Source organism: Centruroides sculpturatus, unplaced genomic scaffold (genome assembly GCF_000671375.1).
Source record: "Centruroides sculpturatus isolate CEXI.00-Female unplaced genomic scaffold, Cexi_2.0 scaffold78, whole genome shotgun sequence".
Classification (NCBI taxonomy): Eukaryota; Metazoa; Arthropoda; class Arachnida; order Scorpiones; family Buthidae; genus Centruroides; species Centruroides sculpturatus.
This window is the reverse complement of record NW_019384629.1, coordinates 479,671-551,759: the sequence shown is the minus strand read 5'-3', so window position 1 is coordinate 551,759 and position 72,089 is coordinate 479,671. Positions and strand designations below refer to the sequence as shown.

General features: G+C 24.8%; 3 protein-coding genes and 1 long non-coding RNA gene across 5 annotated transcripts; 1 reads left to right on the top strand and 3 right to left on the bottom strand.

Moving 5' to 3' along the window:
* Positions 1-15,880: 15,880 nt before the first annotated feature.
* On the bottom strand, positions 15,881-48,437 carry LOC111625699 (microtubule-associated protein 2-like). The gene is made up of 8 exons (XM_023368913.1): positions 48,285-48,437; positions 30,807-35,971; positions 21,492-22,112; positions 21,015-21,043; positions 20,808-20,934; positions 20,615-20,733; positions 19,699-19,836; positions 15,881-16,579 (listed from the first exon to the last, which is right to left on the bottom strand). The coding sequence occupies exons 2-8, from the start codon at positions 35,953-35,955 to the stop codon at positions 16,481-16,483; spliced, it is 6,282 nt and encodes a 2,093-aa protein (XP_023224681.1). The 5' UTR covers positions 35,956-35,971; positions 48,285-48,437; the 3' UTR covers positions 15,881-16,480.
* A 66-nt stretch (positions 48,438-48,503) lies between these two features.
* Positions 48,504-49,354, top strand: LOC111625700. Of its 2 annotated transcripts, none has more exons than XR_002756769.1 (3): positions 48,504-48,538; positions 48,687-48,725; positions 49,223-49,354. It is a non-coding gene; the product is annotated as an uncharacterized LOC111625700 (long non-coding RNA). The 2 variants fall into 2 exon arrangements; XR_002756770.1 differs by lacking the exon at positions 48,504-48,538 and adding an exon at positions 48,539-48,609.
* A 7,575-nt stretch (positions 49,355-56,929) lies between these two features.
* On the bottom strand, positions 56,930-60,204 carry LOC111625714 (glutamic acid-rich protein-like). The gene is made up of 3 exons (XM_023368933.1): positions 60,142-60,204; positions 57,051-59,128; positions 56,930-57,003 (listed from the first exon to the last, which is right to left on the bottom strand). Exons 2-3 carry the CDS (start codon positions 59,068-59,070, stop codon positions 56,930-56,932), a joined length of 2,094 nt encoding a protein of 697 aa, XP_023224701.1. The 5' UTR covers positions 59,071-59,128; positions 60,142-60,204.
* A 7,736-nt stretch (positions 60,205-67,940) lies between these two features.
* Positions 67,941-68,531, bottom strand: LOC111625713 (acidic phosphoprotein-like; the record flags this gene model as incomplete). The annotated part of the gene is made up of 2 exons (XM_023368932.1): positions 67,941-67,988; positions 68,457-68,531. Coding segments are annotated over 2 exons (123 nt in total), but the record flags the coding sequence as incomplete, so codon positions are not given.
* Positions 68,532-72,089: the final 3,558 nt, after the last annotated feature.

Sequence of the window (72,089 nt, the reverse complement as noted above, 5' to 3'; positions counted from 1 at the left end):
TTAATATTGTAATTTCTGTCAATCATTTTTGTTATTTCTATTGATGACATAAAAAATTGTTATTATTCATTCCGTTAAATGTATAATAATAATTTTTTGCTTATGTTAAATGAAATTCAATCATGCAAAATTCTAATTGAATTCAATATGATTGAACTTTTATTTTATTTGTCAAACAATTTAACAAAATCTTTGATTTATAACTTCGTACTTTGTAAAATGTAGCGATTAAATTATTTTTCCATATTGTCAAAGAAATGTTACTTTTATCTAAATAACAGCACTTAATCTATGTATGATCTTTTCAACAATTTCTGCGCTATATTACTTCTATAAAGATTACGTTAATCTTTATGTTATATTAAGATTACGTCTGATAGATGGGATCACTGCATTATTTTGATTGATTAGATAGTGAGAGAAATCATTGCAGAAAGGTCAATTTTTATGGACATTCGTTTAACTAACAGTTTAGCATTTCTTTTATTTATTAATATCAGAAATAAAACATCGAGTTAAGTTGCAGTTTCCTGTTTGGACCGGGAGTCGATATCAGAAAAAGGCAGGTGAAAGTGTATACAGGAAATTACTGTTGCGTACTGATGAGGAATGAATCGATGGTGACTGATTATCAATAAGAAACACTCTGAGATACATTTAAGCTGATATTTACCGACTTTTTAAAATATCTAATATGATTATAAAATACTGTATAGCTTTCGAGGACATAAGATAAAGCTTTTCGAATATTCAAATGATTAACGTAGTGTACAGTACAGTACAGTACAACAGGATAATAATTTAAACTGCATAATTTAATATTTTTAAGTGCAATGAGGAAATGCGAAAACTAAATGATTGTTTATTAAACATAAGAAGCCTATTGTTTTATATAAAATTAAAATCGTAACTAAATAAAATTATATTATTTGGGATTGTAAATTATTGGTGTATCGGAAAGATGCTACCAATGCCACATGGCATTGTCAAATATATCTGTAATGTGTATAAAGAATAAAAGAATACGGATTGATTGTTTAGAATACTTTGTTGAATTCTTAGATGCAGGCCTAAGCACAAAGAAAGAACAAAGCGCAGAGATAGTTTACTAATTTTAAGTCAGTAAAATAAAGATATAGTTTGAAATTAATTTAAGTATAGGTTTTTGTCTGTAATATAACATCATATTATTGATATGAATTGTAGGTTATAGATGTTCATATATAGGACTATATCTACAAATCTAGGATAAAACAAGCAACTCAAATTTATAGGTCTACTTATATATTCACCAATAATTCTACATATTTTAAAATGAAAAATGCTCATCTCAATATCTTATGTGTGTTATATAGTAGTGTTTCGCAGACTTTTTCGTTTTTACCGGTGATCTACCTTTGAAATTTTTTATGACGTCAATTACATTTTAGCATTTTTTTAGTTTTAATTAGGCCTATATAATAGTTGCTTAGCACGAGACTTTGTTAGTTTACATTTTTCTGTTTGCATATCATATTTTATTATTTTTGAAATTGTATTGCGGCCAAAAAAATATTTCTTGCGACTCTTTTGTGGGCGAAGTATTCGATTGATTTTATTTTCAACTGATACGTTTTTACTTTTTCTTCCCCAAGTAGGACTATAATATAATTTTACGCACAAGTTCTGAATTTATTTTAAATTTACTTTTTTTTCCTTTTTAAGTAATACTAAAACCTTAAAAATTTAGTTTTACAGAACGTGCACTCACTAATAATGTTATCCTGTTCATAGCATATTAAGAAAAGTGTATTTGACATCTTAAATATATATTTACTAAACACTTGGCATACATGCCAAATTAAAAATATTTTTATAACTTTTATTTTTAAATTCTACAAGAAAATGTATTATTTTTGATATTAATAATACAGATATACCTCGCCTTACGTCGGTAATTGGTTCCAGGAGAACGACTTAAGTCGAAAAACGACGTAAGTCGAATTTACTTGTCTCCAAATCTACTTGTCACTAGGCTAAACCATAAATTACCAATTTCGGTTCTGTTTTTTTATTTATTAATGCATTTTTAATAATATATGTTTAATAAGGATCTATTTTAAGCTTACAAACAAATAAATTTTAGTTTTTAATACAGTACAGAAAAAAGTAATCTAAATTTACGAATGCATATACTGTAAATACAGTATATACTTGTAAATGTATATATTTTAATATGATTTTATGTGCTTTAAACACTTTTCTAGTGATATTACGACTTCAATATTTGTGGCGGACAGACGTTAAGTCGAATAAAATGACTTAAACTTGATTTTTATTTTTCCATATACTTTTTTGACAAACGACGTATAATCGGGAACGACGTAACTCGAAACGACGTAAGTCGAGGTATAGGCCTGTATTATCGAAAATAAGGAATGGTCTAATTTTGTGTCTTATTTCTCATTTTCCTTTTTTGTTCGTAAAATCGAGCAAATCTTAAATTTTTAATTAAAATATTTGGCCTAATACCAAGAAAAATATGTAAAACTTTCAAACAAAACGAATACATTACAGAATTTAAACATTTTAGATCTATTATTTATTTTTTATAATTCAAAATTTAATCATTAACAATTAATTAATTAATTAATTAATTTTAGTAAATTTTTATTAGATGTAATGAATGATATTGGATCTTTAAATAGGCCTAAATAATTATTATATATAGTAAAGTCCATAATTTTAAAAGAAGCATTTTCGTTTATAAAATATATAAGTAATTATTTATAAGTAATTTACGATTGAATGTACTGTATAGTACAATACAGTACATATATAATGAGTTTATCAAGGACAGTTATTACTTTTTAACATTGAATTTAAGTTATTCTACAAATTTCATTCTTCTACAATGAAATGCTAATTTGCGATCAGAAAAAAAATTTGGCAAGAAAATCCTATTAAAATTGAAAGAAGTAGGTTATCAAATTTTCTCCTTTCTTACATTAATTAATATTTAATTGTTTTGAAATAACTGCTATAAATTATTTGATCTTCAGTTTTTCATTTAAGTAATTACAGAATAATTATTATATTAAAGCTATTAAGTATAATATACGAGCAATATATTAACATAAAATAAAATGTTAACATTTTATTAATTAATATTTTAAAATAAATAAAATTTTAAAATTTTAGCTTAAATTTAAATAGTTTTTAAAATAAGTACGAAGAAAAAGTTTTTAAATAATTAATTATAATTCTGTCAGTTTAATATAATTAAATTATCCAGTCAAACTTCTGAACAGCGGCCACTGACGAAAACAAAAAAACGACCACTGTTTAGAAGTGACCGTTATTGAAGGTTCTATTGCATAAAGAAGATTGACAGTTATTGGTATAAAAGCCTATAGTGATTTCGGATTTACTAAATGAATTATAGGCTACAAATATAATTTTATCTGTGAAAAAGATGTATAAACTATAATACAATGTATAATGTTGAATAAGACGTGAAAAATATATAGCTTCTATAGAAAATAAATAAATATAACATGCTTTGACTTATGATAAACTGTCAACTTGATCGATCACGGTATAAAATCTAAATGAAGTCAATTAATGAAAAAATTTTAAATATAAATTTAAATTTAGATTAATATAATAAATAAAATCTCAAAAAATGAACATTTTACAATTCTAAATGTTTTCCATATTCAACAGCGCTTTGAATCTCAATCAATTCGAAATCCTTAACGTGTGTTTGAATAGACTTTTGATATTTTAAAACGATAATTTCTGACGTTTTAATTTGAATTAAAAGGTTCATTTTTAATAATTATACATTGAATAGCGATTATTTAAAGGATTTAAACATTAAACATTGTAATATTGAAAGAGAAGCTTGCATTTAAATTGAACTATTAAAAGTTTAGAAGTAACTCGACTAAGTCATAGGAAGATTCATTGTACTTTTAGTAGTTTTGACGTGGCAAGTAAAATGACTTTGCAAAACATCACAGTACTTATTATAAAGGCGAAATGGCATCCAGAATAATTTTATTGGAAACTCATCGACAAAGAAAGCGTTAGTACACTTCGAATCAGTTTAGAAGACATTAATCGCGAGGAAATTAGAAAAAGAAGTTATATGAAAAAAGCTCGACTTTAATAAGACAAAAGCGACAGATGCAGTTTTTGTCAATAAAAACTATAATGGCCATCATCTATCAGAGATTTGAGTCGAGCCGAGAAATCCCACTCTCAAGCGTGATCGCACCACCCTTCCACAACTGGCAATCCATCTCAGCTGCAAACTCACAGCAATTACCGGATGATGTTGCAGACGGTTTATCGTTTATTTCGAATATTTCCCTCCCCCCACTGCGTTCTGATCGATCGTAGCCTGCTTAATGGACACGTAACAACGCCATATAGCGCAGTAATTAGCGCCGCATACAGCATTCGCTTCGCTTTAAAAAAGATATTCATCGAATAAATTTAGGAAAAATACAATCTGGAATAATGAGGATATTGAATTTTGGCGATTATTTTGTTAAAAATTAATTGCTCGTTTACTTAAAGTGCATTCTGTCGTTCGATACAAAAGCCTAAGCGGGGTTAGATTGAATCTCAACCCGTTAGGGACAGATATTTATTCTCTAAGGCTCCATATTTAATCGTTTTAATAAAGATCTCGTTTGATGATTTAGGAAATTTAATAAAGACCTCTTTTGATTCTTAAAATGATTTTGCTGATATTTCTAGATAAGTTTTCGATGATTGGTCGATCTTTTCTCTCATCTTTTCAACATTGGTCGATTCGATTTTGGGCGTTTCTCAAACCGTTCACTTAACCATAACAATACTTTTATGCTCGATTTTTCCTCCTTCTATTTCTATTTTGTAACTTAAATTCAAATATATATAAATCAGATTTAAATATGTTTAAAAGCTTTATTTTTTAATTAAAACTAAAATATGAGCTTTATTTTACGTTATTAATAAGTCTGTATTTTTTCAAGATTTCCGGAAAGGAATAGATTTTTAAAGCAATTTTTGAAATTTTAAGATTACAATTATTCTGATATAAATCGAATTTATTCTCAAATGGTCGTATCATTTGTATGCTTATCAAATAAATTAATATGTAACGAGTTTTCGGCATATGTCGCACTCGTTAATGTATTCATTCAATACATTTTGGATTTAATTTTGCCATATTATATTTACGAAATGTTTCAAGTTGAATTTGCGTGGTATATAATCTATAATTAAATGACTTTTATTCAGATGAAGATAAACCTGTTGCATAACATCAAAATCAATATAATACTTTTGATTAGTCTAATTTACTAATAAACTAATCCAAAAATGTATATTAAATTTATTAGAAAATCTTGAATTTAGATATAGTTATTTTATGTTATTAATTAAAACATTTTTTCGTGATTTTCATCTAATTTAGAAATATATTTTAGAGAGCATTAAATCGATTATCAAGCTTATTATTGTTAAAACGTTAAAATTTATTAAATATTTTAATAATAATAAATTTGAAAATCTATTTAAAACATTTAATTTTAATTAAATGGCGTTTAAATCATGAAACGTAAATAAAAATTTAATTTCAACGACGATTAATCTATTAGAAATACGAATAAATATGTATATTTAGCTATTGTATAACTTACAACGATTTGTTAGTAAAATATAAACTTTTGAAATAAAAATACACATTTATAAATTCATAGAGAGATAAAATAAAAGCCAGTATGTCGATCAATCGCAAAAATATTCAACTTTCAGGAATCTGGAAGAGGGCAATTTCCCCGTCTGTCACAACGGAATGCAGTTATATCGCATAATAATGATTAGAATTACCATACCACAATGATATTTACCTTTCTCAACTATTATTATTAACAATTCATATTACTTAAAATTGCATTTTTTATGGCTTATATAAATCTTCAAAGTAATATGCTTATTATGTAAATAAACATGTATAAGTCGTTGATATAAGCTGTTAGTAGTTTAGATTGAACTCTATGNTTATGAAATATTTAGCATACAATTTCTTATAATTTCAGTTTTCTTTTCGGCCATCTTATGTTGGATTTGAAAAGAGTGAGTATGGCTTTTGCATGTCGTAGCGAGTCTGGTCAGCACGTCTCACTAGCACCCACTTGGCTGCACAGCAGAACGCCACACTCACATATAACCATCACAGAGTTACACGTGTTTACTGGGTCCCGCACGCTACCTCAACTCTACCTATTATTGCATTGTCTCATGCGTGTGTTCCGTAGTCCTAATCAAAGAGCAGATGAGCCTGCATTAAGGATAAAAAACATCTGTGGTTTCTCAGGACTTGCGTGACCTCTCGATGGAATAAGAAATTTTCTTTCTCTCTTTCTCGTTGTCCGCTGCTCTCTGCAATCTCACCAGAGATTCTACTGCTGCTATCTTTCCAAACTGGACTATTCCTGTTGACGCTGACTCCCTCCGCTGAAAGAATTAATGATATTTATAGTTCCTCGTCCATATTATTATAGGTTAAATTCATAAAAGTTACAGTCAGGCGCTACAAATTTTAAAAGACATAGATTGATGTTACTATTATCAACTCTTTAAGGCAGTTAATGCTAAAGATTTCGAAATCAACTCCATGTTTTTAAGGATATGGCATGTTCAGACAAGAATTTGGATAAAAACTCTTTTCATCTTTATCTTTTTTTTTTATTAAATCAAAATTACACATTTTTTTTACTGTCCTTATTTAATAAATTTTAAAATAAGCTAATTATTTTGTTTATAACTGATGACATAATCTGTCTCCGCCTTGATACGTATGTCAACATTTTAATTTGGCTCCTCTGAATCTTTTTCTAATGAAATAAAATCTATAGACATTCGTTCACTTATAATCACTTTAAATACACAAGTTATTTACAGAAAAACTGTAACAGCAAATTCAATTATAAGTATTAAATTTCAACAGTTAGTTCAATAATATAGCCTAAGCGCAAAGAGAAAGCGAGCAGAAAAAGCAATTAAAGTAGACCAGTTTCTTTTTTAAAATTACATTTTAAAAATCTATTAAGCCTCTTGATATATTAAATTGTTTATGTATTTCTTGATCCTTTTTAATCTATATTTGACAACAGTATCTACATAGTTGGGCTTTATAAACCAAAAAAAATTAAATTTTTCACGATGAAAATAAATCTTTCTTTAATATTCTTTAAGTGTTTAAAATGTAATGTTATAATTTCATGATTAAAACGTTAGATTTTTGGGGGTCTCTAACAACATTTTTGAATCATAATATCCTTTCTTGGTAAGTTAAAACGAAATCGTGACTAGAAGAAATCGGAAAATACCGTGTTGAATAAACTCAAACTTAAGATTATTTAAATTGAAATTGCTCATTTTGATTAATCGCAATTAAATGGTTATAATTTAAATTAGGTATTATTTTAAATTTTTTACTAACGAATACTATTCTAGTTTTTAAAGAATAAACCTAGACTCGTTATAAAACTATCTTTATACAAAAATAATAGTTATTACTATTAACTTTATAAACTATTTTTTAAAAAATATAATGTTTTAAGTATATCTTAAAATTTATTTTTCTATTTATTACAATCTACAATCTCTAATAGGTTCAAAAAGTCGCATGTAAAATATCCTTTTATATAAAATGTTATCCACTTCAGATAAAATCTAACCGGAAGAAAATCCGAAGGGAACGAAACGTGTTAGCGCATTATACATGACATTCGAACTTTACCACATTGAAACGATATCTAACGTCATGACGTTAACTGATTGTAACAGCAGAAAAATTTATTTTCTTGCAGCATTAATTTTTTTATCAAGTCTTTCTGCCTTTCTTTGGATGACGTATTTAAATATTAAATGTTTTCTATTCATTAATAAATTATCACTACACATATTCGTGAAGAATTAGCATATTTTAATATTCATTATCACTCATTTTATTTTTTCAATATTAACCATATTTTTACATATGAATTAAGAAAAATATATCCTATCGTACACTTGATTTTCTATAATAATTTAATATTAATTTATTTAATCAAACATAAACTGAAATCTGAAGCAGAAGTTTTCTAATGATAATATATTTATTTCATGCCTGAATACAGTTTAATTTAATAAACTCCTGTGTTAAAAAACATTAATTAACTTTCTTTTATATGTTTATTTACATTTGTTTATAAATATGTATCGTAGTTTTTTTCTATTCGGATATTAATTAAAACAATAAATTGATACAGAAAATAACATAAAGACTTTATTTTTTATAATTGCTTCTTCACGTTATTTGCATATTGTAATTTTACAGTTAGGATTATTATTAAGGAGGAGTTAGCGATTTTGTTTTACTAGCAATTTTTTCTTCATTGAATGAAATGGTTCGTCAGTTTTTTACTTGCCTTTTTCTTCTGTGCGCTACCTAAAGATCTTACGGAGTGTCAAGGAATCTTCAGATGATAATATTTTAATTTTTTCTGTCGGAAATCTCGTAGAAAATAAACACAGTTATTATATTCTAATTTTAATGTATCGTGTATAATTATAGATAATTAGAGGTTCAAATGAAAATATATTATTTGTAGCATCTGTTTTATTAAAGTGCAGATCAAGTACTTTCAAAATAATTTTTTCCTTTTTATTTATTTATTTTTTTTTGAAGAATTTCTGTAGTAATAAGTATTTATTTTGATTAAACATTTTAAATGAATTTTTATAAATAAAACTATGCTATCCATAATAATTTTTAAAATATTTTAAATAGTATTAATTATAAAACGAGTAATCTATAAACTTGTAACTTAGGTTACGATAGTCTATTTATATATTTTTAGATAGTTTTTTAACATGAAATAAATGAAGCACGTTGATTTATATTATATAAAATAAAGTAAAATTTTTCTTTGTATTTAAGTTGATTTTTAGAATAAATTGAATTTTTTTAAATTTCTCTAAAGCTAGTTTTTCCTCTTCCTACATATTAATATTTACAAAAATGAAAGAAGACCATACATTAATAAAAAAGAAGCATAAATTATAAACTTAAAAATGATTTTAATATTATGAAATATTTAGCATACAATTTCTTATAATTTCAGTTTTCTTTTCGGCCATCTTATGTTGGATTTGAAAAGAGTGAGTATGGCTTTTGCATGTCGTAGCGAGTCTGGTCAGCACGTCTCACTAGCACCCACTTGGCTGCACAGCAGAACGCCACACTCACATATAACCATCACAGAGTTACACGTGTTTACTGGGTCCCGCACGCTACCTCAACTCTACCTATTATTGCATTGTCTCATGCGTGTGTTCCGTAGTCCTAATCAAAGAGCAGATGAGCCTGCATTAAGGATAAAAAACATCTGTGGTTTCTCAGGACTTGCGTGACCTCTCGATGGAATAAGAAATTTTCTTTCTCTCTTTCTCGTTGTCCGCTGCTCTCTGCAATCTCACCAGAGATTCTACTGCTGCTATCTTTCCAAACTGGACTATTCCTGTTGACGCTGACTCCCTCCGCTGAAAGAATTAATGATATTTATAGTTCCTCGTCCATATTATTATAGGTTAAATTCATAAAAGTTACAGTCAGGCGCTACAAATTTTAAAAGACATAGATTGATGTTACTATTATCAACTCTTTAAGGCAGTTAATGCTAAAGATTTCGAAATCAACTCCATGTTTTTAAGGATATGGCATGTTCAGACAAGAATTTGGATAAAAACTCTTTTCATCTTTATCTTTTTTTTTTATTAAATCAAAATTACACATTTTTTTTACTGTCCTTATTTAATAAATTTTAAAATAAGCTAATTATTTTGTTTATAACTGATGACATAATCTGTCTCCGCCTTGATACGTATGTCAACATTGCAAACAAAATGTATAAATTTAGTAAGATAAGGACTTCTAAAATTGTAATTTTATACAAAAAGATATATTTATTTTGAAAATATTTATATACATTTAGTGCATAAGCTTAATTATGCTGTTGAATAAATCAGATTTAAAAGATAACAAGTCATAACAAAATGTAAATTTCAGTAATGGGCCTTTAATAAATTGCTTGAGACAAAATTTCTTTAACATCTTACATATATCGTAATTTAATTAATAAAAGTTTATTAGGAAAATTTTCTTAAGATTGTAAATTAAATAATCCATTAACAAAATTACACTAATTTTAATTGTAATTTAGCTACTTTAATGATGATAACAAAGCTTTATGTATGATTTTTTTTTCTATTTAATTAACTGTTCAATAATTAGCAAAGAAAACCATAAAATTAAGATTCGGACTCCTTCTATTAATAATTCAATTGTATTAGAAGAATTTGAATATATTTAATATGTTTTTCAACCAACATACGCCATGTTTAAACTGATATTGTTTGTAGAAATATAAACAAATAAGAATAATCATATTTCTAATACGGTAACTAATCGATTTAAGATAGCTTTAACTTATCATTACTCAAATATTCATTAATTATATTCAAAATTATATTTAATTTTTAGCAAATTTTTTTATTAATGTTTATTCCTCTGTCTGTCTCGCCTCTCATTTGACAATAATAAATAACATACATAAATACTCTACTGTACATTATCTTATAAAGTGCGAGCATTTTTATTAAATAAATTATATTTAAATCTAATAAAAAATTTTTCATTAACAAAATACAAGCATAATCTTTGCCTCTTACGTTTTTCAACTACACATTTGCTTGATATTCTTTAAATTATAGCGTGTGAAAATAAAAAGAAAGAAAATTAATTGAATTATTAAATTATTTATTTAAAATATTTAATAATGAAATTGGACGATCTTTTATCTATTCGAATAGTTTTTACTCTCAAAATATTTTCCAATGTTTTATAGAGTATAAAAATAGTGAGAATTTCGTTTTTAATTTGTCTTATTTAATAAAATATTAAGAATTTTATGAATTGAAACGAATTCATTTCAAAATATTGGAAATTTTAACGGATACGAAAAGATTCACTACAGGCTATTTCACTTTTAATATCATGCTTAAAGATCTTAAAGCTTTGAGAACTTTAAGCATGATAGTAAACTTTGAGAGCTTTAATATCATATTGAGAGTAAAATCGGAAATAAATCAAACAGTTTTGAAATATTAAGAAATAAAATTGAATAAAAACCCAAATCAATTTAGGCTTTTAAAAGTGTTATAAAAATTTGTTAGTAATACAGCAAAAAGGATTGTGATTGGAGAGTAAAAACTGCAATATTCTCGATTCGTTTGCCGTTAAATACACTTTTTATTTATAAATAAACATAATTTTTCTGTTTTAAAGTTTATTACAGACCATTTTATACATTTTATACATAAAAATCTTTTTTTAAAAATCTATTCCGTTTGTAAAAGATTTTGAATGCTTTAGTTGCTTAAATATGGAAATTTTCTTTATCTCAAAATATATTTTATTTTTTACTTTTGCTTGTTTTATATATTCAAGTTTTGAAAATATATTAGTATTTTTATGTTTTATATATAGAATTTTTTTAATCTTACACTAATTATTTTTATATAAAACTTACAGTTTTTGGTAAATATCAAAGTTTCCTTTCTTTATGCTTCATAAAATAAGTAAATTATAAAAATATTTTATTATAATATTTCTAAACATTGTTACACGATTTAAGTAAGATGATAAAAGCAACATAAAATTAATTTTAAAATAATTTAATTAAGATATTATTATAATAAGATACTGAAATTACATAAATATTTAACAAGTCTTCTGTATTGAATCATATGTTTAAATTAGTCAAATAAATGTATAATATTTACATAGATGTTTAACTGGTAGGAATCACAAAATATTGTTTATTAGCTAATACTAATAATGATTTAATTAATTGTAATTAACTGCTTTATTATTTGCATTCGCTGAAGATAGTTTTAGGCTAGTACAAAAATTTAGCTAAATTTATTGAGTGAAAATATAATTACAAAGTAATCATGTTATGAATTAACTACGTTAAAGTTTTCAGAATTAAATATATTTTTATGCATTTATTTAAGTATAAGATTTCAAGAAGTGACTATAGACGAGGAGTTAAGATATGGCAATGTATGTTGAATAGATAACAAACATTGAAAGGATAGAAAAAAGAATTACCTTAGGTACTGTACAATCATTTTTTTCAGAATGATGCACACTTTTACGTCAGTGTGTCATTATTTTTACCTTTTTATAAGTGACAAATGAAGCCAAATTGACGTGAAAGTACTCGCTATTTTGATGAAACGAATGCATCTTTTGTAATATTTGGATAATGTTATAAATTATATGACAATGTCTCATAAACTAGAGGAAGAAACTGTGTATTTGTATTTAATTGTTAAGCAGTAGATACGATTTACAACATTAATCGTGAAGTAAGGATGTTGTAGATAATCTAAATTTGAAGAAAATAAAATCCTTCTGTTTAAGCAAATACATCTTAATTCTTTATTTTGAAGGGCTCAGTTTAATCATAATTTTAAAAATAATGATTTTTCCGAACGTCAAAATTTTTGTTAAGAAATCGAATTACAAGATTATCTATTAATTATAATCAATAGAAAATATAACAACTAATTAAATATAGAGCAAACTAAAACTATAAGATTTAAGAATAAATACTTTTATTAGACTAATAACGAAAGAAAATGATTAATTTATTGACAAGAAATAGCATTTTGAGATATTTGTGCTATTTGTAGAAGCTGTTTGTGTTTAAATTTAAATGCAGAATAAATTTCAAAAATAAATATTATATTTTAAAAATTATTAAAAAATAGAGACTAAACTTTTAACATTTATAATTTCTTATTCATTTCGAAATTCTTACCCTCCAATGGGTGTCGTTCTTTTAATTTTGAAATAAAAGATTGAAAAACTTTCCATTAACTTCTAAAATTAACAAGGCAGAAAATCTAAGTAATAACTTTACACGCTGATGATAGGAAAAACATTCCACAACGCTCTCTACGAATTCTGCTTATAATTAAGAACTTTCTACATGTATTTAATAGTTTTTTCGAATAATTAACTAGTAGCCATTAAGTTTTAAAACAATTGCCACGAATTACATCGAAATGACTTTTCTCTTTTAAATTAAAAGATATAGTCAGCGTGTAACTTACAATTAACAGAGTAAACAAAGCAAAATTCAACAGAAACTTTTGGAGCATACGGACCGGAGCATACAACTTTAACCTATTTTAGACTATGTTCGAAGAAAAAGTTAAATATTTTTCAAAGTAGAAACCAAGCAGAAAAAGAAACGAATTATTTTACTTAATTACTTAGTGCCGAGATATACGATTAAAATAATGGAAGAGATCCGTACAGATGAGTGTGATTCACGAAAGATAATTCACCAGTGGTGAGAAGCCAGCAGAATGCTCCGCCCAAAGACAGCATCTGAGTTCTTTTTTTCTCTTTTCGAAACGCCTTTTTTTTTCTTTTATTTGCTTTGGATTAATTCTGTTAAAATGCTCATGTTGTTATCTCTGTTTCTGTACTGTTAATTCCCACCAGGTAGATTTTGGATAGCAGATCACGGAAGCGAGATATTAGTGAGGTGCGTGAAAAACACTTTTGCCAGCTATCAAAGTGAATTTAGAAAAAAAATCTGTTTTAATCTGGTCTTCGAGTAATTTCCATGGAGTCTTCCCTATCTTTACTTCGTATGCGTGGTCTTTTTGTACTTAATTTGCTTTCAAATCCGTTCGTAGTCTTATGTTTGATTGGTTTTTGTTCAACCATCAACGAAGGGAACGAAAGAAAAAAAGTTAAAAAAAGATGTTAAATTTTAAATTTATCACGGATTGAGAAAGATGCATAATATGCTGAAACACACTTTTTTTCCCTGTAATCGGAAGGAAGCATTATATTATCGAAACTTTAAATAAAAAAAGATAAATATAATTTTTTATTCCCTACAAATTATAGTTTTGCGCTGTTCTTTATTAATCGTAAACGATCTGCACGAAATTCCAAAGATTAAACATGATTTTCTTCAAGTATAAACGTTATTTTGCGTAAAATATAAAACAAAAACATATTTTCATTACATATTTTAATTTTAAAAAGTTAAAGTTTAGTTCATTTCTACGATAAATTTTAAATTCGAAATTGAATGTAACGATATTTCATTGAATATATCATATAAAAATTACTTTAAAAGCATTTTCAAAATATTCTTTTATTATTTATTTAAGATTCTCCTAATTTTGTTATAAATTTTGGAAATAAAATTTTATTTAGATATGGACTAAACCCAAATGGCTTCTATGCTGCAATCTAATCAAATTTTCGAATGAATTAAAATGAAGATAAATTATTAAATAAATAAAAATAGAATCATTTTATTTCTTTATGTATGTTTTTAAATAGATTTCTTAATTATTTTAAACAATTTGTGTAAAAATTTGAATTGTATTTACATAAAAATTCAAATTACTAAACGATAAATTTTATAAAAAATTTTCTGTTTGGATTTTGAATTTAAATAGCATCCATTTGTCTGACGTTATTTATGGACGACGCTATTCCAACAACTGTTAATACAAAGCAAGTCAAATTCAATTCAATTCGTATATTCATCGTCATTCTACAAATAACCGAAGAGGGAAAACTCATTTAAATGTCGGCATTTGAATCTAAACTCATAAACTAACCGAAGAATCAAAGAAAATTATCCAATAAACGATTAAAATAATCATAAAAGTAATATGCTTAAGTCTAAAATCAAATTATAACTCAAATTTGTTAGATTTATAAAACAATAAAGCCATTGGTCAGATTCAAATTAATTAGACAAATTAAAGAGCCAATCGGAAGCGATATTTCGAAAGGAAAAAAAAGCAAAACAAAAAAAGAAAAAATGGAACTTTTGACATCATCGCGCGTGCATTGGAAACACGTGACATCTCGCCCATTAATCAACGCCGATCTGTGTAATGTTAATTAAATTAAATTTCTAGCGAGTTGTGGTGAGAATTTGTAAAAATTAATTATTATACTACCGAGAAGAAGAAGAAAAGAGTTGAATAGGCGCTGATGATGGCATTATGAACAATAATCATTTCTGCAATCCAATAAATACACAAACATTCTGCACGAATACGCGCTCTAATAAGATCCTGTTAGTGGTAATTAGCATTGATCTACGAATCGATTTTAATCGATTAACAAGGCAAAACGGGAGACTTTAGCTATAAAAAGAGAAGAAAGAAATAAATAAAAAAATCTGGCAGAGGAAAAGAATTTGCATATTTCTTACAAAATATCGCTACTTTTAGCTGAATATTTCTCGGTATAACGTTATTTACTTGTCCAAAGAGTGAATGATGCGATAGTTGATGTACACTACATAAAAAGGATGGAAATAGCGTGCATGCTGACCTGTCACCCAGCAAGTAGCAAATAACACGGCACAAACTTCTATCAGATAATATGGAGGGTTTTGTAGATGATTACACCTTCACACGTCTGATGTCTCCATGTTAGAAGAATTGCAAATAATGGTCCAAGGAGCTTTACTATTTTTTATATTTTACTTCTAACATCATATCATAATTTATCTGCTATCATTATTGTAAATATATAGGCCTCTGTAAGTATATAAACCTAAGTTTTGTAGATTTGCTCTTCTTTACATCGATTTATTTTAAATTCTTGTTTACAACTTAGCCGAAGTAACTGGCTTATAATAGAAACAACACATTACTGATAAACAGAAATTCCAATCGGTAATGATAGAAATTTCAATCAGTAGCATTTCGGACTCTCAGAAATTTCGCNAAACCCACTTGTGGAAAGAACGAAATTTCATTTTTTTCTTATTGTTTTTATTAAAAATTTAGATGCAGATATGACAGAAAGTGAAAGTGATGCAATAGATATGTGTTTCATAATACTTTTAAGATAATATAAAGTTCAGTATGATTGTATTTACCAATCCCCCATACAATTTTTTTTAAATATCCCGTATAAAGACGTATTGTATTATATAAAGTTTTAAGGCTTTTCTTTTAGATTGTATCAGTAAAATATATATATGTAATGTATATGAATAGGTGATTGTATATTAAGATACTGTAAAATTTGTGTCAGTTACAAATCTCTGCCATATCTCATCGACAAAAGTGGCACTTTAAGCCAAGAAAAATTGCAAATTAAATTTAATAAATCATCAACTTGAGCATTTATAAAAGAAACCCATTTAATGTGTGAATAAATATTCGTTCTTTCCCCAAGAAATACATTAACATATATTAAATGAAGGAACTATATTTTCAGTTTTTCTAATGTGTAGCATTGATTAAAATATGCAAGACGACAGCTAGAATACGTATCCTTTAGTTACTGTAATGGAAATAAATTAATTTCGGGATATGGATCGTCTATATTCTATGCAGTAACATCTTGACTCTGGGTAGTTTCCTGTGTTGTTGTAGTTGTATCTTCCTGAGCGGCGGGAGTCTCAGTCGAACCTGATTCTATAGGTTGCTGAAAACAAATAATAATATCACTAATTATATAATTTAGAGCATTCTTATTACTATTTATGTAGCCTATATATATTTAAGCTCTAACATGTACGAGACAAGCTATCTTATTAATTAAATGAACTTCAGTATTGTTGACTTTTCATGTTGTATATAATAATAATAATAATAATCTTCATTGGAATCTATTCTATTTTTCGAATCTTTAAATTAACTTTGTAATTAAAAAAGTTAAGTCAATGTTGAGGAATTTAATAATATAAACTAATTATTAATTACTTTAAAATATTTTTTTAATTAACACAATTAAAATTACAAAATTAATTATAATTTTTTTTAACTAATACGAGACGAAATAATGCAGAGATGGGAAATAAATCAATAAAAAATGAGAATATTTTTTAAAAATGATAAATAATTAAAAGGAAGAAATGAAAAGTAAAAATGATTTTGTGTTGTGTTTTCGTGCCACGTTACAAAATTGATACTTGTGATGATTTTTAAATGTTTTAAAAGATATTCAAATTTTTATTGCGTAAGATATAATTTTATAAAATTTATTTAAAATCTAGGTTATTATTATACTGTACAAATAAGAGAAGTTTATTAAGAGAATTTTATATTAAAAATAATGAATTAATTTAATATTTTATTCGGAAATGAATTTAAAATTTTAAAACAAAATCTAATTTTACCGAAAAGTTCCTCATTTTCGTCTAACCGACATTAAATATCTTCATTAAGTATGACCTGAACATTTTTAATACGTAATCATAACTTGCAAAATTCAGATTAATGTCGAAAGTATTTATCAATATCATTGTCTTGATGTATTGTAACATTTAAAAACGATATTTGATTTATATTTACGGCTTAATAACAGTGGAAATTAGAAAAAGAATTTATTGATTACAAAGTTTAGTTGGACATTATAAGTTACTTTATTTTACACTAGATGGCACTGCTTTACTCACTTCAAATTTTTTTTGAATGTGTTTTTGTGGATAATTTTCAGAAAATTCCCCCCAAAATTTATTTTCAAAATTAAATAATAATAAATTTTGAAAATTTATTATATTTACGTACGAAAGAATTTACTGGTAAAGATTTTTTAAAATGAATTTTTGAACTTCATTTCGGGTATTAGGCCTATTCATTCAAATTTTACGTCTTATAAACGATACCTCGTTACAACGATACTCGATAAAACGGCGCTATAAAGCAATTTAAGTACATAATTATCAACACACGCGATTTTAGATGACTAAAGCCAGAATTTAATTACCGAGCTGATTTGTATTTCTCACGAAATTTCTATTATATTTTGATAAATTAAAAGACAGAATAGGATTTTTAAAATTAAATTATTAAAAATTCTGGTAGTGTTTTTTAATTTTTTCTTTACCTGATCCTCGGATGTCTCGTCGTCATATTGTAAACTCTTGAGGAAAGACTTCTTGTCTCCCTTCAGAGTCTCAATCTGAAGAGAAATCCAATTTATGATTTAATATTTAGCGGATTTTAGGCAATTGAGACCAACACAATACGGGAGGACGCATTGTATTCGGGTTGACACAATTTCTACTCAATCATGCAGGATCGGGGATGAAACACACACAAAGAGAAAGATGTTTGTTCTGAGAACGTCTGTATGTCTGTTGTGTTATTTTTATGATAAAGTCAAATAAAAAACTTAATAGATTTACAAGTAGTATTTATTATAATATTCATTATCACTTTCCAGAAATAAACTCTTTTTTTAAATTGAAACTTTATTAAAAGTATGCATATCCGCATACTTTTATATGTTTCCAAACAGCAAAATTTTATTATTTAATAATATAGAAAACATCATAGTTTATGCGCTAATACTTATTTCCGTAGTTCGAATTTACAGAACTAGGGAATAGTGTTATGGGAAGGTGTGGTGACGTGTTTTTCAACTAAAAAAGTAGGATGGATTTTCTTTCATTTCAAAATATATGTTTTTTTTTAAATTTTATAAATATATAATTATTATTATTTTNGGAGTGAAATGAGCATCCAAAGTAAGTAACATGTTACTTAATTTAAATTTTTTATATTAATATTATTTAGAGGGCAGCTAAAGAACTGCATTCAAGTTTCAACTGTCATACATTTATCTGGGATGTGATATTACAGAATTATAAGTAACTACCTACATCGTATTAATATAAATTTGAACTTAATAAAACTATGCTGGAATAATCAGAATCATTAAATCACAACTCATGACTTGTGATTTAACGATTCATGTTATCTTGCGTTGTTTATGGATTCACTAAAATAATAAAGAAAATGTATTAAAACAAAGTAAACGACAGCTATATAACTTATTTAATGACATAAATAAGTAAATATTAGCATCGTGTTTTCTAATACGTCGCTAATATTCTTGGAAAACGTTGTACAGATCTACTAGACATACGCTCAAATTATGGAATTTTGATTTAAAAAATCATAAGAATTGATTTATTTATCTTCACTACTTAAAATTCATAGACTTTTGCTGTGGAACTTTTTTTTACAGTAATGATTTCTTCTCCTCTCTGAAAACAAACAATTTTTTCTAAGCTGAATTAATCTGTTCATGATTTTAAAATATTCTATTATTAGTGCGAACAACAAATAATGCCTTGCTTTTAAATGAAAAACATAGGTATACAGTAGATTTCCCTATAAGACTGGTTTTTACAATTACGATTCCAATAAGACGGCGAAAAAATTGTGGCGGTATCCGTAAACAACGGTAAAAAAACTTTTATAATTCGATAAAACGTAATCGAGCAGCCGAACTACTTTCCGCCGTCCATCGCCACGCTACGGACAGTTTAGGCGGGTAAATTGGGTTTATTATCGTCTGTACAGTATTATATATATATTATTTATAAATCAATTTGTAAACTTAATTTTGACTTATTTTCTTGATTCGCAACATATTTACAGTGTCTATAAATACAATATATCAATTTGTTTAGACTGTTGATGGTGCATTTCTCAGGAATTATCATCATATCAACCATCTTCAGTAGTCATATAATCTTAATTAACTTTAACACCCCCAATAGGTGCCAGATATTTTAAAGTACGAGTCCCAACCTTAGGCTGTGCCTTATCCTTAAATTCCAATTTCTGGGTTATTATTTTCTTATCTCCTCCTCCTGGTTTATAATTAGCATTCTCTAATGATCCTATCTTAGAAGTTGCGTGCCACTCCAACTTTTTCACTGTAATTACCTGAAATAAAAGGAAACAAAAGTAAATTTATACGAAATGTTTTTATAAATTTCATACTATTAAATTCGATTTTACATAAAAACTGTTAGATCAATAACTAAGTAAAATGCCGTAGAATTTAAAATGTATATATTTATAATTAAAGTTTAATTTAAATTTTTGTTTATAATTATGGGGAAAAAATATAAATAATTTAATCCTTATCTACAGAGAAATTTAAAAGTAAAGGTAACTATTTGGAGGAAATTACGTTCTCAGAATACGCGGAAGAAAAGATTGGTTTTGAAAATGAACACCAGGGAATATATGTCGCTATGAAAGAAAAAATAGTGGCCAAATGATTTTGATAAGTGTTATAATTAGAAAAAAAGTCAGATAACTACTTTCAACCGACACATTCCTGCACAGTTGACTGCTTTTCATTATGTTTGTAAATGTTACACGATGTCGTGTTCTCCCATAAAAGATACTATTTTGCGATTTCATTTTCTGTTTAATGGAAACGGCGATTACACTATTTGCACCTATGATAATTTTTAAATCGTCACATACGGTAAGCATTAAATATCAGGAATCATCATCACCGAAATATAGTAAAATGTTCTCTGGATATTCGTGATTATGATATAATTATTATAACTAGTTAATTATTATAGTCTTAGCATTAATATAGCCTTTAATTTTATGGTGCCTCACGTTCACAAAAATCAGTTTTTTCCAATAAATTAGTTTTATTAATTGGAGAAACGATCATCGGCTTAAATATGTATTAACTTACTTTTTTATCTCCTCCTTTTGGTTTGTAGTGAATATTATCAAAGGAACCAATTTTTGATTTGACGTTTTTAAGATTTGGATTAGGAGCATATCCCACAGGCGCTTTAATAGGAGGAATTTCTTTAAAGAAAAAATTCGATCATTAATTTTTATTTTAATGACTATATAACTTTTTAAAGAATTTAACAATATACTTCTCTGATCTCCTTTGAGAGACTTGGAAGGAGAAAGTAGACCGTTTCTGGAATAAGGAGTCTTTTTAGGAGAAGAAGTTATCTTTTGACTTCCACCAAGAGGTTGTTTACTCGGAGAAGGCGGAGACTAAATATTTTATTAGTAAAAAATATTTAATATTTTTGATATATAACATTTATTAAATAATAACTAAATTCCTACTTTACCTTACTGGTGTCGGGAGTAGAATCAGTTTCTGCATTTAAAAAGATGTACAATTTAGTATTAATTTAAAAACATTTTAAATTATTATTAGGCCTATATAGCATATTATAATTATTTTCTTAACTATAAATAATAATTATATATTTAAAAACTACGTACTGGAAAGAGTTCGAAACGTAATGAAAGTTTTACAGAAACACCCTTTAAATTCGTTCTTGTGGTTATAATAAAGTGAATAATGATAAAAGAAGACACTTAATATGAATAAGAGGTTGATTTTCATGAATTCTTCGAAATTTTATATATGAAAATTTCTTTTAGCTTCAAAAATTATGTATGATAATTATAGTAACATAATTTTTTATAATTATTTATGCTCGGATCACCATCACTCGATATTTCAGATTCAATGATTTTACGTATTTTAATAAAGCTATATTAATTAAATAATAATATAATTAATATTAATTCTATCACACCTTTTCTGGTTAAACTTTTCTGTGATCTTCCGACTCGTTTCTTGACTGGCGATTTCGGAGTTTTGTCAACCGTTTCTTGCTCTTCTACCGGTTTTTCAATTTCTTTGGAAATCTCCGTTCTTTCCGGACTAAAGACCTTCTCTTCTTTCTTTCTAAGTCTTCTCCTTCTACGTTTCTCATCTTTGTTTATTGAAATTTCGGACTTTTTTGATTTCTTAGAAGGATGAACTTTGTCTTTTTCTATAGTTTCAAATTTTTCATCTGTCCTACTCGACGGAGCGGATTCATCTTGACTCGTATCTTTATCTTCTCTCTCGCTCTCTATTGAGATATTTGTCACTATAATTTCTTCTTTCTCTGAGACTATTTCATCCGTTTCTTTAGTTTCTACTTCAATTTTCAGATGAACTTCGTTTTCTTGAACTTGTTCCTCCTCTCTGTCTAATGGCACTTCTTCATCAAGAACCTTTCTTTCTATATCAGATTTCATATCGGATATAGTATCGATTTCATCGAGTTTCGTATCACTTTTAACATCGGGTTGTACGATGGATATCGCTTCAGATTTTTCTTCTTCTTTTAAATCACTTTCTACATCGTCAATATCAGGTTTTACATCAGCCTTGGCAACAGGTTTACTTATATCATATTTCATCTCTGGCTTCAAGTCGAGGGGTTCCTGCTTTGTTTCAGGTTTGACATCGGGCTTAACTTCCGCTTTCATATCAGGTTTCATTTCTTTCACATCGGGTTTTACTTCTGTTTTCACGTCAAGCTCCGCATCAGGTTTAACCTCTTTTTTCATGTCGGGTTTCAGGTCAGGTTTCACTTCTGACTTCACTTCAGATTTCACATCAGATTTCACGTCAGGTTTCTCTTCTTTCACATCGGGTTTAGTGTCATGTTTCACTTCTTCCTTCGCGTCAGGCTTCATATCANTTTCTTTATCACAAAATATTTTTTTTTTTATATTTTTGCTTATTTTATATCTTCAACATTTTGATAAAATTGAATAAAATTTATATAAATTAAATTGAAAATGCTTTTCTTTAGGCCCATTTAAAATTTGATCGATCTATTTTCCTATTCGAAAACATTCAATTTTTTCCTGGACGAAACAATTGATTATGTAGAATATACAAGCCATAAGACAACCTTATTCAATAAAACTATTTTATATAACTTAAAACATGCCCGACAAAAACTGTCAGAAGTATTCTAACTTTAAAACTCTTAAATCACAGCATATACGCTCCAGGAATGTTTATACGATACGTTTATCGTGTGTCAATAATTATTCTCTATAAAATGTGTTATTTTAATAATAAAAAAAATACATTTTTAATCTTTTAATTGTTTAAATTTTATTTTAAAAATTAGCATTTTTATGTATTTTATAATGTTGTATAACGCGCATCTAACCCAAGAAGCGTTAAACAAATACATTATTTTGTGATAAAAAATGTTATTTTAATAATGAAAAATATAATTTTTTTTAATCTAAATTTATAAAGTGAGAGTAATATATAGCTTTTAATCGTTTAAAGTTTATAAAATAGAATTTTTTGGTGTTATATCAACGCGAGTCTAAGCGAGGAGCGTCAAACGAATAAGTTCTAAAGGAAAAAAAAGTAACAAATTAATCATTTGTATTTTTTAAAAACGGATAAAATAATCGAAACACAACGTTTATAGCTAAAAATAAATGTTTTTTTCCTCTTCTTCCTCTGATCATATCGTGCAGTCAAACCATTACAGCGTGGCTGAGGAGATAGTTTACGGTCAAGTGGACCATATTGGTTTCTTGATGGAAGTAAATGAAGTTGTATAAAACTGGACGAAATTGTTGTTTCGTTCATCCTCAAACATTTCATTCTTAAAAATAAACTTATCGTTATGATAAAGCAATAGCGCATTATAGGACGAGATGCACGCTCGAACGGATACCAAATAACAGGTTGTACTTAATACAACAATGTTAATATATAAGGCAGGGATAATAAAAAATTGATAAGCTGTTCCGTTTTTTAAAGTTTTCCTATCTATATTGTTTTTTTTACGGAAAAATCGATTAAAATAAGCTTTAGGAATTAATTTTAATGAAATATTTTAAGTGTATCTTTATACTATTTTAAGATTTATTCTATTTTAATAACGGGACTCATTATATTTAATAACGCAACCGGTGCGTATTGATTTTCGAGCAATATTTGAACAGAGTTTATTGGAAAAATTTCAATTTACTTTAAAATTGAAAACAATATTTTGAGCTCCATTAAGAAAACTTGTTGCACAAAAATTTATTGCAGTTAATTACGTTTATGATGATAAGAAAGTAAGAAAAATGAAATGAAATAAAAGAATTTTCTCTTATTTTATTTTTTTTCATTTCAATTTCCTTGTTGGCCCATTAGGAAAAGACGGAGAAGATGTTTTAAAGGATTAACCACAGGTGGCGGCCCGAAGATAATTTACTCTTTTCTGTATTAGCAATGACACGAAATGAGAATTAGACCTAATTCAGGATTGAAATCGGCCAAGAGACCCTGGCTGGGGGCATTTGTCTTCGGCAATGGAAAGAAGTTCCAAAACAATTTGGTTAGAGGAAGGGATCGCAGCTTCCATTTGCAGATTTATATTTCTCTACTGTTACACGAAATGGGAATGTTTGCAGAGAAATAATGGGTAAACGCATTAAGAAGGTTTTTAATGGTTCTTAAACAACGAATATTTATTTCCACTTAAAGACTGTAGCAAATGCGTCGTATTTTATTCTTAACTGGAGTAGCTTTTATGAAACTGAAAAACAGCGATAATTTAGGGCGGAGGAAAAACGCGCATAATTTCTCTTCGGCCTTCTGCCTCTCATTTTCTCTTTCGCCCGATAGATTGGCTCGTTAAGACGTACCCATTAAAAGAGGCCGCTAAAGTTGCTTTTTTGGTGCTGCAGTAATTGGGATGAATCGACGCTTCATCTGTCTCCACTACTTGTGCGTCACGCAAGCTCGGATGGGAGAATGGCCGTTTTTCACGCTAGTAACAATTCTTGCTGCTTCCACTTTTAATGGCGTGAATTAAAGCATAATAAAGTGCATCATTCAATTTTCCTCTTTAGAAAAAAGATTAACGGAATTTATTGGCGGTGGTTAAAAAGTTTTTCGTTCCGGGCATATATTTTGTGGGAAAAATTGGTGTGTTCTCTTCATTTTTTTCTCCTAATTCCCCCCTTACTTCCACCCCGGGATGTTGCTTCTCCGGATATCCTAACTTATATTTATTTCTCTTTTTACAGTAATGTTTTGCATGATTTATAAAATAATTGAAGTAACAGTTAAGACGTATATAAACTATTTAACGAAAAATCATTTTCGAAAATATTTAAAAATTATTAACTTTCTCGTAATTAATTTCCCTTAATGGTTAAAGGAATTCCTCCGAAATTAATCTATCAAAAATTGATAATTACAGAAAAAATAATTAGTTTTTATTGGAGTTTTTTAATGAATTTGGTGGTCTTTTGTAGCCAATAACACCGAAACTATTTGTTATCTGCTTATAATTGCCGGTGCATATTTGCATTAAGGACATGTCAGAACATGTAATGGCTTCATTTATAGTGAAATTGAAATGGGAACTTTGAGCAATGGATGGAAAGTTTTGAGCGTTTTGCCTACTTAATACGTCTTTATTAAATGGCTAAAATATTTCTAACAATACGGATGCTGTCTGGAATAGAAAAATGAGGCTACTTAATCCATCCGTAGAGTTATTTTTGGCTATTATTCGGACGTCAAATTTCTGCTAAGTGTTGCGTGATTCTTGTAGCAAATTGCAGTCGACGACAAATTACCATCACCCTTTGATGACCATAGCAAGAGGAACCGTGCCTGCTTCCCATTAGTATCTACCGAGGTTCGGACATGACTGCTAATTAGAAATGTCTGTTATTTTCCCCGCTTATTGCCTGGACTTGAATTAAAATGATGGTTTTATTAGTCTTATTTGGCTTAACAGATATATACCGGTTTAGACCATTACCATACAAAGATTCGCTTCTTTCGTGTTACTAGCTAATATCCCCTAATGTATTTAAATTTTTGAGTTCTTACAAAGAAATAAAATACAACTATTTATGGTAATAATTAGATTTATTGAGGAAAAATTGATAATAGAATTTACTCTAACATCTGTTAATGGTCTTGGGGCGGGATTACATTAATTTATTTTCTCCAAATTATATTATTTCGGGTTTAAAATTTCTAAAGCATTAATGTGTTGAATACAAAGAATATTTATGAATTCAAAGAACCTTCTCAACTTTTTCCGTAGGTGCTCGCGACATCTGGTGAGCGAATACATAATTTTTTTTAAATTTTTATTTCTAATGCTTTATTTTTTTAGTAATTTATTTAAATTTTAATGTTTTCACTAATTTTCCACATTTTTATGAATTTTTTTAATATAGTAATTTATTTTAATTTTAATTATTTAATTTTTTTATATTTAAAAAATGGCATCTGGAAATAGTAATTGTTAAATTATTTAATATAAAGATTTGTTTAACTATTTAGAATTAATTTTAAAGAGCGATTTTAAGTATTGTATATAAAAATGCATAACAGGTAGGTTTATTTAATTTTGAAAACAATCGAGTAGTTATAATGTTCGATAACAGATGGCAGCATTATATTACTTATTTAAAAAACACGACATGATCGCATCCGTTTCAGAATTTTTTTTTCCGTTGGATATACGCAAATAATTATATTTAAATACAGATTTTGGAGGGGAAAACAAAAATAAAATTAAGATTAAATAAATATTAAAATGAACTTAATATATTTTACAATTAGGCGGAAAAAATTCTAAAAAACAATATTAATTTAATGAATAAATGCCATTTTGTTTGTATAAGTACAGTAATTTAAATTTTGTCCTGCAGTAGTTACAGGCAAACTATTATGATTAATTAATTTATATTTCATTTATTTATTTTTAAATAATCATATAAGTTATATAAACCATAATATATATAACTTATATATATATATTATAAGTAAATTTTGTCAATAAAAATTCTTTAATAAATCTGTGCAAAGTAAGTGTCTATGATTTAAAATTTCTATTACTCATGATATTACGAAATATGGAAAGAGTTAGAATTATTTCTTAATAAAATTACATAAAAATTTTATATATTCATTTCAGATAATTAAATATTTTTGTAATTAGTCACAATAAAAAAATTGTTATTTAAGATTTATTGTAAATTTTATATTATCGTGTATTTGTGCATCGATTATATTAATCACATTATTGATAGAATGCATCTTTTAAATGAAAATTTAGAAGTCACAGAAGTTTCCTTAATGTTGTTAGTAATCTGTTAATAAGAAGAAGCAAATATAAGGCGGGTCAGTAGCTAAGTTTATTAGCCATCTACAAAATACACACCTCTGAGATCATTATCACAAGGCTATTCCAGGAATCAAGGCCATATTTATATTTTTATATATATTTATATATATTTAATTTATTAATATATATATATATCTATTTTTATATCTTAGCTCACAAGGTTTTTATTATCTAACTTTTATCCGTTTTAGGCCCGCAATATACAAAACTTATCCCAATCCCACCCTCTTATAGTAACTTAGAATATAATTTCTGTTTCGATAAACCATACACTCTCAGCCTCTCTAGAATATGAAACATACACACGAACATATTTTGCTAATTGGATATTATTACAGCGAAATGGGGCTTTTGCAGGTTTACACGATACATTTCAATCTGACAAATGAAAGCAAACCCACTTGTGGAAAGAACGAAATTTCATTTTTTTCTTATTGTTTTTATTAAAAATTTAGATGCAGATATGACAGAAAGTGAAAGTGATGCAATAGATATGTGTTTCATAATACTTTTAAGATAATATAAAGTTCAGTATGATTGTATTTACCAATCCCCCATACAATTTTTTTTTAATATCCCGTATAAAGACGTATTGTATTATATAAAGTTTTAAGGCTTTTCTTTTAGATTGTATCAGTAAAATATATATATGTAATGTATATGAATAGGTGATTGTATATTAAGATACTGTAAAATTTGTGTCAGTTACAAATCTCTGCCATATCTCATCGACAAAAGTGGCACTTTAAGCCAAGAAAAATTGCAAATTAAATTTAATAAATCATCAACTTGAGCATTTATAAAAGAAACCCATTTAATGTGTGAATAAATATTCGTTCTTTCCCCAAGAAATACATTAACATATATTAAATGAAGGAACTATATTTTCAGTTTTTCTAATGTGTAGCATTGATTAAAATATGCAAGACGACAGCTAGAATACGTATCCTTTAGTTACTGTAATGGAAATAAATTAATTTCGGGATATGGATCGTCTATATTCTATGCAGTAACATCTTGACTCTGGGTAGTTTCCTGTGTTGTTGTAGTTGTATCTTCCTGAGCGGCGGGAGTCTCAGTCGAACCTGATTCTATAGGTTGCTGAAAACAAATAATAATATCACTAATTATATAATTTAGAGCATTCTTATTACTATTTATGTAGCCTATATATATTTAAGCTCTAACATGTACGAGACAAGCTATCTTATTAATTAAATGAACTTCAGTATTGTTGACTTTTCATGTTGTATATAATAATAATAATAATAATCTTCATTGGAATCTATTCTATTTTTCGAATCTTTAAATTAACTTTGTAATTAAAAAAGTTAAGTCAATGTTGAGGAATTTAATAATATAAACTAATTATTAATTACTTTAAAATATTTTTTTAATTAACACAATTAAAATTACAAAATTAATTATAATTTTTTTTAACTAATACGAGACGAAATAATGCAGAGATGGGAAATAAATCAATAAAAAATGAGAATATTTTTTAAAAATGATAAATAATTAAAAGGAAGAAATGAAAAGTAAAAATGATTTTGTGTTGTGTTTTCGTGCCACGTTACAAAATTGATACTTGTGATGATTTTTAAATGTTTTAAAAGATATTCAAATTTTTATTGCGTAAGATATAATTTTATAAAATTTATTTAAAATCTAGGTTATTATTATACTGTACAAATAAGAGAAGTTTATTAAGAGAATTTTATATTAAAAATAATGAATTAATTTAATATTTTATTCGGAAATGAATTTAAAATTTTAAAACAAAATCTAATTTTACCGAAAAGTTCCTCATTTTCGTCTAACCGACATTAAATATCTTCATTAAGTATGACCTGAACATTTTTAATACGTAATCATAACTTGCAAAATTCAGATTAATGTCGAAAGTATTTATCAATATCATTGTCTTGATGTATTGTAACATTTAAAAACGATATTTGATTTATATTTACGGCTTAATAACAGTGGAAATTAGAAAAAGAATTTATTGATTACAAAGTTTAGTTGGACATTATAAGTTACTTTATTTTACACTAGATGGCACTGCTTTACTCACTTCAAATTTTTTTTGAATGTGTTTTTGTGGATAATTTTCAGAAAATTCCCCCCAAAATTTATTTTCAAAATTAAATAATAATAAATTTTGAAAATTTATTATATTTACGTACGAAAGAATTTACTGGTAAAGATTTTTTAAAATGAATTTTTGAACTTCATTTCGGGTATTAGGCCTATTCATTCAAATTTTACGTCTTATAAACGATACCTCGTTACAACGATACTCGATAAAACGGCGCTATAAAGCAATTTAAGTACATAATTATCAACACACGCGATTTTAGATGACTAAAGCCAGAATTTAATTACCGAGCTGATTTGTATTTCTCACGAAATTTCTATTATATTTTGATAAATTAAAAGACAGAATAGGATTTTTAAAATTAAATTATTAAAAATTCTGGTAGTGTTTTTTAATTTTTTCTTTACCTGATCCTCGGATGTCTCGTCGTCATATTGTAAACTCTTGAGGAAAGACTTCTTGTCTCCCTTCAGAGTCTCAATCTGAAGAGAAATCCAATTTATGATTTAATATTTAGCGGATTTTAGGCAATTGAGACCAACACAATACGGGAGGACGCATTGTATTCGGGTTGACACAATTTCTACTCAATCATGCAGGATCGGGGATGAAACACACACAAAGAGAAAGATGTTTGTTCTGAGAACGTCTGTATGTCTGTTGTGTTATTTTTATGATAAAGTCAAATAAAAAACTTAATAGATTTACAAGTAGTATTTATTATAATATTCATTATCACTTTCCAGAAATAAACTCTTTTTTTAAATTGAAACTTTATTAAAAGTATGCATATCCGCATACTTTTATATGTTTCCAAACAGCAAAATTTTATTATTTAATAATATAGAAAACATCATAGTTTATGCGCTAATACTTATTTCCGTAGTTCGAATTTACAGAACTAGGGAATAGTGTTATGGGAAGGTGTGGTGACGTGTTTTTCAACTAAAAAAGTAGGATGGATTTTCTTTCATTTCAAAATATATGTTTTTTTTTAAATTTTATAAATATATAATTATTATTATTTTTCATTTTATAAAGTCTTTTTGTAAAAAGTAATAATATTTTGAAATGAACAGGATAGACAAAGGAATAACAATGGAGTGCAAGTAAACAAAATACAAACAACAATTAATAAATACATACTGTGTCTGTATCACTTTCACTGTCACCTTGCTGTGTGAAAAAAATAAACATAAACAGTAAATATAGTGCTTTGTGCAATAAATAAATAATGATAATATAACTTTATATTAAATTATTATTAACCGCAGCTTAATTTATTAGATATTACATTAAGAACTTAATTATTCGGAAAAATATATTATACGTATACAGTATTATATATATATTATTTATAAATCAATTTGTAAACTTAATTTTGACTTATTTTCTTGATTCGCAACATATTTACAGTGTCTATAAATACAATATATCAATTTGTTTAGACTGTTGATGGTGCATTTCTCAGGAATTATCATCATATCAACCATCTTCAGTAGTCATATAATCTTAATTAACTTTAACACCCCCAATAGGTGCCAGATATTTTAAAGTACGAGTCCCAACCTTAGGCTGTGCCTTATCCTTAAATTCCAATTTCTGGGTTATTATTTTCTTATCTCCTCCTCCTGGTTTATAATTAGCATTCTCTAATGATCCTATCTTAGAAGTTGCGTGCCACTCCAACTTTTTCACTGTAATTACCTGAAATAAAAGGAAACAAAAGTAAATTTATACGAAATGTTTTTATAAATTTCGTACTATTAAATTCGATTTTACATAAAAACGGTTANCAGGTTTCACTACTTCCTTCGCGTCAGGTCTCATGTCAGGTTTCACTTCTTTCACATCGGGTTTCGCGTCAGGTTTTACATCAGGTTTCACTTCTTCCTTCGCGTCTGGTTTCCCTTCTTTCACATCGGGTTTCGCGTCAGGTTTTACGTCAAATTTCACTTCTTCCTTCGCATCAGGCTTCATGTCAGGTTTCACTTCTTTCACATCGGGTTTCGCGTCAGGCTTTATATCGGGCTTCACTTCTATTTTCACTTCGGATTTGAAGTCTGTTTTCATTTCAGGTTTTAGATCAAGTTTCACGTCATCTTTCTTAGATTTTACATCAACTTTTGTATCTATTTCTACCCTGGATTTCACTTCTGTTTTTATATCACTTTTTAATTCTGGTTTTACGTCAGCAATATCGGGTTTTACATCGTGTTGCGCGGCTTGGTTTAATGCATCCCCCGTTTTAGTAAGGACGGCTTTTTGAAGTTCTTTATCATCAGGCACTAGAGAAGAAACAAATCCATTAATCGAAGACATTTTAGAACTGTCCGTCTTTTCTTCACTTTGTTCTAAATAAGCAGCACTTTTTACAAAAATTTCATTGTCTTTTTGTTTCTCCGAAGGCATTTTATCTAAAGCAGCATCCGTTTTCGAATCGGGAACAGATTTTACATCTTTAGGTCCAATTATAATCGATTCAGAAATGGATTGTTTATTTACAATGGACTGTGTTGGCGAAATTTCTGCGGGTGCATCTTCATTTGTAACGGATTTACTAGGTTCTTTTATTTTTTCAGATTCTATATTGGAAATAGTATGGGATGGTGACACGCCCACAGTTGGAAGAGGCCTCTGTTTCTGTTTCGATGATTGACTTTTCATTTGTATTGTCGATTCTACTTTCGTTTTATCAATAGTATGTATATGTGGTTCTTCTGTTGTAAAAGGTAGTGATTGTTTATCTGTCTTTTCTTTAGGAGAGAGAATTGGAGATGCGGGTTTATCTTTGGGGAGAGAGATTTGAGAGTCTAATGTTTCTTTTTCAGATTTAAGTGATGTTTGTTTAAGATTAATTTCATTTAAAATATGTGACTGTGTTTGTAAAGTTTCTTTATCTTTACTTTCGATTTCATTATCTAACTTATCTTTCATAGAATCGGCTAACGGCTTTAAAGTTCTTAATTCATCAGAAATTGTTTCAATTTTGAAACTAGAAGACGTGTCTTTTTCATTTAGTTTTTCTACTGTTTCGTTTGTATCTTTTATACTACCCGATTTATCTACAGTTTCTAATTTTTGTGAGAATATTAAACTTTCGGCGGAGTCTTTAATTAAAGTCTCTGCTATCTTTTTAGATTCAGAAGACGTTTCTAACTTTTTTGAAGTATCTACAATTTCTTGTTTAGATTCAATCGGCTTTTTCTGTAACATATTTAGTGATAGAGTTGAATGTTTTGTAGGTTCGGAAATCTCAGAAAGCATATCTTTAAGCGGTTTCACCTCTTTCGATTTCTCAATTTCTAATGGCACTTCTTCTGAAATATTGGATGGAGATTTTCTCTCTTCTTTATATTCTGTTTTTTGAGGCAATTCCTTTTCAGGTTTTTTCGAAACTTCTTTTTCATCGACTAGTTTTGAAGAAATTTTTTCATTTTCATTTGACGTAGATATTAACGTATCTTTCTGTTTTGGCAAATCTTTAATTTCTTTTTGTTTATCGGAATCAATAACAGGTATTGCTTTTGAACTATCTTTCTGTAAGGAGATTTCTAAATCACTTCTTTTTTTATCCGTTGACAGATCTTTGGATATTTCTGAATATTCTTTTGTGGGAGGAACTTGTTTTTCTTCAGTTCCATCATCATGTTTTAATAAAGATGATTCCCGAAAACATGGTAAAATTATTTCTTTCTCTGGAATTGACTTTGAAGGCAAACTTTGAAATTCTATTTCTTTTGATACTTGCTTTTCTTTTGATTCAGAAATTTGATTCTCTTTAACTATAACTGTTTCTTTTGTCAAGTTTACGTCAGTCTTCACAACAGACGCTATTAATGGCACTTCTTTTGTAAATTCCGATTTACTATGTTTATCATCGGATGTAGGCAGTTCTTTCTCCTTTGAATCGGTTGAAAGCAGCACCAATTTTCCCTTCTCTTCAGGAAATTCATATTTATTTTCTTTCATTTCGTTCATGACAAAAGTTTTGGTCTCTGCGAGCTTATTAGGAACGTTTTTATTTTCAGTCTGATCGTCTTTATCGACTGTAGGTTTTAATGATTCTATTTCTTTATCGTCAGAAACAATAGAAAATGTTTCATGTTTTTTTGACATTTCTTTTGGCGATTCATCTTTAGTATATTGTTTTTTTTCTTGAGAAATACTAAATGGTATATCAGTAACTTTTGTTTCCATTTCAGCAGAATAAATTTCTTGCAATAAATTTTTATTATTTTTATCTGCAACTTTCGTTTCTTTCTCATTATCTAATTTTATGCCTGTACTAGGAATTACCTGTTGTACTTCAGAAACGAAAGAATCTTTTATATGATCTAATTGTTCTTGGACAATGGTTTCTGATTCAGGTAATATTTTCTTACTTTCAGTCTGTTTTTCACTAATTACTTTTTCTTTTTCAGTTTTCTCATCTTTCAAAAATTGATCTATCTTTGAAAGTGTTAAATCTTTCTCATCTTTAACTATTTCAAATGGTTGTTTTGATTCTTTTTGAGAAGTAATTTTTTCTGCTGTGGTTTGATAGGTGGAAGGTTTTGATAGAACTTTTTGATTTTCTTTGCTTAACTGTGATAAATGTTCTTCGGTACCAAGAACGGCAGTTTGACCTATTAAGAATACTTCTTCTTTTGGTAATGATGTCGAGTCTGAAAGCTTACATGTATCTAATTTTTGCTTCGTTTTGATATCCGTTTCTATTGTTGCTTTGGCATCATCTTTTAAAAATGACTGAGCTTTTGTTTCTTCTGTAACGGATTTAGAATATTTACCTGTTGACATTTCTTGATATTCAAACTGTGGTACTTTTGATTTTTCTGATTGTTGTTGTTCGTGATTTTGAGAACATATTTCGGATTTAATTTCTAATTTTTTATCATGTTTTTCAGTTTTTTCTGACGAAGGACATGCGATCATTTTTTCGAAAGATGTAGCGGTAGCATCCACTTTATCCTGTAAAATATTTGTATGCTCTTTATATCCTTGCTTCGATTTATCTTCTTTTTCTTTTTCCGAAACAGCAGATGGATAAATATTTTCTTTGTCATAAACAGACTTTTCTTCGTTTATTCTATCTTTTCCTATATCTTTCATGTTTTGTAATATCTCTTTTTTTTTGGAAATTGAAACCTCTGTTGAGAAAGTTTCATTTTCTTTCGAGATTGACGATTCTGCTTGTGCGATTCCAATTTCTTTCTTCGATGGCATTTGTTTCTGTATAAAATTCTCTTTGTCTTCTTTAACGGCTGCAGATTTTTCTTTTTTACCTTCTACATTTGTAACAAGCAGCTCATTTTTTTTAATTACATCTGATACTTTATCCTTATCTTTTTGTAATTGAAATGCAGCCACTTCTTTATCCGACGGCTGTTTATCTTTATGAATTGACGGTGACCCTTCAATGACTTCCTCTTTGCAAGGCAAAGAACTTGATTGAATTTCTTTTTGTGTTTCGAGTGAAGAAAAACATTCTTTTTCTATTGAAATCGCTTCTTTTTTATCTGTTTCTATTGATTTTTTTGACTTATCTTCAGATTTTACTTCCGATTCTTTTGGTTGCGGAATGGTTTCGGGTAAATTGATTGACGATTTTGATTCTATTTTAAAATCTTTTACAGCGAAAGAATCCGATATGGATTCCTCCAAAGCGTTTATTTTTTCTTCAGCTTTCGCAATTCCTTTTTTATCAGTAATATCTTTCCCAGGGATAGACGTACTTGAAATTGTTTTCGAAACTGGTTTAACTGTTTTTGTAATTACAGAATCAGCTTTTGGTACTGTTTTATCAAAAGTATCTTCTTTAGCTTGCGTGTGAGAAGTTCCTAATTCATGCTGTTTTTGATCTTTTGTTAAATCATGCTGTTGCTGTGAAATAAATGAATTTATCTGATTACTGTCTGATATAGATTTTTTGGCATCACTTAATTTATCACTTTCTTTTTGGGTTAATAATTTTTCAGTATCTTTAGAAGGCAATGGTTTTGATTTATCAAAAGTACAAATAGTTTCTTCAATAATATTCTTAGATTTCCCCAAATCCGAAGCTTGTTTTAACGAAATACAAACGTGAGAAGGTGAAGAATCAGAAATCACAGTCTTGGACGGCACTTGTTCACTAACCAATTTATCAGTTTGAAATTCTGATGTTTCGTTATCTAACAAAGACTGCAAATTTTTAGATATTAAAGTGTCTTCAGTCCTTATGACATCGACTTTATCCTGATCACTTTCACGAATTAAAGATTTTTTGAAAGAAGATTCTTCTTTTCCTGAATCTGTTTTTTCTTTTGTATGGAAAGAAAGATTTCCTACACTTCTAACTTCAGTTTTATTACGATATAACGAATGCTTATCCGAATTCCAGTCTAATAACGAAGACGGTTGACTTGTTTCGTCTAAAGGTAATTGTGTTAAATCTACATACGTAGTAGTAACAGTTTCTGTTTCCTCTACGGGCTCTTTTCTTAAACTAATTTCTGGAACAGTACTAGATCTTTGTAAATCCGTTTTGATTTCATTCGTTTCTCTAGCAATTCTTTGAGCCGATGAAGCAGCATCCACTGGAATTTCCGCGAACTGTATCGTAGTTGTATGAGATTTTTGTTTAGTTAAATCTTCACTAAAATCATTAGAACTTTTTAAAATAGGTACAGTTTTCTCTTTAGGTGAATCCTTTGAACGTATTTCTGTTTCAGTTATTGTTTTACTGGATAACTTGGGTTGATCTTCTTTAACCTTACTATCTGTAATGTCACTGTCCCCATTTTTACCCCCGTTTCTACTTAAAGATGTTGAACCTTGAAGCTGCGTAATTAAAGAGGAAGAACTTTCAGTTTCCTTAGTTTTTACGAAAATAATCTTATCTGAAGTCTTTTCGGCACTAGATATCTGTTTCGGTATTTCAGAGGTTGAGGGAAGTTTCTTATCCATGTTTAGACAAAAATATCTGAAATATTTTTAAAATAAATTATTACAAATTCTATTACAAATTGTTATTGCAGCCAACACAAAGGGAAAATTTGCGATTCTTGTTTTTGAGAATTAATATTCAAATTATAATTAACCAATTTATTTTTCAATAGGAAAATGATCTATAACTCTTGAGTCAACGTGAAATTCCTAATGCTATTGTTAACGATTTTTATTGCTCATAATCAGGTTATCATAAATAAAAATGACAACGTTAATACATAACCACGTAGCAATTTATCTAAATAGAAAAGCTACTACAGGCACATCCATTTTGGATAGGAACAAATCGAAATCAATACATCTCTGTCAAAAGTTCAGTATTAAACTAAAAATAACACTCGCACACAAGCCTATATATTATAATATATAATATAATACACACATATTATGAAAATGTCTTAATCTTTAAATTTCAAATTATCAGCAATGTGCACGCAGTTATTATTTTAGCATATAAGCATGTATAGTTATTATAATTTTATATATACTTAACATATTTTACAATGTTACATTAAAATATATGCATATTTACTTCTTTTTAGGTTACTTTTTAAAAATATTTTTGTACAATAACAATGTGTAAAGAATATTAAAAGCAATAAAATAAAACGGATATGAAACTATATAAGAGAATAAATATTCTAAAATTCACACACGAATCATATATCTTTCTTCGCGTATACAGTACTTCTACAAATAAAGAATCTTTCCTTTCTTATTTTTCCTTAAGTAGTTGTCAGGATTCTTAGAAAAATGAAATTAATGTTTCTGAGTATTTAATGATATTGTTATTTGAAATCTCATTATTGCTGTCCTAAGAGACGTGAATGAAAAAGTTTGATTGAACAATCGTTCACTAATGTGATTTTTTTTTACTTTTGGTTTTATTAAATTTATATTTTCGTTGATTATAATAGAAGTCTAAGCAATGCAAAATGCAGCGAATCAATTATGAAATAAAATAATAAAATCAGAAAACCAATAAATGAAGAATATAAAATTAAAATTAATTAATTAAAAATTCTCGTTTAAAAATAAAATTTTATATTTAAGAAAAAAATCAGTCAGATTAATTCATATAGAAAGAATCCTTTACAACGGATAAAGAATAAAATTCCATCTTTACAACGGTTTTCTAACAAGCGTATTTGAAAACTTCAATACGATAATTTACTTCAATAAATAGCAACGTATAATATATTGTTAGTAATGCTATAATATAATGCTTAAAGCTAGTAAGAATATCACAAAGATAACAACAATGATAATAGCACCATCATTTCAATCACAGCAAATTTCACACTTCACAACTTCAGGCATTAATTGCAGCATTTTAAAATGTATTTTATTATGTAATTGTTGATTATTTTTTTCATTTAAATGAATATTATAATATGAAATTTTCAGAAATATAAATAATTTTTCTTAGATAATATTCTATTCATTAAAATATTTACTTTTTATATACATTTCGCCATTTCAAATTATACCAAAGATAATGTGATTGACGAGTAATTTTACACACGTTAATTAAAATCTTAATTGTGTTTTAATAGAGGGAATTCATTTCATTATTTATCTCTGAGTAGACCTACAATTATAATGTAGAAATCAATTAACAAAATATATTGTTAATGAATCAAAGCTCTTAAATTACATTTTATACTTTTCTCGCATAATCTTTATTCATATTTATGTAAAACTTAATTATTTATCATTAAACAAAAGAATTTCAATGATTTTTTAATACTTTCACGTATTAAAAAATAAATTATTATTCAGGAAATTGTTATAAGGCGTATAAAATACCTTATGTTAATAAATGTATAAATAAAGTAAACCATAAGTTTAAAACAGAACATAAAAGTTTCATAAATAATGGGGTCGTATAATACCTTACACGAATATCTAGGCTAACTTTAAAGGCACGAAACTGAAAGTTAAATTTAATTTATTGTAATAAAATATATTTGAATTTTCCTAACTTTGATATGGAAATAACATTGAACAATCTCAATAGTTATTTTATTCAACATACAAAAAATAGACCAAAGAATCATCAAGAATTAAAACGATTCCTTGGCGATTTTGAATGTATTTTGTATTTTTTGTTTCGTTTTCTGAAAAATTCAGAAAGAAGCCATTTTATAGAAAGATGAAATTTATTTTAAATAGTTATAAGGACGTTTGAAATGATATTTGGGTTTGATTAAAGTGTTACGGATATCTGCGGACGATTGTCATTTATTATGCCAGAAATATTAAGATTAAAGATACTTCTGAAGAATAATGTAGAAGGATATATCTTTCTTTACAATAGACATGAATAATAAATTATAAAATGCCTTTGTAAAATATTTATAGGCCTGCTCTTACTGTTAAATATACATAAAAAATAATAAATTGATAAAGTATTCCAAGCAACCGTAAATTTTCTAATGAAAAATGCCCAAATTTCTATTATATTTTAAAAGAAATACAAAAGAATAAATAAAGTTTATACAATAAGGTTAAAATGATTTGATAATAGTAAAAGATCCGAACAAAATCAGATATTTTTTCGGTTTCCGTTTCTTCACGTTAAAGAATATTTCCCTTAGGATTAGGAAACTCTCTTTTTACAAAAATTCCAACGCTTTCAATTTTAGAAAGGATACAACAAAACTATAAAAGGCCTACAGGGAAATATCCTCAAGTTCTATTTTGTAAATTTTGCTGACTTCATACAAAGAAACTCATTTAAAATAAAAGAAATGACCTAAATATAAATGAGCCATTTGTAATTACTTCCTGAATACTGTCGTTTATTTACAGAAGTTCCCAGCAAATTTGAGAAAATGATAAATAATTACTTTGAAATATCAATGAATAGAGTTTCGCAAATCAATATTTTATTATTTCATTTTCATTTCTTTAATATATTAAATTTTTAAATATATTTTCTGTGTTATTATTAAATTTTTTAATCAAAGATCTCTGAAAAACAATTACATCAAACCAGATAAATTTGTTACAAACTAGTAGACAGAGACCAAAGTTATCTTTGACATAAATCTTTTCCTCCTCATTTAATTTCATTTGTATTAGTTCATTTCAAACATTCTTATCATACGTTACTATATTTATTAACATTTGAAGAATTTTTATAACCATTAAGGCTGAAAATAATAAGAACTTTTTGGAATTTTAATATTTTAATTTAGGTTGGTATGTATATAAGTTGCTAGTGCGAAAGCAATATAAAATAATATAAGATATTCAGAAATAGAATACATTAATGATTTAAATTAAAATAAATTTTATTATTGTCTTTCGGTATAACATTTCTCCCTTGTATAAAAACATTCTTAATTCTTAGATGAAAATATAATTTTGTAAATATGCTTATAAAAAACATGTAGAAATTATTATTAAAAGATATAAGCTTGATGATAATTAGAAATAATTATTCCCAAAGAGTAATAAAAGCATGGAATTAGAAAAATCCTTGCAAATTTAGACATTTATATGCGAACATGTACATAAATATAGAAGTAGGAAAACAATCGATGCAACAGTGACGCCGACAGACTGGATACACCCGACGCCATTATTATCTTCTATCTAAAATTGAACTGAACCGATACAATTCTAATTAACTCTTATCTCTAGAGGCAAGTTTCTGGTTGATTATACAGTACTTAAGTTTTTCTTAATTAACACGGTATCGTATCCTGTTTCTTTAACAATACTTTAACATATTTTCTGAAGTTTTAATGAAATATATTCAGCATTACCTATCCAACGATAGCGTGATATGAAGTTTTTTTTTTCCATTTCCCGTCGAACGTTGATAGAAATGTCCTGCTGGGCTACGCATTCCCTAATTTTACTCAGGATACGATGATTCATTTTGATATTACTGCTGTTGTAAGTCATATAATTGCTAAAGTAATGGGGTGATTTACTATTGACAATTCTGTCAGGACACATTTTATAAAACAAATTAATTATCTAACAAAATCCGGAATATTTCTGTGACCTTCGAATGGAATTTCGGCATCAGAAAGGAACGCTGTCTAGAAGAGATTTTCAATGGAATGTATTAATTTTCTATTTATAATTTTATAAATAAATTTATTAAAAATATAGCAAGCAATTTATTTAATAATCGAGATGACAATAAAAAAGGCACACCCAAATTTCTTTCAGAATAGAATTTCGTAGTGACGAAGAATCTCCACCCAGAAAATATCGAGATAAAAGTTTAACGAATTTCCATCAAGATTTAATTGCAATATGCTTTGTTTAACGTTTATTAATATGCAAAAATGTACATATTTTATTTAATTAGTTTAAATATTTGAGGAATTTCTATTTTATTCATTAGATTTTTTTTAATATATTTTTTTAAATTATTAAAATTCAAGCTTTTCTTAGATTTAATATATCAAATTTATGTAATAAAAAATCATCAAATGAAAACAAGAAAAAATAAATTTCCATGTTTATCACAAATTTGCTTGTTTCATTAAAATATGCTATTAAAACTCTAACAATTTAATCAAAGATTTAATTATTACTTCAAATTAGGCAAGACTAACAGCATTAATTTATAAAGACAATTTATGTCCCTTATTATATTGTATATGAAAGTTTCATTTATAATAATATATCAACCTACAAATGTTTTAAATGTAGGCTATATATTTAATATAAACAAAAAGTATTTTTAATAAATTAAAAGTAAATTCCTACCTTTAATTAATTTTTCATTATATAAATGTAATTTTAAATAAAGTTTTCAAAATAAATTATGTTTCATATTATAAATAGCAATGCTAATTGTGAAATGTAATAGTACATAATTGTCTATTAATTTTAATCATTTCTAACTTTAAATTTATAAACTTTTCTAATATAAATTCTTAAAATTTCCATATATTTATTTTTTGAATAGAAAAAACTAAAAATTAAAACATTACATAGTTATATATTATACGCCCTTAACCATGCATATTTCATTAAAATTCCGTAAAAAATTTAATATTTTATATACAAAAATAAACCTTCGTCATGATAATGAAAATTCTTTTAGATTTGCACGCGATTTCGCAGCATGTAAAACCAATATTTGGCACTAAGCCACTTTTAAAACCAAAAATATGTCTATCAAATTAAATTCTTATAATGTAAAAATGATGTTTAGGATTTAAAAAAGTATGACTTCATCAAGGATTGTGGCCTTTGCACTTGAAAAATTTGGATTTGAGTTAAAGATTGTCAATAAATGGTTTTATTTTTTCAGAAAATATGTTTAAAAAATCAGATCCTAGATAATAAGAGAGAAATATAACTTAATATAATTTCTAAAAATGTATAAAACAATGTTATTTCTAGTCCTAGATATAAAGGTTCTAGTCATAAGCAAAACTTTTTCTTTTAATTCGTTATTAAATAATATCCGTAGTTTTTAAAATTATTATATATTTTATTAAAAATATTGACTAAATTTTAAATATTTACCCGATAAAAATGTATAATAATTTTTGAAAATATTTCGAAAAGAAAATAATGTATACGCATATAATATTGATTTGGCATTTCGAAATCTTTGCAAAAAGAAATAGAGGGGGGAATTAACATTTGCACGCAAAAATAATTAAAAAATCTGTATTTTATTTTATTAAAACTCAAACATTTCGTAACAGCAAATATAAATAATATACTCTTAAGAAAAATTATTTTATAGAGCACAGAAGGTATTACAGTATTTTACGGATTACAACGTGATATCAGAATAAATCGTGGCACATATTTTATAACATAATATAGAAGAGAGATCATTAATTTCTATTTATTTAAACACTCCATCATTCTATTTTCGATCCCTATTCTATAAATCGATCAAGAAGGTCAAAAAGGATATTTCCGAATCCATTTATCTATTGATAAATGGAACATTTAGTGGATATTTTCTCGAATTCTTTACCTTGAAGAGATTTCGCACGAATTTAAAATGATAGAAAACACGAATTTTTATACGAGAGAATCTGAGAATCAGTCCATTTTATTTGAAAGGTAGTTCAGAAGTCCCACATGTATTGGCTTCTCCATAGAAGTCTTATTGATTTATCAATATCCATAGTCAATGGCAATTTCGTAACTTTACCCTCTTGTTTACGATGTCACGCATCTACTTGTGAGATTTATCCAAATCTTTTCAGTCTTACATAATCTTATACACGGCGCCGAACTTTAAATCGTGGAAACGGTCAAAAACCAAACTCCACTGGAATTATCAATTAATTTAATTAAAAATCATTCCGGTAAAAACAATTAAAAAAGGGAAATTAACATTTAATTCTGGTAGAAAATTTTCTTTATAGATTTAAAATTAAAAAAAAAAAATAATATTAGTTTTTCTAGATTACATTTAAAATTTCACAAACAAACAACTAAAAGTAATTAGGCGACAATATTTCCCTTCTGTTTAATTTTCGAGTTATGTCTAGTCATTAATTAGAAAAGATTTTCTACTGTTCGAAGTAATTTGTGAATATATAAAATAATTTAGACAAAAATTTCTGACAAAAGGAATAGAGATAAGGAAAACTGCAAAATTGCGAATAGATTCTCTTGTTAAAATATAATTTTGTTTCCAATTCGATAGACAATAGGGAAGAATTTATAATACAACTAAAATAATATATATAACAAATATTTAATTAAATATATTTAAATAATTTAAACTCATTTTCAGGCGTTAGAGAATATGAATAATGTTAATTTAAAAGCAATATAAAAGAAATAAAATTCTCTTTCATTATGAATTTCTGGTTTTTTTTAGTGAAAAGAATCTCTCACATGTTAAATTATACTTAAAGCAAAGTATCTGTATACAAAATATAAATATTGACTCTTGCTTATAAAAAGGAATAATAGAATCGAGAATTCTTTTAGCGAAATATGTGTAAATTGTTTATTGTACTTGATAATTTAAATAAAAATTAACGAAATACGACTTCAAAATATTATAAATTAAGCTCTTAATGTATGATGTTTAAGCGATAATTTTAAGCAAATAGAGAAATATGAATAGATTTATTTAAAATTATAATTTAATCTCTAAGAGATTCTCATGTCAATCGAAATTCGGAATTTTAAACTAATCCTTTCTGTAATTTTCCATAAGTAAATAAAACGCCCCAAAATAAATTTAAATTTTAAATTAAAGAAATGATCTGCAATGTTGACAAAGTGTCCATCGATTAATTGAATTTTTTGACAGCTTTCCCATTTCAATTTACATTGTTACGTAACCTGATCAGACGTTTGTAACAATCAGACGACGTTGTATAATCGAAAACAGAGATGACGAAGATCCAACCAGGCGTTAAATATTATATTTTAACTCGTAAATTTACGTGTGATAAGAATAATCAAATATTTCCCCACATTTTTTAGCTTTAAATAAAGTTAAAGGTGACAAACAAGTTCGAATGTTTGTCACCTTTAACAAATAATGAATCACAATTAGTTAAAGCCGAAAGTGAAAGATAAAGTCAATACCTGCCAGCTGAAATCACTAATCAGATTAATATTGCGAAGTATTCCTGGCTTTCTCTTCTAGAAAATTTGATTGTCAATTAATAATTAACTCAATAATGAATGTTTACTAATGGCACAAATAAAAATCTTTTATTCATTTAACTAGTAAAACTGTAATCGATTGAATCGATAAAAAGTGATTAACGTACCCAACAAAGAAGAAAGTAGTCGAAAAATGTGGAATGAAATTTCACTTTCAAGAAATAAAAGCTAAGATTAAGTAATTATTTCTTGCTGTAATTTAAAGGAATGAGCTTCCTAGAAAAAAAGAATTTCACAATAATTAGAAGTATGTTGAAATTTTATAAAAAATAATTTATAATGTCAAATATATTTGTACGGAAATAAATGCACATTAATGATTTAAACATCTCCACGATACCAATGTGTTCAATTTTATTTCGATTATCTCTCTTCTTGACATATTCAAGCAGCCTAAGATTCCTTGTATGTAGGAAATTTATAAAAAATAATTTATAGACAAGTTCTGATACCAGTTAATGCGTAACTATAATTGTATTAGGTGTTAGCAGTTAATCACGAGACGTAACTGCAGAGACATTGCAAAAAGCTATCTGTTTGTCTTCCTGTTCAGTTGATAATAGGCCTACATCACTTTTACATGAGCGTTTTGTGAGAAAATAATATAATAACACTAGGATATCTAAATTTCACAATTGGATGCCATAAAAATTTATAGAACTGTATTCTCACGCTTTGGAAATATCGGTCTGAGGAGGGCGTTTATCCGAAACATGTAACTCTACTTGGTAAAGTTGCAAGAATATGTACCTTATTTCCTACAGTTGCAAAGCTTTAAGAAAAGATGTCATTATGCAAGTTTCATAAGAAATTATTACAAGTGAGAATAAAACGTAAATATTTTCAATTTTTCTTGATATTTGTCGTATATTTCAATACGCATTTATACTCGTAATTTATAGGATTTTTATCTTGTAAATAAACTTATGAGGATAACAAGGTCAAGTTTAAACTTTCAACTTTAAATTTAGCTACTTAAAATTGATGTTTTTTTTCGGTTAGTAAAATATTTTTCTATGTCTTTTCAGACAAAACTAAAAAAATATTAAAAATTGAATTTACTGACTTTCGGAAACTGGTTTCGTTTCGAAAGTAAAGTAGCTGCCCACATGATGTTACGTGAAGATGAATTTTACATGGACAACAGTTTTACGAGGCAAGATTTTCGATAAAAACGAACTTATATATCAAAATTTATTATACAACAAATTAATTTTATGCAACGAACAAGAATTGTTTCTCTTGTAGTTCATATAGTTCATATATAAGTCTACATTATATAAAGTACGAGTGGACGAGCATTTTCTGTCGCAAAAAAGTTGTTCTTTCTTGAGTTTCAAATTCGTAAAAAAAGTGACTTTATCATGTATAAAATATGCACAAATCTTTAAAATTAAATGATAATGTAAAAGATTCAATTGTTTTATATCGATATCTCATATTTAAATGATGCAGCTGACATCAACTGGAAAAAAGACATTTATAAATACATAGGATTCGATTGATGGAATAAGACAACGTAATGCTTGCTCGATCTGTTAAAAGGAAACTTTCTATGAGAAACTAGGAGACTAGTTTCTCATAGAAAATTTCCTAGATATGTGAAGAATTCTATTTTTCTATTCTATTTCCGAAAAATTCTATTTTTCTCGCCTGCTAGTCAGATTTGAACCCACGACCAATGTCTAGTGACGTTATCTAATCAACCGATGAACTCTTATGGGCCTTATTGTAATGTACTTGTACCGTATATCGGCTAATGCATCCGTTAAAATTTTCTAAAATTGTATTCATGATTTTACATGACGTTTATGAAATTCTATTTAAATTAATGTTGAGGAGATCGAGACAAGTTGTCGAGGTTGAACAAGTCAAGATAACAGATTGTATAATGATTTACGAGTGGCATTATTGTTTCTCCGGATATATTCGTTTGTTCAAATTCGCATTACATCAATCCGTGAAAATTCAAGGAAAGACTTATTCACCCACAAAAGAATTATCTTTTTATATTTAGAATATAATTTTCTTTCATACGTAAGCTGGTTCATAAATTTAAACTTCTTACTTTTATCTTAATTAATTCGAATTTAACTAAAGTTCTTTACACTAATTATAAATTAGAATTATCTCTAGAGTTTTATCTATATAACCTATTAAAGATCAACTCCCAATGGCAGAATTCAAAACTTTTATCAGAAACTGAAAATTCACAAAACATATTGTAAAATTAATTAATTGTATGGATTTTCTTTTGCAACAAAGTTTAATTTTCATTATAGAATTACATGACTTTTTATTTTCACTTATGTACGCATCTTTTATTAATAGTTTCTTTGTTTAACTGTAAAAACAATATTATATTATAAAAATTAATATATTTATTTCTAAAATTAAAAAAAATATATTTATCTATTTTTCTACGCCTAGATCCATACTAATCACTTCAGGATCTAGGTAATCTAGATCTTGCAGTATGCATTATAGCATCTAAATATTTTGTTCATGCTAAGAAGTTTTAAATAGGCTTGTCTAGTTACATTAGTTCCCAAAAGGTACACTAACTCCAATGTTACAAACGGTGTAGACTATAATATGTCTGGAAACCTTGTGATAGATCCTCTAAATTTTCTCCACCACAGGTTTTCGGACCAAACTAAATCGCATTATAACTAGTCAAGGAAAGGTTGTAAATATCTCCTTTGTAACTGGAAGTACAGAAGCTGTTCATAAATTACGTAACGCAGATTGCGTGCTGGGTATGCATGGGTGGGTTTACTTACAATTTACAAAAACTTTACGTAATGCTGGGGTCTTAACCCTTGGGTTTATTTTTATTTTTGAAGTGTTGCTTAGAGAGCCATACTATTTAAGTCACTGCTTTGTTCGTTATACATGTAATTAATAACATAATGTAACGTTAAGTACCCCGTTCTATGTAATATCTCATAGTACAATTAAGGGAGTCGATCAGGATATACGTTACGTAATTTTGGGGTTAGGTCTGTACGACAACGTTACTGATTATTACAATAGTAGTTAAAAAGTATTATAAAGCGTCGTAATTTATGAACGATCCCAGAATCCGAACTATGAATTCCAAAAACTTTAAATAATGTAACACGTCTTGTAACACTACAATTGCTTGCTCCAAAATTCTCCTGTCGAACTATCTGAAATCCATCATCTATCTACTCTAACCAAGTTTTGAAATGGTTTGAAGAGCTCATCATTAAACTGTGAAATCTGCTTTCTTTCCCTATACGAATATATGTAATATATCAGAAAATAATTTTAAAATGTTANTTCCTAGAAAAAAAGAATTTCACAATAATTAGAAGTATGTTGAAATTTTATAAAAAATAATTTATAATCATTGTAAAAAGAAAAGTAAAATTAAAAGGAAATAATTACTAAATTGTAGAATATAGAAGTCTCCTTTTATTCTCTTTTGTGGTTTCGAGAAATTTGTTACAATTATGATTATAGAAACGAGTTGGATACTTGTTTGCTATTAAACAACTCGGAAATTGCCTGGAGAGATTAAGGAAATATTATTTTGAGTGCAGACAATAAATCCGGATCACAATTTTGATGTAGTTTCAAAGAATAAAAACAGATAAACGTTTATTTTATATTATTTTTTCTTAATATTTATTAAGAACAGGTAAAAATAAGAAGCTTTAAGGAAATTCTGAGAAATAACCATCTTAATAATTTATGTGGCATACATCAAAGAACAAGTAGTATTTTCATAGTTAAAATTTATGATTTTTTAAAAATATATATGCTGTTATTTAACTATAAATCTATATTGATTGATCTGATGAATGTTCCAAAAACTATTCCGGCATGTTTTGATTCTTTTACCTATCATCAGTCGCCATAGCAACATGCTAATATTGAGCTCTAATGTGTAAATTATCAAAGCAGTTTTTTCTCTTTTATAAGATAAATTTCTTTAAATATTAATAATATGTTTACAAACAATCTCCTAGCTACAATGAAATGTATCATCACTTGCCTAAATTAGCATAGGTTTATGGATAATATCGACGATCATCAAGTTATTTAGATTTAATTAATGCGACGAAATTGCAGTAATTACATTAATTAAATAGAAAACTTTATATATCATGGAACTGCCTGAACATTTTCCCTCTAATCATTTACAATAATTAATTTTGTTGATTTAGCTAAGACGAAAGAATAAGCAAATAAGATTTTCTTGATAATATCCGATTCTGAATAGGATCAGAGCTTAAAATTATACAATTCCAAGCTCTAAAGCGATCAATACTTGCTAATTACTATTACTAAAAGCCCATTCAGTTAACAAACATATGACGCAATAACTAATCACAAGAGAGTCCTTCAAACTAGAGATGAAAATGACTTCTAGTGGCGACTGTAAACTACTAGCAACACCTAAATCTATACATATACAGTACCTCCTATACCAACTATATATAGATTTCCCTTTATGTGGCTACAAACGTGTTTAAAATATCAAAATTAACAAATATTAATTAGATTACAATCAAAATAACAGATAAATTTTATTACTTTTATTCACCATATGTTTAATCATTTATTACAAGAATAAATAAGTAGGAGGGTGATTTTAGTGAGAGATTCAAAGACGATTGTCTTACCTGAGAAGAGGATTTTATACTTTTAAGATCAAATTTTCAATCTTAAACATGATGCACACGCATATACAAAAACTAATCTATCCTGAACAGCTAGTAGACAATCGTCCTGATAGAAATACTGCAGTGGATAAAATTGTGGATGTCCAATCAGGTGATGGTGTGGTCTTCACTTTCTCTCGCCATCTAGCGGCACAGATTAGTATTACGCGTCGTTATTGATCAATATGGAGTCGTGTTAAGGAAGAGAGAAACAGGTACAAGCTACGAGCTTATAAAACGTATTAAATGTAGTAAAACACAATTTAAGATTATTTATAGATAAAAGGTTTAGTGGTTAATCGTGTAAATTAACCTGTGAATTTGTAATCATATATTTTATTATTATTATTTTTTTTGTTATAGCTTGGACGTATTTTCGTCAATAAATTTAATTAGGGAAAGGTAATGCTTTAGGAAGTTCGTTTGTGTTATTTTTAAATTTCTTGTAAAATAAATAAAAATTTAATGTCTTATTTAATTTTTTTTTTCTTTCTTTCAACCTATTTTACTTATTTTTAACTATTTTAAATAAGATTTATATTGATGAGAATACGAACGAATAAGCTAACAAGCTAATTTAAATAAATTTATATTGGATTTTAAATAGCCTAAATAAAATTTCATTTTAAATGTAGAAAGAAAGTATTTTGTAAAATGAAGTCGAATAAATGAGTTAAAATTCAACTTCAAAGAAGAGAAAGAAATTCTATTAAGAATGCCTTTAATATAGAGGACTAAATTAAAATCCAATTCAAATGATTTACTAATTAAATTGATTAAACGTATTTCATTATTTAATTGAAATTAATACTATATTATCGATTACGTTTCCTATAAGTTTATTTATAATGAGTGCAAGACATATTGTAAATTAAATTTATGCATTTTTTTTTTCTCAGATCATTCGAATAATTGAATCCCATAATTGAAAGCAATGAAATTACAAATAAATCAAAAACAATTTAGTCATTTAACAATCCAAATTGTCGGAAAACGAAGAATTTGATGAATATTTTATAAATGTAAGACCAGAAAAAAGTTCCTCAATAAAAAATGAAAATTGATTTTTTTCGAAAAGGTAAATAATTTGTTATTACAGATGAAAAATCGACAGCTCAGCAATTTTCCTTCTAAGTGTTCTTATTTTTGAAGTGTTCGCTTTTTACTGAATAAAATATCAAACAATTTATACGAGGAAACAATAAAAGAGCCATTTAATTCGTTGTAAGCTTGCTTACTACTATGTTTCCACCCTGTACTAAGATAGATAGATTCTATCGTTATTAACTTTAAAATCATTAAATTATTACATATTTCTTTGCTTTTAAATAAATTAAAACTGTCTTTATTACATTCGTATAACACTATTGAATTCATTAAAGCATACTCTTCGACGTATCACGAAGTTTCTATAGGAAATAATACATTTAATAAGAGATTTAATCCAAATGGAGTGTAATTATATTTCAAAAATAATTAAAGACTACAAATATGAAAAATAAGATGAAAAATTAAATCCTGGGACAACATATCATTTTGTAAATATTATAATATATTATAAAAAAGTTTTATTAATACAAAATTATTTTAAGACGCACCATCCCATCCACCTGTTTTAAACGAACGTTCGTCCCACAGACACGAAGTCTGACATTAATAGGTGGTTCAGGTCATTCCGTCCAGTACGGTGCTTGTCACCATAGTAACTGGATCGATAATAGCCACATGAAAAGGTGAAACATGATGTAGAGACTATAGAATCCGGAATTAAAAAAAAGGATCAAGACATTTAAAAAACTATAAATGAATTATTGACTTAGTGTGTAAATGCTATTTTTGTAGCTATTATGACTTACTGAATATTAAGTGTATATATATACATATAAATATTTTCTTTGAAAGTTCTTCAAGTGAATGTTTGACGAACATTTTTCTTAAAGAATTTTTTTTTAGAAATGTTTCTTCATAGGTTCAAATAAAAATATATATTGCTGCCAACCACTACTTGAAATATTTGCAATTTAAATTATAATCACGTGATATTGGATGTAGTTGCGTTGTTTATTGCCGAGATAAGAAGACTGATTTAAATACTTTATCACAAAAAATCTCGGAAATAAATTTATGGACGTTCTAAAATAGATTTATTGTTATTAAATGCAAGATGAATGATTCAAATATATGTTCAAAAGTAAAATTATTTTTTAAAAAATCTTCAATTTTTTAGTTAAATTATATATGAATAATGTCACTTATTGAATTTAAATAAATTTATATTGGATTTTAAATAGCCTAAATAAAATTTCATTTTAAATGTAGAAAGAAAGTATTTTGTAAAATGAAGTCGAATAAATGAGTTAAAATTCAACTTCAAAGAAGAGAAAGAAATTCTATTAAGAATGCCTTTAATATAGAGGACTAAATTAAAATCCAATTCAAATGATTTACTAATTAAATTGATTAAACGTATTTCATTATTTAATTGAAATTAATACTATATTATCGATTACGTTTCCTATAAGTTTATTTATAATGAGTGCAAGACATATTGTAAATTAAATTTATGCATTTTTTTTTTCTCAGATCATTCGAATAATTGAATCCCATAATTGAAAGCAATGAAATTACAAATAAATCAAAAACAATTTAGTCATTTAACAATCCAAATTGTCGGAAAACGAAGAATTTGATGAATATTTTATAAATGTAAGACCAGAAAAAAGTTCCTCAATAAAAAATGAAAATTGATTTTTTTCGAAAAGGTAAATAATTTGTTATTACAGATGAAAAATCGACAGCTCAGCAATTTTCCTTCTAAGTGTTCTTATTTTTGAAGTGTTCGCTTTTTACTGAATAAAATATCAAACAATTTATACGAGGAAACAATAAAAGAGCCATTTAATTCGTTGTAAGCTTGCTTACTACTATGTTTCCACCCTGTACTAAGATAGATAGATTCTATCGTTATTAACTTTAAAATCATTAAATTATTACATATTTCTTTGCTTTTAAATAAATTAAAACTGTCTTTATTACATTCGTATAACACTATTGAATTCATTAAAGCATACTCTTCGACGTATCACGAAGTTTCTATAGGAAATAATACATTTAATAAGAGATTTAATCCAATTGGAGTGTAATTATATTTCAAAAATAATTAAAGACTACAAATATGAAAAATAAGATGAAAAATTAAATCCTGGGACAACATATCATTTTGTAAATATTATAATATATTATAAAAAAGTTTTATTAATACAAAATTATTTTAAGACGCACCATCCCATCCACCTGTTTTAAACGAACGTTCGTCCCACAGACACGAAGTCTGACATTAATAGGTGGTTCAGGTCATTCCGTCCAGTACGGTGCTTGTCACCATAGTAACTGGATCGATAATAGCCACATGAAAAGGTGAAACATGATGTAGAGACTATAGAATCCGGAATTAAAAAAAAGGATCAAGACATTTAAAAAACTATAAATGAATTATTGACTTAGTGTGTAAATGCTATTTTTGTAGCTATTATGACTTACTGAATATTAAGTGTATATATATACATATAAATATTTTCTTTGAAAGTTCTTCAAGTGAATGTTTGACGAACATTTTTCTTAAAGAATTTTTTTTTAGAAATGTTTCTTCATAGGTTCAAATAAAAATATATATTGCTGCCAACCACTACTTGAAATATTTGCAATTTAAATTATAATCACGTGATATTGGATGTAGTTGCGTTGTTTATTGCCGAGATAAGAAGACTGATTTAAATACTTTATCACAAAAAATCTCGGAAATAAATTTATGGACGTTCTAAAATAGATTTATTGTTATTAAATGCAAGATGAATGATTCAAATATATGTTCAAAAGTAAAATTATTTTTTAAAAAATCTTCAATTTTTTAGTTAAATTATATATGAATAATGTCACTTATTGAATTTAAATAAATTTTAATGTAATTTTTAACTAATAGAATATTTAATGCTGAATTTAACGTTGATTTTTCAATTTTTTTTTGACATAAAGAAATAAAATGATTTTTTTTTCATTATGATTTCTTCGAGCATAGAATATAAATTTAAAAAATCTAGTTTTTATTTTCAGATGATTTAATAGCTCTTAATGAGTAAATGTCATTTTAAATATATTCAATTCTGAAATAATCTTTCTTATAACATCACATTTAGAAATTAATGATAATAAATTTAATAATAATAGCATCTACAATAGCTTTTAGTTTAAGGTATTACGTATTCTGCGTGACATTTAATGATGATGATTAATTTAATTCATTTAGCAAATTAGGATTATATCCAATGAAGTTTCATTTTATCGAAAAGTTTAAAACATTTTATTTTAGATCTTAGTAAATAAGCAGAACTAGAATCATTTTCTTAATTCAATTTATTTTTTATGTAGAATGAATGTATTTTCAAATTTAGATAAGTTATAAATGATGTATAATTAATTTAATTTAGGCTAAAAGTTAATCATCATTTCTACAGATAATTAACTTTCTGAAGTTTTTATCATCACTTTCAAAAATATTCCTTATCTTAAACATCACTTATACAATATTTATTTAGATAAGCATTAAATTTTAAATTTTGTTAGTAAACAAATATTACTGTTATGTAATTGAAGGAGCATATTGATTGATACGAATTTTCTATTCTTCTTTCTTCTCTAGATATAAATAATTATAAAAGAAACTATTTTTCATTTACTACTAATTTCTATGAATATAAATGTTTCATTGTAATATATTTTTTGCGGTTTCACTTATGAGATTTGGATATTAATTAAACTGCTTTATAGAAACAATTTAAACGATGTGGTAAAATAATATATTATGTAATTATGCAGCAATGAACATACCAATAAATCAATCGTAGTAAGTCAAAACCTCCGGTTTCGTAACCAATTACGATAACGTTACCCCTGTAAATGTCTCTTCTCCTTTGACAGATATGTTATGTCATGAAGTGACATTCACGCTACATTATCTAAACTAGCATGTAATTTAATATTACGTTCGTTAAATTGTTCAAATAAATTTAATTCAGTATACAAATTAAATTTTGCTGTTTTTATTAAGCTAAATGACACACACATTAAAAATTTATGCAAGAAAAATGAAAAAAATTGCCAAAAACAAAGATAGATTTACATTTATATAAGTTATAGATTTTTTTTGAATAAATAAGAAGTAGGATAACCTATATAGTTATATATATATCAAAATGATCAAGGCAAGTGACCTATATCAAGCATACAAGCAGATACTTCATAACAGTAATAAATGCATAGAAGTAGAACAAATCTATTTTTGTTAACAATGTCAAAGATTTATTAATACCTATCTACGAAATAATGTAATTACATGTTACTTACAAGTAATTAGTTACTTATTAAGATTTTTAAACCAAAGGAACTATTAATGTAATAATCATTCAAATCGATAATTCAAATTTGTATCTTCTCTCAATCATCTTTTGTCCAGACGCAAGGCGCCAGTCAAGGTGTGGTCCAGATTTGTAGTGTCATCAACCTTAATTTCTGATCAATAATCAATTGTTTCCTTAAATTTATTTAATTATCATAATAATAATAACTACTAATCGATTATTTATACGTATATGTTTTTCTTTCCTTCGTTTTTAATGACATCTAGTGGCTAATTTTTGAAATAAAATACCTCAAAACGATTAAAGTATTATAAAATAACACCAATTAAAAAAATATATATTATAAACCTTTTTAAATATATTTCGCGTTAATATTTAATGCTTTAGGATGAAATAATAAAGAAAATTTATAATATAAATAATACGTTAAATTACTATTTTTAAATAATAATTTTTGAAAATTCCCATTTTGTTATAAAAATGTATAAAAATTTACACATTACATTCAAGGAACGAAGTTTTTGTACAGGTAACAAAGGACAGACAGAAACAACAACCGCTGGCGCCATCTTTTGAAACAAATTTGAATTTATGTTAAACATATTTTATGCTTTTGACATTTTTGTCATAAAATAAACCAATAAAATTTTGCAATTTTGTATCACACAAAAATTTATCTTTTTAAATAAATGAAAATATTAATATATAAATTTTATTTTTGAAATATAAATTAAACTATTAAAATAAAAATAAAATTTAATANATATCTATATATTAAATATAATATTTTATATATTGATTCCTGCGTAGAAAGTGAAACAATTATTTAGAAAGTAAATATTTTACGAGTTATCAAAAACAAGTGAAATTTTGATTCAATGATTAAAATATATATACACGTTATACATTGCCTTAACTGTAAAAGTAATTATTTTAATATTTTAAACTTATTTCTACTTATTTAAGATAGCCACTTTCCACTCCTAGAGTCTGCTAAAGCCTGAAGCACCTGATATATGAAGCCTGTTATGCAACCCACAAGAAATATCTTTAATAAAAGATTGGAACAAGATGCCAATAGATAATTTATGTTCTATTTTTAAATGAAGCAAATAAAAATAGATTTTTGTTCCATTAAATAATCCGAGCCTTATATAATTTGGTTGATATATCTTAACAACGTCACAATATTGATTCGTATCATTATTACTGCATATATTTACCTGGATTTCATTATTTGAAACCGGATAGTCCCGATAATGCATAATACATCTTTCAATTTATATAATATTTATATAAATTAAAATGTAAACGAGCGAAACAAGTAGGGAAACATTAACTATACCAAGTGTAAACTAATAAATTAAATGATTCGTCGCAATGTGTCGTGACAGAAACCATAGCACATCGCGTTGATCCAGCTAAAATGATGCGACGAGTTATTTAAATTAAACAAAATCAATTCATTATTCTAATGTATTTATATGTTTATGTACTTGTTTGAGAATCTCATAACAGATGCTTTTATCTCAATTTTTATATCAGTTTCGGGGTAAATTCCTAATTTCACTCGGTGAAAATCCAAAGAATACCATTTTCTTTGGATTTGTTAAACTTCTTATCGATTTTAGAAAAAAATGTACATAGGATCGATAAGGAGTTTTTATTTAATGTATTTTAATAAATTAAATATATTTTATTTTAATGTAAATTTCTTTAATAAATTATAATTTATTTAGAATTCAAATTCGAGTATCAACATTTAATTACTGATCAGAAGAGAGAAGTATTATTAAATTTTAAAACAAGTAACAATAAAAAATTATCACAATTTAGATAACTTTATTATTTTTAAAAGAATATATCATTGGTAAAAGAATATTTAATAACTGGGCTGCAATTTGAAAAAAAATTGTAAACCGATAAATTCCCACTGTCGTCCGTCTGACTGACTGACTCATTTCTTAATCTCGAGAATGGTATTAGATGAATGTTAAGACCAAAACTGGAAACATTAGGGACTGGAGGCCCCACTAACTGTACAGAACTTCCAGTCTAGATCGGAAGACACGTGAATTCAATTCAAATATTTCTCCTGAATGAAGTTACAGATGACCTGCACGACTCTTTTGTTATCAGGAAAAGTATAATGTATAGGGGCAAGACTCTACAAATTTGAGATGGAGAAACATATAATTGCTCGTTAATCATTAAAATATTCTAAATATTTCTGAACGAGACTAGTATTTAAAATCGTATACATTGAATGTATGTATCTACATTTATATATATGTACAGTACAGTATAGTAATTATATGTAAGCATTTTATTGAGACATTAAAACACAACGATAATGTAAAAGTCAAACTTATAAATAGATCTATTTATTTAAATTTTTTTCTTTGTGTAAACATACTCGAAACATTTTTAAAAATCAAAATATTGCATTGTTAATATAAAGCGTATTTATATTCAAATGCAAACAAGTTCTTAGTGTTCATATAAAAATTTTAAAAAACATTCTATAAATAAAATGTTAATGTATTAGAAGGTCATATGAAAATGACATTTAAAAAAAATCAATTGATAATGAAATGATTATAAATAATAATTTTCGTTTGAAACTTTATTTAGAATAATTTAAATATATTAAAAGTAATCAATAGATTTAAAAAAAAATAAAGTATAAAAATATGTGTTTATTTCGACCTCTTTCCAGTTCTTATTTTCGCCTTTTTAACACCCTGTTTTAAGTATTTATAGTTAAGATAATTAATAGTTGAGGTATCGACAGTTTCGATCCTTTTCTAGGAAATGGTCTTGTAAATTTTCTCCATTGTGAACAAATATCGATAAAAATGGGTGATAGCATTTATTTGGAATATCTCTCTTTATATGACTTTAAATTATTTTCATTAAATCCTTTGTAAAAATCCTCTTATTATATAATACTAATTTTCACCAAATCAAGAGCTGCTTCCGTGTAAAAGTAGTTTAGATATAAGATAATTAACATTAAAAATTAATGTTTCATAATCTTTCATCTAACATATTGGACGGGGATAATATATCAACTGCACTATAAAATCTTCAACAAAGTAAGTCATTACACAATCAACCACACCCAGTTTGAACGTTTTAAGAGTTCAATGTCAGCAATGTCAACGATCTGTTATCGTTGACTTTTAACGTTTATTTTATATGCGTTTCGGTACATGAATGAGGCATTGACTTTTTGGTACATCGTATTTTATAAATGTAAATGACTACATTAAAAAGTTTATTCTATTACATGAATAATTATATGACTTACCTTCGTCTTCATCGCATTTTTTATCATCTTCGTTTTCTTCTAATTTTAATTTCTCTTCGTTTTCGTTTAATTGTTCTGGTGCTTGTTCGTTTGATTCTTCCTCTTGTTCAGTTTTTACTACTTCTTCCTCTTGTTCATCTTTCTTCTCGGTTTCTTGCTGTTCTACTTCTTCACACGATTGATCAGACTCTTGTTCATTTGTTTCAATTATATCTTGTTCTTTATTATCTTCCTGGTCTTGTTGAGTGGGATCTTCTGTCATTTGTTCTATCTCCTTTTCGTTTGACTGTTCTATTTCTGTTTTTTTCACTTCTTTATCTTCTTGTTCATTTACTTCATCATTTTCTACTTTTGGTGTTTCATCTTGTTGATTTATTTCTTCAGCAGAATTAGCCACTTCATTGTTAACACTATCGATCAATTCTGTTTCTTGTTCTTCAGATTTTTGTGCATCTTCAGTATTTTCGGAACTTTTAGCAAGCTCCTCATCTTGAGCAATTTCATCACAATTTGTTTGATCTTCGTTGGCATTTGTTTCGGTTTTGTTTAATTCTACTTCACTTTCTTGTGCATTTTCAGTAGATTCTATATCAGATTGTTCTTTGACATTTTCATCAGCTTTATCATCACTAGATGAAATCTCTAATTGTGATTGTTCTTTATTGTCTAAAGCTTCACATTTTACAGAAGTTCTACTTTTTGAACTGGAAGTTCGAACTTCTGATGAATTTTCATTAGTCTGACTTTCGGATTGATCTTCTAGTGACTTTTTACTTGTAGAACTCGCAGGTCGCGTTTCGGATGGATCTAGTGACTTTCTACTCTTAGAACTCGCAGGTCGAGTTTCAGATGGATCTGCTTGTGATTTTCTACTCTTAGAACTTGCAGGTCGAGTTTCGGATGGTTCATCTAGTGATTTTCTACTCGTAGAACTCGCAGGTCTACTTTCGGATGGATTGTCTCGTGATTTTCTACTCGTAGAACTTGCTGGACGAGTTTCAGAATTCTCTTCAGTAACTTGATTTTCAGCTAGATTATCAGGTGTTTTTGTACATGAAGAACTTTGAGATTGCATTTCTTCAGTATTTTCAAAATCATCTTGTTTTGTAGATAAATCTATAGTGTTGTTGCTTTTAGCACTTGTTGGGAGTAAATCATTAGAATCTTCATTTACTTGTCCATCAGAAGCTGTCTCATCAGGTTGTTTACTGTCAATGCTCAAAGGTGTAGTATCTTCGGAGTTTTCAGTAATCTCTTGTTTTGCAGATGAATCTGTTGACTTCCTACCGGAATTTGGCCGTTGGTCGTTAGAATCGCCATTGATTTGTGTTTCAGAAGCTAACTCAGCAGAATGTTTACTAGCAGAACTTAAAGGCCTATTATCTTCAATGTCTTTCGCTGTTTCTTGTTCCGATGGTAGCCTGATATTTCTCTGACTAATAGAACTCGGAGGCCTATTTTCTTTAGATTCATCCACAGTCATTTCTTGCATGTCACGATGAATAGATTCCCTACTGGGAATGCGATTTTCTTTTCCATCATCATCAGCGATTGATGTCCGTCTATCCGTTCCATTTTGAATAGATTTTCTGCTAGTGTTGCTGGCTGGTCGCTCTCCTATTTCGCTTCTATGGCTATGAGAACTAGAAACACGGTTTTCTCTACTTCTACCATCAACAGATTTTCTACTAGTAGAGCTTGAAGCGCGACTGGATCTGCTCTGTCGTCCATTTTCATTTTGTAAACCATTAACTGTGCCATTACTTTTAACACTTGCAGGACGTTCCGTATCAGCATCACATCCATTACTTTCCCCAGTTTGCAATTCTACATTTGATTCACCATTTTCTTGTCCATTAGATAATTCAATTTCTTGATTAAGAACTTCTTCTTCGGAGTCAGTTGACTTGTTATCTTCTATTCTTTCTTCCTTTTGTTTAGATGCACTTTTTTTGTTTTCTGAAGTAATGGTTGCAGATTTCGGACGATTTTCTGTTTCTTCAGTTACATCTTGAGCCATTTTTAAACAACTATAATCAAACAGGAAATCTATCTCTTGCTAACAAAAAGAGATAAACCTGTAATTTTTCAAAAATGCTTTCAAAAATCTATCTAAATATAATTAAATTATTTAAAAATATTTTCATTCTTTATGTTGTTTAAAGTTAAAATAAATAAATAAATAAATAATTCTCCACCGCGACTCTTCAGTAAATGACTGGGAAACTGGAAAAATTGGAAAAATTTTCAATGTTCCAGTCTGAGAAATACAAGGTCATGGAACTCAACTGTCCAATCAATACAAATATCAGCGTTGACGTAAAAAGTGACATCGACCCCAAGAGTAATGTGTTTACATGATCATCGTCGACTTTACTGTATAACTTTTAAAGTAATGGTCACCTGTCGCCATGACGCACTTCCCGTTATTGATTAAACGATGTTGACTTTAAATTCAAACTATAATAAACACGTATACTATTTTTATATACAATTCAAAAATAAGAATATTCAAAGGAAAAAAAATACGATCGATTTTCAAATTATTTTCCTATGTTCTCACCATGTTAAAGATAAAACTTTTCCCCCTTATTGGCAAAAGGCCAATACTTGACCGGGTTAACGCTAAAATTCAATAATTTAACATTAATAAATTATACTTTTAGAAATAATAATCTACCAATAACTTTATAAATTCTATTATTTATTAGAAACATTTATTTTCATGACTTATTTATAAATTAATAAAAAATTTTCACTCAAACTTTTCAATATCCAAAACCAGTTTAAATAAATAATTAAAACATTATTAAATATTAAATTAACTTTTATACTTTTAATATAATCGTATAACTTAAAAATCAAATCATTTAAGATAATTAAAATTTAATTAAAAAGTTTTTAATATAAGAGAAAAATAGCTTAAAAAATTCGTAATTTATGAAATGTTGCAATAAAAATTTTAAGTTTAATAACTTTATATAACTTTAAATAATAATAAAAAAAATATTATAAACTTCTTTAAAAGTGATCAAAATGTGAGTCACTTCATCCAAAGGCAATAGCTTAATACGTGGTGTGAGTCACTTACCTGAAGTATTGCTCACCTGTTCTCATGAAAGGTCTTCACAGTTCTGACAACTCTGAATATTCCCGCTCAGGTATGTAGCGATAGAAGCGCCACGAATATTTATGTGAAAAATGTTACCATGACGACAATCAAACAAACGATCATCATTTGATGTATATATGTATATTCCCACCCATTGTCATATCTTTCTTCGATTGGTCGCGCATTCCTTTCTTCGTAAATCATTCTTCAAAGTAATGACTATTTTCAATGTTTCCATTTTACAACTATATCAACAATAGAAGCAACACATAAAACATGTGCAGTATTTTATATTCATATCAAAAACATTTATTATTTTTACGCAAAAGTATGCATGATATTTATAAACTAGTTAAATTAAAATTCGGATGCTTGATTTATTAAAAAATAGCTATCTATCTATCTATATATATATATATAAGTTGTTCTAGTGTTTCTCAACCGAGGGGTCGTGACCTTCGAGGAAGATTGCCAAGAATATTTCTGGACGTCGATGTTTTCATAACGCTAAAACCAGGTTGATAACTACTAAAAACATTCGGAAGCAGAAAATTTATATTTCAATATGGAGAAGAGAAAACATTTTTGCAATTTTACAAATGTTTTCTTTGCTTATAAATCATAATTTTAAGGACAGAAATGTTTTCTCTGCAAGTAGATTAAATATTGAATAAGATTTATCTTAATATTAGGTTAGCATAATTCTATTATTTACAAGTTCAAAATGTTCTTATAAATCAATAAATATATATATAACTGTTTTGGTAGGTAACTAATTTCACTTTTGTTTTGTTTTATCCGAGTGCAACTTTCTGAGAAATGAAAGTAATTAAAGTAAGACTGTATAAATGATCCATTCGTCTCTAAAACTCCGTCATTAATTGATTTTTGTTAAGTCGATAATTCAGATAAAGGTTTAAATAACCATTTATAATTTTAATGATTTTCGCAATTCTTTTCGTTTTCTTAAAAGTAAAATAATATCATATCTAGATGAAGTATAAAATATAATTTGAAAGATTTTTAACAATATTTCTCGATGTTTTTCTTAAAATTTATCGATTTATTTCGGTAAAAATAACCTTATTCCGCTATTATATCTTAAAGGATTTAATAAAATCGTAAATAAATTTATTTTGGAATGATGTGGACTATATGGATTAATGGACTATACAGAATTAAATATGATATATTAGAATACAGTTTTCTCATTCTTAGCAAGACTCTTATCTTGTTAGGATATAAATAAGAAAACATAGAAGATCAATTGTAAGATAAACATTCATATATTGTCTTTATTAAATGTGTAAGATAAAGCAAGGTTATTGGAAACTTTAATCTATTAGGTATTTGTGAAAGTATACACGAAAGAAATCAATGGTTTTGCGTCGTCTAGGTTTAGTTTTTTATGCACCATGCGGAATGGTCACCTTGGTTACAGCACGTTGGCTTCAACAAACTACGTATTTTATGTCGGGTTTGAATTGATGGCACATGATCTCCAGCTGGAAAAACCCTTTATACATTAATTCGAGTTATAATATTCATGTCTTACATATCCTTCAAATCTGAAGGATACTTTAAAGAAACGAACATTTTTCGGGGTTAAGGTTCTATCAAGTTCAAATGTATTCGAGTTCAATCAAGTTCAATATATTCTACTCGATCAAGATTACCTTGCACTTGGATTCGTTAAACTTTTATTTAATAATAATAGAATCGAAAGAAGGATTACATGATCCTTATATAAAAATAGAATTTAAAATCTACGTTTAAATGTAAATTCTGAACATTTTTAATTTTCTAATACTTGATAACATTTAACATTTTATTAATAGTTTTAATACTAATCAATTGAAAATATTTTCTATTTAAATAGTAATAAATTAAATAATAATATTTTTTTTCAAAAACTCTAATTAACTACAATGAAGACTATTAATTATTTTAATATATTGCTTAACTTTAAAATAAATAAATGACTTGTTTTAAAGAACTTAATAAATGATTCTGTATTAAAAAAATCTACAAAGTTATGTTCACTTTAGTTAAATATTTCCATTTGCAACATAAGTGACAAATAAATTTATTCACATTTAGCTCATTTACACAATTAATTTCAGACTAAATAACAAAAGTAAATATTTATCTTAGTTTAATTTATCATTTATATAACAAAATGAATTACAATTAAATTTATTGTATCACTTTAATTTAATCAATTTAAAGTATACAATAAATTAAATTTATAATTAGGCCTATATACTTTAATTTTTCTTAACAATAGATTTATTGTAAGTAATCACTGACATATTCATTTATATTTTTAAATTAGTGCCTTTGAAAATATCTACATTTAGATCTTGGTTGGGTTGTGTAAATGTATTTACAACATAATCCCAAGTGATGTTAACTATAAAATGTTCGCACCCACTTTCTAATTCCCAGAATAACGAGTTCCTCTACGAACATACAGTGACCTTAAAAGTCGTAAACCTGACATTTGTCGATATTAAATCCTTTAGTAAAAATTGTAACCCACATGGCGGACGGGTAATCAATAAATTCCTATCAGAAAATTCAAACTAGAAAACAACGTGGCATATGAGTATTGTCTCCGATATATTTTTAAAGTTTTATTAATTAATAATTTGATAATATTTTTTAGAAAGTTTTAAGAAATTAATTATATTAGATTCTTTTAAGTAATTACAATAGGCACTGTCAATTTTACGAGTTCTAAAGCAATTAAAATGGTGCGATATATTAAATTCTAACATTAAATTTTGTCAAGGTTTCGCTTTTATAATAAAGTAAAAATTCTCTTAAACTGAATTTATATATATTAAAATTTGTATGAAAAAATTTTATTTTTATTTTTAATAATTAAAATTGTAATTTAAATATNTTTTTTTTTTTTTTTTTTTTTTTTTTTTTTTTTTTTTTTTTTTTTTTTTTTTTTTTTTTTTTTTTTTTTTTTTTTTTTTTTTTTTTTTTTTTTTTTTTTTTTTTTTTTTTTTTTTTTTTTTTTTTTTTTTTTTTTTTTTTTTTTTTTTTTTTTTTTTTTTTTTTTTTTTTTTTTTTTTTTTTTTTTTTTTTTTTTTTTTTTTTTTTTTTTTTTTTTTTTTTTTTTTTTTTTTTTTTTTTTTTTTTTTTTTTTTTTTTTTTTTTTTTTTTTTTTTTTTTTTTTTTTTTTTTTTTTTTTTTTTTTTTTTTTTTTTTTTTTTTTTTTTTTTTTTTTTTTTTTTTTTTTTTTTTTTTTTTTTTTTTTTTTTTTTTTTTTTTTTTTTTTTTTTTTTTTTTTTTTTTTTTTTTTTTTTTTTTTTTTTTTTTTTTTTTTTTTTTTTTTTTTTTTTTTTTTTTTTTTTTTTTTTTTTTTTTTTTTTTTTTTTTTTTTTTTTTTTTTTTTTTTTTTTTTTTTTTTTTTTTTTTTTTTTTTTTTTTTTTTTTTTTTTTTTTTTTTTTTTTTTTTTTTTTTTTTTTTTTTTTTTTTTTTTTTTTTTTTTTTTTTTTTTTTTTTTTTTTTTTTTTTTTTTTTTTTTTTTTTTTTTTTTTTTTTTTTTTTTTTTTTTTTTTTTTTTTTTTTTTTTTTTTTTTTTTTTTTTTTTTTTTTTTTTTTTTTTTTTTTTTTTTTTTTTTTTTTTTTTTTTTTTTTTTTTTTTTTTTTTTTTTTTTTTTTTTTTTTTTTTTTTTTTTTTTTTTTTTTTTTTTTTTTTTTTTTTTTTTTTTTTTTTTTTTTTTTTTTTTTTTTTTTTTTTTTTTTTTTTTTTTTTTTTTTTTTTTTTTTTTTTTTTTTTTTTTTTTTTTTTTTTTTTTTTTTTTTTTTTTTTTTTTTTTTTTTTTTTTTTTTTTTTTTTTTTTTTTTTTTTTTTTTTTTTTTTTTTTTTTTTTTTTTTTTTTTTTTTTTTTTTTTTTTTTTTTTTTTTTTTTTTTTTTTTTTTTTTTTTTTTTTTTTTTTTTTTTTTTTTTTTTTTTTTTTTTTTTTTTTTTTTTTTTTTTTTTTTTTTTTTTTTTTTTTTTTTTTTTTTTTTTTTTTTTTTTTTTTTTTTTTTTTTTTTTTTTTTTTTTTTTTTTTTTTTTTTTTTTTTTTTTTTTTTTTTTTTTTTTTTTTTTTTTTTTTTTTTTTTTTTTTTTTTTTTTTTTTTTTTTTTTTTTTTTTTTTTTTTTTTTTTTTTTTTTTTTTTTTTTTTTTTTTTTTTTTTTTTTTTTTTTTTTTTTTTTTTTTTTTTTTTTTTTTTTTTTTTTTTTTTTTTTTTTTTTTTTTTTTTTTTTTTTTTTTTTTTTTTTTTTTTTTTTTTTTTTTTTTTTTTTTTTTTTTTTTTTTTTTTTTTTTTTTTTTTTTTTTTTTTTTTTTTTTTTTTTTTTTTTTTTTTTTTTTTTTTTTTTTTTTTTTTTTTTTTTTTTTTTTTTTTTTTTTTTTTTTTTTTTTTTTTTTTTTTTTTTTTTTTTTTTTTTTTTTTTTTTTTTTTTTTTTTTTTTTTTTTTTTTTTTTTTTTTTTTTTTTTTTTTTTTTTTTTTTTTTTTTTTTTTTTTTTTTTTTTTTTTTTTTTTTTTTTTTTTTTTTTTTTTTTTTTTTTTTTTTTTTTTTTTTTTTTTTTTTTTTTTTTTTTTTTTTTTTTTTTTTTTTTTTTTTTTTTTTTTTTTTTTTTTTTTTTTTTTTTTTTTTTTTTTTTTTTTTTTTTTTTTTTTTTTTTTTTTTTTTTTTTTTTTTTTTTTTTTTTTTTTTTTTTTTTTTTTTTTTTTTTTTTTTTTTTTTTTTTTTTTTTTTTTTTTTTTTTTTTTTTTTTTTTTTTTTTTTTTTTTTTTTTTTTTTTTTTTTTTTTTTTTTTTTTTTTTTTTTTTTTTTTTTTTTTTTTTTTTTTTTTTTTTTTTTTTTTTTTTTTTTTTTTTTTTTTTTTTTTTTTTTTTTTTTTTTTTTTTTTTTTTTTTTTTTTTTTTTTTTTTTTTTTTTTTTTTTTTTTTTTTTTTTTTTTTTTTTTTTTTTTTTTTTTTTTTTTTTTTTTTTTTTTTTTTTTTTTTTTTTTTTTTTTTTTTTTTTTTTTTTTTTTTTTTTTTTTTTTTTTTTTTTTTTTTTTTTTTTTTTTTTTTTTTTTTTTTTTTTTTTTTTTTTTTTTTTTTTTTTTTTTTTTTTTTTTTTTTTTTTTTTTTTTTTTTTTTTTTTTTTTTTTTTTTTTTTTTTTTTTTTTTTTTTTTTTTTTTTTTTTTTTTTTTTTTTTTTTTTTTTTTTTTTTTTTTTTTTTTTTTTTTTTTTTTTTTTTTTTTTTTTTTTTTTTTTTTTTTTTTTTTTTTTTTTTTTTTTTTTTTTTTTTTTTTTTTTTTTTTTTTTTTTTTTTTTTTTTTTTTTTTTTTTTTTTTTTTTTTTTTTTTTTTTTTTTTTTTTTTTTTTTTTTTTTTTTTTTTTTTTTTTTTTTTTTTTTTTTTTTTTTTTTTTTTTTTTTTTTTTTTTTTTTTTTTTTTTTTTTTTTTTTTTTTTTTTTTTTTTTTTTTTTTTTTTTTTTTTTTTTTTTTTTTTTTTTTTTTTTTTTTTTTTTTTTTTTTTTTTTTTTTTTTTTTTTTTTTTTTTTTTTTTTTTTTTTTTTTTTTTTTTTTTTTTTTTTTTTTTTTTTTTTTTTTTTTTTTTTTTTTTTTTTTTTTTTTTTTTTTTTTTTTTTTTTTTTTTTTTTTTTTTTTTTTTTTTTTTTTTTTTTTTTTTTTTTTTTTTTTTTTTTTTTTTTTTTTTTTTTTTTTTTTTTTTTTTTTTTTTTTTTTTTTTTTTTTTTTTTTTTTTTTTTTTTTTTTTTTTTTTTTTTTTTTTTTTTTTTTTTTTTTTTTTTTTTTTTTTTTTTTTTTTTTTTTTTTTTTTTTTTTTTTTTTTTTTTTTTTTTTTTTTTTTTTTTTTTTTTTTTTTTTTTTTTTTTTTTTTTTTTTTTTTTTTTTTTTTTTTTTTTTTTTTTTTTTTTTTTTTTTTTTTTTTTTTTTTTTTTTTTTTTTTTTTTTTTTTTTTTTTTTTTTTTTTTTTTTTTTTTTTTTTTTTTTTTTTTTTTTTTTTTTTTTTTTTTTTTTTTTTTTTTTTTTTTTTTTTTTTTTTTTTTTTTTTTTTTTTTTTTTTTTTTTTTTTTTTTTTTTTTTTTTTTTTTTTTTTTTTTTTTTTTTTTTTTTTTTTTTTTTTTTTTTTTTTTTTTTTTTTTTTTTTTTTTTTTTTTTTTTTTTTTTTTTTTTTTTTTTTTTTTTTTTTTTTTTTTTTTTTTTTTTTTTTTTTTTTTTTTTTTTTTTTTTTTTTTTTTTTTTTTTTTTTTTTTTTTTTTTTTTTTTTTTTTTTTTTTTTTTTTTTTTTTTTTTTTTTTTTTTTTTTTTTTTTTTTTTTTTTTTTTTTTTTTTTTTTTTTTTTTTTTTTTTTTTTTTTTTTTTTTTTTTTTTTTTTTTTTTTTTTTTTTTTTTTTTTTTTTTTTTTTTTTTTTTTTTTTTTTTTTTTTTTTTTTTTTTTTTTTTTTTTTTTTTTTTTTTTTTTTTTTTTTTTTTTTTTTTTTTTTTTTTTTTTTTTTTTTTTTTTTTTTTTTTTTTTTTTTTTTTTTTTTTTTTTTTTTTTTTTTTTTTTTTTTTTTTTTTTTTTTTTTTTTTTTTTTTTTTTTTTTTTTTTTTTTTTTTTTTTTTTTTTTTTTTTTTTTTTTTTTTTTTTTTTTTTTTTTTTTTTTTTTTTTTTTTTTTTTTTTTTTTTTTTTTTTTTTTTTTTTTTTTTTTTTTTTTTTTTTTTTTTTTTTTTTTTTTTTTTTTTTTTTTTTTTTTTTTTTTTTTTTTTTTTTTTTTTTTTTTTTTTTTTTTTTTTTTTTTTTTTTTTTTTTTTTTTTTTTTTTTTTTTTTTTTTTTTTTTTTTTTTTTTTTTTTTTTTTTTTTTTTTTTTTTTTTTTTTTTTTTTTTTTTTTTTTTTTTTTTTTTTTTTTTTTTTTTTTTTTTTTTTTTTTTTTTTTTTTTTTTTTTTTTTTTTTTTTTTTTTTTTTTTTTTTTTTTTTTTTTTTTTTTTTTTTTTTTTTTTTTTTTTTTTTTTTTTTTTTTTTTTTTTTTTTTTTTTTTTTTTTTTTTTTTTTTTTTTTTTTTTTTTTTTTTTTTTTTTTTTTTTTTTTTTTTTTTTTTTTTTTTTTTTTTTTTTTTTTTTTTTTTTTTTTTTTTTTTTTTTTTTTTTTTTTTTTTTTTTTTTTTTTTTTTTTTTTTTTTTTTTTTTTTTTTTTTTTTTTTTTTTTTTTTTTTTTTTTTTTTTTTTTTTTTTTTTTTTTTTTTTTTTTTTTTTTTTTTTTTTTTTTTTTTTTTTTTTTTTTTTTTTTTTTTTTTTTTTTTTTTTTTTTTTTTTTTTTTTTTTTTTTTTTTTTTTTTTTTTTTTTTTTTTTTTTTTTTTTTTTTTTTTTTTTTTTTTTTTTTTTTTTTTTTTTTTTTTTTTTTTTTTTTTTTTTTTTTTTTTTTTTTTTTTTTTTTTTTTTTTTTTTTTTTTTTTTTTTTTTTTTTTTTTTTTTTTTTTTTTTTTTTTTTTTTTTTTTTTTTTTTTTTTTTTTTTTTTTTTTTTTTTTTTTTTTTTTTTTTTTTTTTTTTTTTTTTTTTTTTTTTTTTTTTTTTTTTTTTTTTTTTTTTTTTTTTTTTTTTTTTTTTTTTTTTTTTTTTTTTTTTTTTTTTTTTTTTTTTTTTTTTTTTTTTTTTTTTTTTTTTTTTTTTTTTTTTTTTTTTTTTTTTTTTTTTTTTTTTTTTTTTTTTTTTTTTTTTTTTTTTTTTTTTTTTTTTTTTTTTTTTTTTTTTTTTTTTTTTTTTTTTTTTTTTTTTTTTTTTTTTTTTTTTTTTTTTTTTTTTTTTTTTTTTTTTTTTTTTTTTTTTTTTTTTTTTTTTTTTTTTTTTTTTTTTTTTTTTTTTTTTTTTTTTTTTTTTTTTTTTTTTTTTTTTTTTTTTTTTTTTTTTTTTTTTTTTTTTTTTTTTTTTTTTTTTTTTTTTTTTTTTTTTTTTTTTTTTTTTTTTTTTTTTTTTTTTTTTTTTTTTTTTTTTTTTTTTTTTTTTTTTTTTTTTTTTTTTTTTTTTTTTTTTTTTTTTTTTTTTTTTTTTTTTTTTTTTTTTTTTTTTTTTTTTTTTTTTTTTTTTTTTTTTTTTTTTTTTTTTTTTTTTTTTTTTTTTTTTTTTTTTTTTTTTTTTTTTTTTTTTTTTTTTTTTTTTTTTTTTTTTTTTTTTTTTTTTTTTTTTTTTTTTTTTTTTTTTTTTTTTTTTTTTTTTTTTTTTTTTTTTTTTTTTTTTTTTTTTTTTTTTTTTTTTTTTTTTTTTTTTTTTTTTTTTTTTTTTTTTTTTTTTTTTTTTTTTTTTTTTTTTTTTTTTTTTTTTTTTTTTTTTTTTTTTTTTTTTTTTTTTTTTTTTTTTTTTTTTTTTTTTTTTTTTTTTTTTTTTTTTTTTTTTTTTTTTTTTTTTTTTTTTTTTTTTTTTTTTTTTTTTTTTTTTTTTTTTTTTTTTTTTTTTTTTTTTTTTTTTTTTTTTTTTTTATTTCCTACTAGGCTTATAGCGTCGGATAGCCAGTCTGACTCTTTTCCAATATATCTCGGACAGGGAACAATTGTTCTTCCAATCTCTTTGGCCATCAAAAAAACCCCACTGGCTTTCCGACCATCTGTAACCAGCGATTGTTTGGATGTAGTCAAAGGGACTATTCGTCCTCAGGTAAGTTCAATGGACATTGACCTCTATGCCAGCCTAAGGTGATTGATAGAATTTTAATATTTATTTATGTTTATATCATATTTAACAAATATCGTTAATTAAAATTTTTAATGAGTAATTCATCTGTTTAATTTACACATCCGGGATGAAGTTATAAAGTAATACGTATTTTTGGATATCAAAATTAAATTAAAGTGTTTAAAAATTTAAATTATTTAAAAATAAAATTTTTATAATTAAAATTACAACTTTTCTGCAACTGTAATTATTGTTATTTTTGTTAACAGATTGATGAACATATTTATAGAATTTTATCATCATTGAATTTATACTTTATTTATAAAAATATTCATTATACGAAGAGTATTCGAAACTTAAAACCGAATGGAAAATATTACCTAGTTTTAATATAAATAATTTAAATATTAAATTTAAGTTTTAGATGCGAAATGAGTGATTTTTGGGTACCGGGTATCATATAAAAGTCGAATCAGTTTTCATAGTAATTTTTCGAACGATCCGTTTTATTGGATCGATTATTTAATTTCAATATTACAAAGAAAACAATGTTTGGAGAATCGAATTTTTTTTTTGTTTTCGAGCATTTTCAATCAAGAGAGAATAGCGTCATTCTGGTTAGAGGGAAGACAACCAAACCGAATTACCTTTTGCTGTTAACGTAGTTTGCGGTCGTGTGACATGAAGTCTTCTAATGACCGCAGTCCGAGTTAAAAACTTCATGAGTCCTAATGGCTGTGATTTTCTTCTCTCTCGGTTCGCTAATGGTCGGGTAACGAGATTCTAGATTGATGGCTTAGCTTCTCTCTCTAATTTCTATCGCAAGGTGGCGTGACTGTTTTTGATTTTTCTCTTTGTTCGCGCACACGAGAATATAAACATTAGAAGTTAGAAAATATTGAGACGTACAATTACAGTTAATATTTTATACTAATCGCTTTCCTTGAAATATTTCTATGTATCTACCAATCTAGAATCATGCGTAGTGGCTGTACTAGTAGTTGCGTTTCTGTTTTGTTTCTAATTAAAATAATAATAGATTGATTAAATACGCAATTTATTCACTGTTTATTAAAAAGAAGTAATTCGAATTTATGTTTTACTAAATTTAATATTCGAGACATTTTGAATTGTCAGAACCCACTACGAGGAACAATAAAAATTCTTTTACGCGATACTTTTCATGCCAACATAATTGGAAAAAAAGTTTTGAAGCAAAATTCGTAATGAACTATACATAAAATTGTTTTCGTTTTTCAATAAGAATTTTGGTTTTTATTCGAATTTAAAATATATATATATATATATAGGCTATATAAAATATACTTTAATGTTTATACTCTAACATTATAAACTTAACAAGATTTACAGATATTTAAAAAAAATCGTGTCACATGGTACTTAGCTTCAACACGAATAAAAATTTATAAATAGTTCAAGCTGCTTATGACTGAATCAGTGTTTCTATTGATTTTCCCTAAATATCTATAGCATTAAAAGAAATTTTAGAAAATAGGAAAACAATAAAAAATAATTTTATGATGAAATAAACTTAATATAAATTTTCTTTAAATTTCTAATATTTTTATTTCTTCGAACTCTTTTATCATTCATTTATGATTTATATTCCAAAGGTGATTCGTTTAAAAGTCAATTCATTACGAGTGATTCATTAAACATTCAACTTAATATAAATGAGATAATTTTTCTGGTAATGTCAATTTGGTAATAAATAATAAAAGTTCGTAATGTATTTTACTCCAAGCAATTCCAAAACATTTTCAATAATTTATTGTATTAATTTTTAAACGGACCTTGAATTATAATCATTTCTTTTTATAAGACTAACCACGTAATTTTCGTTTTATAACATATTTCCTAAAACTAAATTTTCAATAGTCTTTTTAAATTAATAATTTAATGAGAACATTATATATAGATTTTTGCCTTTCTGATTTATTATCATATATATATATTTTTTTTATTATTTTATTTTTATACCTTTAACTGTATTAAAATTTTATCATTTTCTTGCAGTTATAATAACAAATTTATAAAATATGACGCTTTAAACAATTATAAAAATGAGCAATAAGTTTAGAGATAAAAATATATTAAATATTGAGATAATAAATAGAAAATATGAATAATTAATGAGGAGATAAAGTAATTTTAATAAATATATTATTTATTTATTTGGTGGTATTTTAAATCTAATTATTATTTAAATATATGTAAATAAAATCTTAAAATATAAAAAAGTGAATTTCTACAATTGAATGGAACCTGTTAGAGTTATCTCCTATCTTTAGATGGACAACAGATCACACGCACAGGATCAAACTCACATCCATAGTTTAGAATATAAAAAATTTATCTTTGTAGAGAAATTTACGTCAGTTAATGGTCATTATAAGTAGGGGAGACCGGGGCAACTTCGGCATGCGGGGCAAGTTTGTCAAGCTCTTTTTTTTAAAAAACAAATTAAAAGGAGACTTTGGTTATAGGTTAGGCAGTTGAGTTTTATTGGTGGCTTGTTGAGTGTAGTGTTTTTATTATTCTCCAGCAAGCGTAGTTGAATTATCAAGCAAATTTTCATTTTCGTTCAATTCCATACAATATTTTTTTTCCATTTATATTGAATTGGCAGGTTTTGTTATAATTCCATGATAACGAAAGTTACTTTTCCTGTTAGAAGGATGTAACTTCAACTTATTCACGTGGCCAGATCGTGGCTTGGCATTCTGTTCTCAGGGTTGTACTTAATGTTTCGAAATCATNTTAATTTATCATTTATATAACAAAATGAATTACAATTAAATTTATTGTATCACTTTAATTTAATCAATTTAAAGTATACAATAAATTAAATTTATAATTAGGCCTATATACTTTAATTTTTCTTAACAATAGATTTATTGTAAGTAATCACTGACATATTCATTTATATTTTTAAATTAGTGCCTTTGAAAATATCTACATTTAGATCTTGGTTGGGTTGTGTAAATGTATTTACAACATAATCCCAAGTGATGTTAACTATAAAATGTTCGCACCCACTTTCTAATTCCCAGAATAACGAGTTCCTCTACGAACATACAGTGACCTTAAAAGTCGTAAACCTGACATTTGTCGATATTTAATCCTTTAGTAAAAATTGTAACCCACATGGCGGACGGGTAATCAATAAATTCCTATCAGAAAATTCAAACTAGAAAACAACGTGGCATATGAGTATTGTCTCCGATATATTT

Coding starts and splice junctions, on each gene's coding strand:
- LOC111625699 (XM_023368913.1), bottom strand. CDS start 35,955: ATGGATAAGAAACTTCCCTCAACCTCTGAAATACCGAAACAGATATCT. Junction 21,044..21,491: donor GAAAAGTTTAACCAGAAAAG/GTGTGATAGAAT, acceptor TTTTAAATGCAG/AAACTGATTCTACTCCCGAC. Junction 20,935..21,014: donor CTACTCCCGACACCAGTAAG/GTAAAGTAGGAA, acceptor TAAAATATTTAG/TCTCCGCCTTCTCCGAGTAA.
- LOC111625714 (XM_023368933.1), bottom strand. CDS start 59,070: ATGGCTCAAGATGTAACTGAAGAAACAGAAAATCGTCCGAAATCTGCA. Junction 57,004..57,050: donor AAAATGCGATGAAGACGAAG/GTAAGTCATATA, acceptor TTTTTAATGTAG/TCATTTACATTTATAAAATA.